This window comes from Propithecus coquereli, unplaced genomic scaffold (genome assembly GCF_000956105.1).
Source record: "Propithecus coquereli isolate 6110/MARCELLA unplaced genomic scaffold, Pcoq_1.0 Scaffold3, whole genome shotgun sequence".
Classification (NCBI taxonomy): domain Eukaryota; kingdom Metazoa; phylum Chordata; class Mammalia; order Primates; family Indriidae; genus Propithecus; species Propithecus coquereli.
The window spans coordinates 11,278,160-11,332,697 of record NW_012148618.1 but is presented as its reverse complement, the minus strand read 5'-3'; the positions used below and the strand labels follow the sequence as shown (position 1 = coordinate 11,332,697).

The window sequence follows — 54,538 nt, the reverse complement described above, 5'->3', positions numbered from 1 at the left end:
AAAATTAAAATAAACTTTATGTCCTGCCATTTGAGTTTCTAAGTTATGCGCGGCAATGTAGATTGTAACTGAAAGTGGATTAAACCACAACTTTGCTGCAGCCCTGGTGGGGGAATTATGAGAGAAGTATTTAACATGTAAATCTTATCCTATTTTTAATTAGCAATAGCTCTAAAAGACTCTGAGTGGCAGGTTCACTGGTAGTTCGGGATGGGGGGGGCGGGTCACAAAGGAGACTCAGGCAGCTGACCGATCACAGCCCTGCTGCTCCTTCCTTTTTCTGGCAAAGGGAAGGGAAACTAACATTTCCTAAGCATTTACGTGCTTGGCACCAGGCTAAAGATTTGTACATTTGTCATCTCGTTTAATCCCCATTTTTCATAAACAGATGAAGAAATTGGGACCGAAAGAAGTTTAAGTAAGTTACAAGGTGCACAGCAGGACTTCTAGCTGCGTCTGGGGATTCCAAACCCCACCCAAAAAAATAAAAAAACAGCCCGTCACAAACAAACAAAAAACTACTTCTGCTTTACTGGCCAGCACAACGGAGGCCCAGGGGCTATTCCCTCTAACTGCAGAAGGCTTGGGGTGAGAATCCACTGCTTCCAGAGACCTCGTCTTGCACAGTCACCTGTACAGGACAGCACATGGGCTCTACGTTACCCTGGCTTCCATTTCACTTCCAGACTCTGCTAAGCTCCATGCTAAGTTCTCTTTCTGAGATACCATCCTGGACTTTGGAGGCACCAAAAGTAAGCCAGGTTGGGCAGGGTGTGGCCAGCACACAGTGGTCAGGTTGCATCTTGTGATAACTGGATCAGGCTTCTGGGGTGTGTGATTGGGTCTGATAAAGGATCTTCCTTGTTGCATGAATAAGTAGAAGATTTGGGTGACACAGACCTTCTTGTCTTCAAGGCAGATACTTCCTTGTTCTCTGAGGGGATTTACCACTGAGTGATTAAAAATGAATTATCAGGCTCAAGCTTTGTGTGTCTTTTCCTGGGATGGCAGTCCCTCTAAGATGAGGGAGCAGGATGCATTGTTCCACGACCCCAGCTCAACCTCAGGTTAGGGAAGAGGCTCTGTCTTCTTCCTGGGCCTCGTTTATTACAGGGCCAATTTGGGAGGAGGGGTGAAATGATGGAGAAGAGGTATTTTCCGGCCTCTTCTATAATTTGCATTAGAAAATTCACAAATTTTAAAGTCTGAATCTTTTTCTGTTCTTTTAGTATATGTAAAGCTCTACCTAGAGCTATATTCCTAAACCCCAGATGTATATTTGAATAACCTGGGGACCTTTAAAAAATTCTAATGCCCGGATCCCATCCTCTGGGTGGAGGATGGGCCCCAGGATTTTATCAACACCCCAAGTAATTCCAATGTGCAGCCAAGGGTGAGAACCACTGCATCCGAATCACCTGGAGGGCTGGTAAAACACAGATTGTTCGCCCCACCATCGGAGTTTCTGAGTCAGTGATTCTGGGAGGGAGATCAACAATTTGCATTTCTAACAAGTTCCAGGTGATGCTGATGCTGCTGGACCAGGCATCACACTTTGAAAACCATTGTTCTAGAGAGAATCTTAAGGAGAAGGCCATTGTTCATAATAATAACTACTGCACTACCATTTATGGAGTGTTTCCTGTGTGTCAGGCATTTCGGTATCAAGCATTTTACATCTATAGTCTCATTATTTCTATAGTAATTATATTCTGTCTATAGCAATCCCTCAATATCCATGAGTGATTGGTTCCAGGACCCCCCCTCAGATACCAAAGGTACTGAGGTAATTAGCAATAGCTCTGAAAGACACCGAGTGGCAGGTTCACTTTATTTAAAGTGGTGTAGTTTTTGCATATAACCTATACACATCTTCCTGTAGGCTTTAAATCATCTCTAGATTACTTATAATACCTAATACAATGTAAATGCTATGTAGATAGTTATTGTATTGTATTGTTTAGGGAATTATGACACAAAAAAGTCTGTACATGTTCAGTACAAACACAATTTCTTTTTTCCCGAATATATTTGTTTTATTTATTTATTTATTTTTTGAGACAGAGTCTCGCTCGGTTGCCCGGTTGCCCGGGCTAGAGTGAGTGCCGTGGCGTCAGCCTAGCTCACAGCAACCTCAAACTCCTGGGCTCAAGCGATCCTCCTGCCTCAGCCTCCCGAGTAGCTGGGACTACAGGCATGTGCCACCATGCCCGGCTAATTTTTTCTATATATTTTTAGTTGTCCAATTAATTACTTTCTATTTTTAGTAGAGACGGGGTCTCGCTCTTGCTCAGGCTGGTTTTGAACTCCTGAGCTCAAGCGATCCTCCTGCCTCAGCCTTCCAGAGTGCTAGGATTACAGGCATGAGCCACCGTGCTGGGCCTTTTTTCCTGAATATATTTGAACCAAGGTTGGTTGAATCCACGGATACAGAGGGCTGACTGTAATATGATTTTTGAGGTAAATTGCAAGCTGTTTTTAACATGCTACAGTTATTTTGATTTTTTTTTCTTTTGAGATAGGGTCTTTCCCTGTCACCTGGGCTAGAGAGCAGTGGTGTCATCATAGCTCACAGCAACCTCAACCTCCTGGGCTCAAGGTATCTTCCTGCCTCAGCCTCCCCTATAGCTGGGACTACAGTAGTGCACCACCATGCCTGGCTAACTTTTCTATTTTTTGTAGACATGGGGTCTTGCTCTTGCTCAGGCTGGTCTCCAACTCCTGGCCTCAAGCAATCCTCCTGCCTTGGCCTGCCGAAGTGCCCGGGTTACAGGCGTGAGCCACCGTGTCCGGCACTACAATTATTTTGTATGTGCTAGGTTTGGCCCTACAACTAGAATACATACCTTCTGAAAACAGAGCCAATGGAGACAGGTTTTTTCATTCTTCTCCTGACTTTCTTTCCATATCTTACGGCTGTTACACAGTGCTGAACACATGGTAATATCTACCATTTGTTGAGCATCTGTTATGTACAAAAGCACTAGGTGCTTTGTGTAGTTTATTACAATTTCTATTCCCCAACAACCACATGAGGATGCTGTAATTATCTCCATCTGACAGGTAGTATAATTAAATTCAGAGAGATTAATTTTAGAGATTTTCCCAAATTGTCAGCAGGTACCAAGGCTGGGATTTGAATCCCCATTTGTCTGACTCCAAAGCCTTGTTCTTATCTGTTGTACTGGCTTCCAAAGTGACTCACAGCCTTATCTCACAGTGCGATCTGTGGCTGCCTAATTCAATCCCTGAGGAGCCCTGCCTCCTTCCTCAATGGCCCCTGGGCATGATGGAAGTGGAAAAGGGGTGGGGCAGGGGAGTGGGAAGGCAGGCAGGAGGTTTCTTATACCTGTGGCCCCCTTCAAACTCCTAATGTGGTTTAGGACATATACTATGTGCTCTATAAACACTTAATGTAAAGAAAATAGTTTCTTTTCAGAAAGGAAGTAATAATTATTTCAGTTAAACCTAAGGGGAATGTGTAGAAAGAGCAAGGGACCCCATTGTCAAGGAACAAAAAGAGATCAAATGAAACAACATCTCCAAAACATAATATTAAATTATTTTTAAAAAATCACATTTCAGGCCAGCCACAGTGGCTCATGCCTGTAATCCTAGCACTCTGGGAGGCCGAGGTGGGAGGATTGCTTGGGGTCAGGAGTTTGAGACCAGCTTGAGCAAGAATGAAACCCTGTCTCTACTAAAAATTGAAAAAATTAGCCAAACATGGTAGTGTGCACCTGTAGTCCCAGCTACTTGGGAGACTGAGGCAGGAGGATTGCTTGAGCCCGGCAGTTTGAGGTTGCTGCGAGCTAGGCTGACACATAACTGCAGTCTAGCCCAGGTGACAGAGTAAGACTGTGTCTCAAAAAAAAAAAAAAAAAAAAATCCCATTTCAGACCAGGTGCAGTGGCTCACACCTATAATCCCAGCACTTTGGAAGGCTGAGGTGGGAGGATTGCTTGAGGCCAGGAGTTCAAGAATAGCCTGGACGACATAGCTGGGTATGATGGTGCATCTCTGGAGTTCTAACTACTTGGGAGGCTGAGGCAGGATTGCTTGAGACTGGGCAACAGAGCAAGACCCTATCTAAAAAATTCACATTTCAAAGATAGTGACAGAAATTTTGTTGTAAGTACCAAAGAAATGGAATGCAGAAGCTCTCTGCCTGCAGGGAATATTTGAGCAATAAATATTTAAGCAAAAACTTCCTTCCTGTAGACAAGAAAGTAGTAAACTTCAGGAATGCTTTCTGAGGAACTGCATTCTAAACTCAAAGCAACATCAAGATTCTTTTTTTCTCCTCACCTCTGAGAATTTACTCCAAAACCGCAGTAAAGATTATAGTCTAGGCTGGGCGAGGTGACTCACGCCTGTAATCCTACCACTCTGGGAGGCCGAGGCAGGAGATCACTTGAGCTCAGGAGTTCGAGACCAGCCTGAGCAAGAGCGAGACCCCGTCTCTACTAAAAATACAAAGAAATCGGACAACTAAAAATACATAGAAAAAATTAGCCGGGCATGGTGGCGCATGCCTGTAGTCCCAGCTACTCGGGAGGCTGAGGCAAAAGGATCGCTTGAGCCCAGGAGTTTGAGGTTGCTGTGAGCTAGGATGACGCCACAGCACTCTAGCCCGGGCAACACAGTGAGACTCTGTCTCAAAAAAAAAAAAAAAAAGTTATAATCTATGATCCTGTCTTGGAGCTGATATAAGCTGGAGAAGTATTTTCTTCCTAAAGTCAATACAAGTTTATGCCAGGAACTTATACAGGGATCAGTTTTATATATTTTATGCCTTCATTGTGAGAGGGGTCAGGATTGAAAAAAAATTATTCTACTCTGAAGCATCCCTGAATTTTTGATATTTTCCTCCAGTTGTAAAATCCAGGATTGAGCCTGATACTTAGCTTCTTTGTCACAAGTTAATGTAGCCCCAGTTGACGTTTGGGAGTTCATGAAACCTGGGATAGGCCCCATACCTGGTCTGATTTTAGGGAAGAATTCAGAGTCCTTGGGGTCCGCCTTCATTTCTTAGAGGGTTATTACATCTGTAAAAGCTTAGTGACCTCAAAGCCTTAGGAGTAAGCCTGAAGTGGCCCTGTCATATCCAGTTTCACATTGCGGTTTGACACTTATTTACACAAAGTGAAGCAGTATTGGTGATTTAAAGCTGGACTGCTCCTAAAGAACAACTTGACATTTATTCAAATCACTGATTCAGGTGCCCTAACCCCTGCCAAGCAGTGAGTTAGGTGAGGTGTGCCAAGAGTAATCTGAGAGCTGGGAGAAACCCGTACAGCGGTCACTGGTTTTGTGTAGATCTCCCTCTAGGTGAAGAGGCAGTGGTAACCCCACTCCTAGAGCCATTGAAAATGTCACATGGACTCAAACGAACCATTTTCACATAGGGATGGTAACACTGAAGGAAGCAGCCTCTCTACCCAGGATGTCTTCCTCAAACGTGGAGTATTTTATGTGCTGATAAAGCGCTGACTGTTGTTGCTGTATGAGATGAGGCTAGAGAGAGGTGGTGGTTGCAGGAGGAAACCAGGGTAGGAAGAGAGATTAAGAGACAAAGAAATGGTGCTGCATGTGGGAGAGAGACAGAAGTTGGCAGAGAGGGAAAGAAAATGCAGGATGGGCAGAAGAGGAACTACAGGGGTGAAGATCTATCCTCAGTTCCAGAAGATTCCATAGCAATAGAGGGAGGATAGCAAAGCCCAGTGTCGCATGTCTGCCAGCCTGATGGGCCCAGACAGCACACAGAGACATCATGGATGTGTTGGCAGGCTCTTGAGGGCCCTCCTCTTGCTGGCCCACCTGATAGCTGGACATGAGCCAGGCATGCGGGACATACATCCTTGAAAGCGAGGTGTGAGGTAATGGCACTGCCTGGGACTCCCTTCCCTTGCTTGTCTCCTGCATCCAGGGGGACTTTTCTCTGAGCCCACAGGACCTCTGAATGGTCCTTAGCAGGGAAAGCCCCTTGAGCCAGATCCTCCTCCATCCATTTGGCAGAATTCAGACAAGGGACCTGTACAAATCCAGCCCAGTCATGCACATTAGCCTAAGGCCACAGGGCCGGGCAGGGGCTGGGAGATAGGGCAGTGTGCTGAATGTAGGCAAGGATAGAAGTAGGAACTGAAAATGTGCCCAAGAGCTGATGCTGGGCGGCTGGGCCGCTTCCTGCGGGTGATGCAATAGCTTCTGCTGCAGGTGGCCGTGGTGGTGGTGGGAGTGTTTGCAACTGAGAGAGGCTGGAATTCACCTCGCTAGGCTGCCTCAGGCTTGGCTTTCCTGTTCTGGGGGCAGTGCGGACAGTGTGTTATTGATGGGGGAAGGGGAGGAGGAGTGAATCCGGTCTGTGGGGAAGGACTGGGTGTGCCCTTAAGGCCGTAGGTGTAGGGGATGTGAGCACTGGGTCTCATGCCAGGCAGATGTGGCTTCAAATCATGCTTCTGCTGTTTGTCTGTCCTTGGAGATGTGACCTTAGTCTTCTTAAGTGTAAAATGGGGCCCATAGTAGGTGCTCAACAGGTGGGAGTTGTTTTGATTATAGCCCAGGGACCTGGGCAGGCTTGGGATAAGAGGCTGATGTCAGTCCCAAATCCTAACCCCTGCTGAGCCAGACTGTTTACCCAAGTTATGCCACCTCTGGGTGTCCTTGTCCATAGGGGCAAGGACATAAATGTGTGTTGGAAGGTCACCTGTTGGTAGCAGAGCGAAAGCTGAACCTAGATCTCCATTGTCTAGCCTAGAGCTCTTTCTACTCTCCCTGATGACAAGTGGGCTTTGAGAGCGGAGAAGAAGTGGGGCATCAGACATTTCCAGATACTTCTGTGCAAGGAAAGGCAAGAACATCTGGGAGGAGGCTTAGCCTACCAAGGAAGGCTGTTCTTCTTAGCTTGTCTAGTTTCAGCTCTTCCTGACACCCTCCTCCTGTCCTCAGTGTCTCCTTGAGCTTGTGTGTGGTTCTGTATGTGAGAGTTCATGCTTGGGAAGAAAGAGTGCTGATATGCTCAAGGATCCCCCTAGGGTTGTGTCTGTATCTCCAGCCCCCGTCATGGAGTCTGCCACAGAGCAGGTGCTCAGTAAGTGTTCGATAAACTCACACCTAGGTGATTGAGCCCCTCCTGGAGAAAGACCCTCTCCAACTCCGGGACATTGGGGGCTGAGGGGTTGGCTGGGAAACAAGTGATCTAACTCATCTCAGCCAAGATCCTCTTGAGCACCAAGTTCAAAACCTGGGAGACCTTAAGCCAGCAAGAGACTGGTCCCCAGTTCTTGCAGGTGGCAGTTTTCCTTGATAGCAATCAATTGTTCTCTGGTTTCAGCTGGAAATTTCCAAGATTTTCTTGCCAATCCTAAAGAGAAGCATGTACTGACATAGTGATGTACGCTTGCCCAGGAAAGAGGGTGTTATCCCCAAGGAAGCAGAGTGGAAAAAAAATGTATTTTGATTGGATTTCTTCATTCCTTGGCAGGATAAAGCCAACTTCTTTTCCATGGGCTGGGCATCGAGTGGGGGACAGGGGAGTTGAGGACACCGCCCTAAGGGCCTGGCTCATAGCTTTTCTGTAAATTCGTCTCTATAGGCCTAGTGAGTGCTGGCATGTGCCAAGCCTGGAGGAGAGTGGTCTGAGGTCCCAGTGAGTAGACAGCAGCACTCTAGCCTTCTGGGGGGGTCTCTCTCTGCTGGTGAGAAGAAACAAAGGCAAGACCAGGAATCCTAAATGGCAAACACAAAGTAGAACAGACATTTACTGGAAATGCCCCGCTGCAGCTTTCTTCCCCCTTCCTAAAGCAGAGCTCTTCGTACTTTTCAAACGTGGAAATGTACATTCATTCATTCATTCCACAAATATCCACTGAGTAGTCCTCCCAACAAAACTGAATATATGCTGAATGTCGTAATTCTCGCCTTATCTTTTGGGTTCTTCTGGACTTGAGCATGGTAGCCTTAGTCCTTCGTCTGCGTTTCCCTTCAGGTCTCTGAATCCTCAGATGCTTTCTCCTTAGTATGGTGCCTTTTCTATTTGAATCTCACTGAACCAGTGATTGGCAAGCAGTGAGCTCATCGACTAGGAAATCTAGTCTCCCCACTTGTCCAACCAATGGAAGCCAATGTTTGTTCTGGTATATTTTGTCTCTTTGCCTCTCTCTCTCTCTCTCTCACACACACACATACACACACACACACACACACACACACACAGAGTACAACTCAGAATAGAGGAACTGTCCTTTGCAGACAGTTGAAATGATACACAGAGACATAAATTCCCTCTATTAGGGCAAGTCCAGCCAGGGAAGGACACCCAAGTCTTTTAGGTCCCTGGTCTTTCTTACATAGATGAGCCCTTCTGGAGGGAGTTAAGAGGTAAGGGGGTCAGGCACCATGGACTCCCCCAGCAAGACCCCCCCCCTTACCCATAAATCAGTTTCCAATCTAGCCCCTCTCTGGGGGTTGAGTTACAAACCTCAGTAACCCCAGGGCAGCCTGCCTGGTAATTCCTATTATTCAGCTGTCAGCTGGTTTTTTAAAAACCTCCCTTCTCCACGATCCAGTTACTGCAGTTTTAGAGCCCATTCCTTGTCTCTGAGAGAAATCCTATAGCCAGGTGAAACAATGGAGAGGGCTCTTGCCCGCTTTCTGCAGGGAGCTGGGTTTTCTCTCCAGTTGAACTCAGCCTTCCCTTAACTCTTTGCATCCCTCCCAGATTGTCAGGGAAGGTGCAGCTCTCTGTCAGCCTCCACGCTGATGCCTTTCAGAGAAACTTTGCCTTCTTTCTCTGGGGACCCTCCTTCCAGAGCCAGCATCACTCAGCAGGGAAAGAGATGGGAAGAGAAAGAGAGAGAGCTTGCTCGGGCTGCAGTGTGCATTTGCTGTGAACCCAGTTAAAAGCCCAGGGGTCATTTGTCCCCAGGGTGCTGCTATTGGTCAGGGAGCTCAGAGCCCAGATCTGCAGCCCAGCAGGTCCTGACACTGCTGAGTCCATGCTGTGCTGGGAGGGGAGAAAGGACGTAGAGGGAGGGGCTTGCTTTGACAGTGATGAGAGGTGGGGGTGAGGCTCCTGACCTCCCTGACCCCTTTATCCCTGACGTCCTTCTCTGGTCCCTCCGGCTCAGAAGGCTGGGCCCCTTGTTGCTTGACCTAAGAGGCTGAGAGCACAGGAGGCCAAGCCACAGGTGTCCTTCAGAACCAGCCTGAGGCAGCAGGCTGGGAAGGCCTATGAGAGGGCTTAAAAGAAATATCACTAGTGGGTATGATCCTCCCTCCAACTTGCAAACTGTCCAGACCCACTAAGATAACCTCCTGCTGCTCCCCAGCCCCATTTCCCTACAATGGTGATTTTTAATGTCTTTTATAGGCCGGGTATGGTGGCTCAGGCCTGTAATCCTAGCACTCTGGGAGGCCGAGGCAGGAGGATTGCTTGAGGTCAGGAGTTTGAGACCAGCCTGAGCAAGAGTGAGACTCCATCTCTACTAAAAATAGAAAAATTAGCTGGGTGTCATGGTGTACACCTGTGGTCCCAGCTACTTGGGAGGCTGAGGAAGGAGGATCACTTGAGCCTAGGAGTTTGAGGTTGCTGTGAGCTAGGCTGACGCCATGGCGCTCTAGCCCGGGCAGCAGAATGGGATTCTGTCTCAAAAAAACAAAAACCAAAAACAAACAAACAAACAAACAAAAACCACCTTTTATAGAGCCACAGACCCCTTTAAGAAACTGTTGCAAGCTAAGGAGCCACCCCACCCACAACGTTTGTGTGTACCCACAAACACAGTTTAGCCAGGTTTAGAGGTCTATAGACCCTAAAGCGCAGGATCCTGATGAGCTGGTGATCCCAGGTAAAACCCCTGCTCTCCCAGCTTCCTTGCCTTGTGGATCCAAATTCAGCACGCGAAGCAGAGCTTTAGCATCTCAAGTGGGTCAGGAGAGCTAGGATGGCCCCCTCCCCTCGGGGCCTATGCTGTCCCAGAGGGCAGATTCAGAGCTGCTTTGTCCTGCAGTTCCACTCTTGACCTTAAGGACTGCCCATGGCACCACTGGCCAGACTGAGATACTGGCCCAGGAGGAAAGCCAATGACAAGAGAAGGATGGAAGCAAGGTGAGGAAGGAGGTCTGTGGGAAACCATGGAGGGCTCCCAGTGCCCTTCACGGAGGCTGGGCTTGGTCTCCTCATCTTCCCACACGTGGCACGAGTACAAGGTCACCCTGACCAGCTCTGACACTCCTGCTTGGCCAAGCCTCCTGGTAAAATAATTTACCTCCTTTTGGCTCCAGCACCTCTTGCTGGACATCTGTCAACTCCTGGGGGAAGTAGGCTGTTGGCCAACCTTGAATCTCCCCTCTTTCGCTTTTCCCTCTGCTCTGTCCTGTGGGGATAGTATTTTCCTACTTTAGCAACCACAGCCCTCATTATGCCTGATTCATTCTTTTTTTTTTTTTTTTTGAGACAGAGTGTCACTCTGTTGCCCTGGCTAGAGTGAGTGCCGTGGCGTTAGCCTAGCTCACAGCAACCTCAAACTCCTGGGCTCAAGTGATCCTACTGCCTCAGCCTTCCGAGTAGCTGGGATTACAGGCATGCGCCACCATGCCCGGCTAATTTTTTCTACATATTTTTGGTTGTCCGATTAATTTCTTTCTATTTTTAGTAGAGACGGGGTCTCGCTCTTGCTCAGGCTGGTCTCAAACTCCTGAGCTCAAACAATCCGCCCATCTCGGCCTCCCAGAGTGCTAGGATTACAGGCGTGAGCCACCGCGCCCAGCTGCTGATTCACTCTTTTTCAAGTACACCCTGAGGGAGCTAGGGAAAGAATGGGTAGGAAAAAGGTATAAGGAGACTTCAGGCTCCACTGGGTTGAGGGTCCCAGCTCCACTAAAATTTGTCTGAGTTTACAACCCAGGAGAGCAGCTTGGTGGGTAACAGCACTGCCCAGTCCCACCGACCCTGGTGGGTCAGGCCTCTATCTTCTCTCACCTACATTGTTGCAGGGACTGGCTTCCTCTCACTGATTTCTGAACTCATCATTTATCTTTCCCAAAGTTCAGGCTTGGTCCAGTCACTCATCTTTGATAAAATCTTTGCTGCCTCCCCTTTATAAAATACAGATCCCTCAGCCCAGCATTCCAGGGACACTTCTGCAATCTGACCTGAACCTCCCTGCCTATGTTCACCCTTTCTAAATCCCAGTGTGCACCCAATGATCCAGTCATCCAGCCTGCTGCTCCTCCCTGGACAGGCAGACTCTCCTGTTCTGTATTTTATTCTGCTGCCCCTAGGCCTGGGCTGCTCTACCTGATTTTCCTTATTGAAAAATTTTCCCATTCAACTCAAAAGCCATCTCCCTGAAGCCATCCCCAGTCTTTGCATTCTGAATTTTTCTGCATCCCTCAGCAGTCATTATTCCTGACACTTTCGTTAGTTCCAGGTCTACCTCTCATAGTAGATTGTAAGCTCCCTGAGGGCAGGCACCAGGTTGTTTTTGGCATGTAGCCCAATACCTGACACAAAGTAGGTGCCCAAAAAATGTTTGTGAAGTAGCCCATAGACTCCCGTGGGAGATCTACAGTACAGCCCCAGCAGTTTCTAGCTGCTGCCATAAACGGGATGTGAGGCAACCGTCCAAGCAGCGCCCTGCATTCTTGGGCTCTCCTCGGCCAGATGCTTATTTTGCCAATGTCCACATCCAGTCAAGAAGAGGACACGAGGGCCCCTTTGGTTGTGTTTGACTCGAATGTCACTCAGTAATAGTGCCAGCACACGTGTTCTCCTGCTTCCTACAACTTTGGGGCTGGACTTTTCCTCTGACCCGCCCGATGGGCGGGAGGAGTTTTGCCACTAGGCTGGGATCCACTGGGATCCGCACCTTGCACCCACTAGACGCTCTGGCCGCATCTAAAAGCTGCCCGCCTTCTCCTCCCCTTCCTTTCTGAATGCGCAGCAATTATTCTGCCCATTGCGGAGGAAAAGAAGACAAAAGTCACTCTGGCGCCCCCTCTCCCTCACCTAATTGACAGGACTCAGACTCAGGGACTCTCTGGCGCTTCCAGAGCCTGCGTCAGGAACAGAATCCGCGCGGGCGACGGCGCTCCAACAGCGCTTTCTGGCAGGGGTCGGAATTTTGCTCGGCCCCTTGTAATGTTTCCAAGGGAAGGTTCGCACATTCGTGACCCTCCCTGGCAGCCGCCCAGCCCGGGACCTGGGGCTCCACTCGCCATTGGCCAGTCATAGGTGTGACGCGCTGGGAGGCGGGGCCTCATCAGCTGTTTGCGGGATGCCCCGAGCGGGCGTATTTTGGAAACAATACCGCTCGGTGCGGAGTGGCCTCCTCCCGCGCCGGCCCGTGCCCGCTGCCGCCGCCGCCCCTGCCTGCGCCGCCCGCCGCCCGCCGCAGCCCGGTGAGCGCCCGGGCGGCGGCCGGGGGCCGGGCGGAGTTGGATCGCACCTCTTCGGGGAAGTGGGGAGCAGAGTCGCGCTGCGCGTGGGGGCCTGGGAAGGGTTTGGGCTGCGGACGTCTGGGGTGACCATGCAGAACTGGGGTGCCGGGGTGAGGGAACGGGGTGCGGAGCCCCTGGGCGCGCTGTTCCAAGAGGGAACTTGAGTGTAGCCTTTGGGACTCGAAGAAGTTGGGTCCAGGTGGGCAGGGGACCCGGGGTGCACTGCTGAGGCGACCGGGGCGCCGGCTTCTGGGTCTGACTTTGGGGTAGGTCAGGGAGTTGTGGGGCGTCGTGCCTCCCTGCGGAGTCTGAAGGCTCCTCTCCTTAACAGCTGGGCTTTTTCCCTCCTTCCCAATCGAGTCTGGGCGCCAAGCCCCAGAGTGCTCATCACGCTGGACCCTGGCGCGGAGCCCTGGCATCACGACTCGGAGGCCGAGACTCTCTCCTGGAGTCACCCAGGTCTGGGGGGCGGGGTGTGTGTGTGTTTCTAGGTTTTAGCCACTGTTGAGGCTCAGGGTGTCTGGCAGCTGCCTTCCGAAAGGAGGAAGAGTCTAAGTTCAGCATCCCTCTTTGAGCCCTTAAGGGCTGGGATGGCTCCAGCAGGTTTTAGTTCCTCTTGCTAGGAGTAAAGCATTCCTTGGCAGTGTTCTCAAGAAGTGTCCCCTCCTACCAGTCTGGACATCACCGCTTCAGCTCAGGGGAAGAGGGAGGAGAGGATCTCTTCACCCTCTCCCAGCTGACACTTGACCTTGCCCAGCACCCCTTCAGGGGCTCCCACCGACAGGAGAGCCACCTGCAGTCCCTGTGGAGAGTGGGAGGGCTCCCCAGGGCTCACAGAGCCACACCCTCTCGCTGCACCTCCCCCACTGTCCAGTCCAGGCAAGGGTTGAACTTTGGGGCTTTGCTGGGAGGGGGAGGGGAAGGTGATAGGCTTCAAAGGAAAAACCAAGACAATGACTTCTGCTTGTGATTGGCTTTGGAGGGCCCCTTCTTAGGTTGGGATTGCCATCCTGCAGAGAGGAGGCTGGAAGGCAGGAGGGGAGCCCCTGCCAGGTGACTGGCAGGACAGCCCTTGGTCCTTTCATCAGGAAACTTTGTTTCCTGTTACTGATAAGCTGGAATACAGCACCACCCCCCTCTTTGGAAACACTATCCAAAGAACACCATGTGTCTGCTTTGCCATCCTAGCAGGCATGTCCTCACTCTCCAGGGAAGAGGGCAGAGACAATACTACAGATAGCTTGGGGACCGGGTGGATTGGAGGGAGGATTAAAGCAGACACTTCAGAGAGAGCTTGCATATGGGAAAGGCAGGATTTCTGAATTTTACTCAGATTCCTTTAAGTACTTCACCAACCCACAGACCATTTGGCTTGTTCTTCAAAGGAAAGAGACTGCGGGACAGAACTCCTGGAGATCTCTAATTGAGTCTGACAAAGATGAACGTTGTCTCTCTGTATCCTTAACCATTCAAGTGGCTGCTGCTTCTGGCTGTGCTGGGGGCCCTAAGCGGTTCCTGGTGTGTGTGTAGGGGGCTGGGTTGGAAGCTCAAGATGCTGAGTGGTTCCAAGCTCAGACTTCCAAGAGCCATCAGGTAGAGCAAAGAGGAACTTCTTTGTCACCAAGAAACTCACATCAACAACCTGAATAGTATAGACAGTGAGTGAGGTCATAGAGAGAAGGCTGAATTTTACTTCCTTCTGTGAGACAGGTTCCACCAATCTCAGGTTCAGCTCTGGCAGGAATGGTAGACTGGGGATGAGGATTTGAAGTCATGGAGACTAGTGGGTACACTGCACTTGGGGAGGCTGGAACTTTGCTGGAGGCTGGACCTACCCTCTAGGCCAACCTGTAGTGGACAGGCAACTCTACTCTGCTCTGAGGCAAGCTGAGAGGGCAGCTGCAATGGCTAACTAGGGTCTTTATCTCCTCTCCCAGGACATACTCTTACCACACTGCAGAGCCTGTTTGTTGTGTTGTGCAAGCAGGGGGTGGAGACAAGGGTAAATGGGCAGCAGGGCGGGGCTTAGCAGGTTTGGAGGGAACCTGGCTGCCCTAGGATTGCTGGCTTTTGTTTTTGCTACTGAATCTGGAGCTCAGCTCAGACTGAGATGAGAGTTTGGGGATTACGCCTTAGGGTGGAGTTTGCATGTGTGTGTTGTAGCATTGTGTGTATAGCCAGCCACAGCCCCCTTCTGCCCTCCCAGAGCCACTTACAGAGGCTAGTCTGGTTTACACTTCCCGAGTACCCTGCATGCTTGTAGCAGCTGATCCTGCCTGTGCTGTTGTTCACAACCCTCAGAGTCAAACTTCATGACCAGCCTAGTTTAGAAGGGGGAGGAGGTGTAAAGGGTGGTGCTGGTGGCCCCAAGGAAGAGGTGTAAAGAGTCCCCGAGCTTTGAGGCAGTCCACATTTGGAGAGTGGGTGTCACCCTTGGCTGTGCTTTATTACCAGGGTTGTATGTCATCTGTATGGGCCCTGCTCCCTCAAATAAGAAGGGGGAGCAGGATGGGGTTGGCAGCATCCCAGATGCCTGCATTGCTCCCTAACAGGGGAGATGGAGCCATCCCACTGTGTGGAGGAGCTGGAGGATGATGTGTTCCAGCCAGAGGATGGGGAGTCGGGGACCCAGCCCGGGAGCGTGCTCTCTGCTGACCTGTTTGCCCAGAGCCAGCTGGACTGCCCCCTCAGCCGGCTTCAGCTCTTCCCTCTCACCCACTGCTGTGGCCCTGGGCTTCGACCCACCAGCCAGGAAGACAAGGCCACCCAGACCCTCAGCCCAGCCTCCCCAAGCCAGGGTGTCATGCTGCCTTGTGGGGTGACCGAGGAACCCCAGAGACTCTTTTATGGTGAGTGCTTTTAGCCTCAAGACTCTTCCCACAGAGATTGGGGGAAAAGAGGGGACTTTCCCTCCCCAAACCTGCCCTTTGCTATTTCCTCCCCCAAACTGAGCAGCAGGGGCTGTTGGCTCCTCCGCTCTCAACCTGCTGCTTCTCTGCTTGTTACTGCCACTCACCTATGCTTCTCAAGGGGTCCCCAAGGGGCAAACTGCCTTGCACTTCTTTCTGCCCTTCTGTCTCTTGCTGGAGGGATCCTTGGGCCCATGGGATCTCCTTTTACATCCTGTGCTCCTTGAGTGGTCCAGCCTTTTATATCCTGCTAATGATTTGCCTTCCATAAAGTAGCTCATGTTGCCTCAGAGAAGGCTGAAGGATCTGTGACTCGCTATTGACATGGAAGGGGAAAACCCAGCCTGTTCTGGGAGGGAAGGTTCCTAAGGCAGAAGGTGGCCCCCACTTGTCACTTGGGACTTTCTGTACTTGGAAGGGGAACTGGAGAAAGAGGTTGGGCCTGCCTAGGCTCAATGCCAGCAAAGGGGATGTTTCCAAGGCTAAATCAGACAAGACCCCTTCGTTTGTAGACTTTAGTGGTTTGTTTTATGAGAAATCTGCCCTCCTCTGGCAAAAGGGCAAGGTTAGACATGCTGTTTTCTTCTTTTAGCACAATAGCTTATGGGGGGAGGCTAAAGGTGTCCGACCTTGCTATGTCTAACAGAACAGATTGAGGAGATGCTGTAGTTATTCCCAGAGGGAACTGCCCCGTGGGGCAATTGTGGCAAAGCAGTTTTGGCGGGAGTCTGAGAAGTTGGATAGGGCTGGCAGGCAGGCGGGCTGGCGCCCCTAGCGGTGGCTCTAATGCCAGCACTCGGGAGGTGTGGAGCTCTGGTCTAGAGGTCTGGCCTGGGGTTGTCTCTGGAGAGGAACTTGGCAGTTCTGTGGGTCTCAGGAGTTTTCTTTCCCTTGTTTTTGTACCACTGCCCAGAGCTTCAGGAGCTGAGACCAGCCGCTTTCTACTTAACTAAGAAAGTGAAGACACTTTTTGGTTTTCTTTTTCTCTGTCCCTTGTTTGCTCAACCCAGAAACTCTGGAGGGAGAGCTGCCTCCCGTACTTTTCCAGAGAAGGGCTTCGACCTGCTACTACATGAATAATCAACTGTGGTCAAGTGTAGCTTGAGAAATAAGGACAGAAGGTTGGCCTGTTCACCCACAACACATTACCACCCTGCCCTTTGCCATGGCACTGACAGCAAGCAGAGAACCAAAGGGATGGCTGGGACCGTTCCCTTCTGTCCTCCCAGCATCAACTTTCTACACTTGGGCAGCAGGCAAGGCAGGTTGTCCAAGCTTGGCAGAGTGCCCTGATAAAGGAAGGCTGGTTCCTTTCCCTTCCCATACTAGGGTTTACCCTTGGCCCTAAGTCTTGGCCAGGTGGGGCAGGCACGGGAGGTTGGAGCAGTTGTGGAAAATGCTGAGATGTGCATCCTCTATCTTTACAGGCAATGCTGGCTACCGGCTTCCTCTCCCTGCCAGTTTCCCTGCAGGCTTGCCCCTTGGGGAACAGCCCGCTGAAGGGCAGTGGCAACATCGAGCAGAGGTACAGATTGCCCGAAAGCTTCAGTGCATTGCAGACCAGTTCCACCGGCTTCATGTGCAGCAAGTAGGCGTGGGGGCTTAGGGGTGGAGGGGTTGTGTCTGCTGGGGCTGGGGCCCAGGGCCTACCTCTCTCATCTTTTCAGCAACTCTGTCTCTGCCAGGCCTCAAGGATATGGTCTCAGAGTTTTGGCCTCGGCTATTGCAGTTCCCATGGACTGGATGGGCCCCACTGGATGAGCATCTTGCCCTCATCTCTGAGCTCCACTTTGGTTATCTGCCCACTCCCAGCTCATGCTCCGTAAGAGTGGTGTCAGGAGATGCTATAGTCGCTCCCTACGAATGGAGTGGCTTTCTGCAGCCTTGCTTGACAGACTGTCCCTTTTTGAGGACAAGGTCAGGGGATTGTCCCTTACAGAACTAAGGGAAGATTTTAGGGTGCTGCAATGAGTCTGGACAATTAGGGGGTGCCTGGCTGAGGTACAGTGGGAACCCGGTAACCAGGCCAAGGGATGGGGCCTGAGTGGGGGAAAGTGGTAGAACCAGTTGAAACCTGACACTTTCCAGCTGGGGAGGCTGCTCCTCACTGTCTGTCTGGGAACCAAGGCCTGGGACTGTGGAGAGTGTACCTCAGAGAGTCTCCCCAGACTGGCGGCCAGCAGGGCACTCGGCCGGGTGCTTGGCCGGCAGCCTGGCACCAGCCCCGCCAGGGCGGAGCATCGCGTGTCAGTGGAGCATGTGGCAGAGTCCATCAACAAAGGAGGCGGCTGGCAGGCTCGTGCTGGAGGAGCCCTCCGTGCCACAGACTGGAGGCTGCCCTGCTCGGCAGCCTCTGTCTGGGCTGGGCCCCCAGGCACTTAACCCTTCCTCTCTAGGCTGGCTTTCTGGATGGCTGCCAAGACAGGGAGAGGAGCCTGAGGCCAGATCCGTGCTAGTACAGCCACAGCTGAAGCCAAAGGCATGCCACCTGGAAGGGAACACATTCCCTACCTCTGGGACTGTGTCCCTGGCCCAGCTGGCTCTGTGTGCGTGTGCATGTGTGTGCATGTGTGTCTCTGTTTGTCTGTCTGTCAGGAAATCAAGAGAATAAATAACCACGATTGGGCAGACCCTGAGGTTAGATGGGTAACTTCAGGTGACCAGAGGAGAGTTATTGGTTTTAGTAGATTTGACTTAAGGGCCAAACCATTGCCAGTGCCAGGGGAAGAGGAATTGACCTTGGGTTTCCTGAGAACAGGCCATCAGGTTAGATATGGTTAGTGCCCCTGCCAAGGAGTGTTGAGGGAAATTTGGGGCTAGACCTGGACTTGGCTCTTTCAGTCCCTTAATGGTCAGGAGGGGAGGGTGGCCCTATGCCTAGATAATAGGCCCAAGCTCCAGCCCTATTCCCTCCTTTGATTGTTTGGTGGAAACTTGGCTTAGTGTTTCCCCTTCAGTACATGCGTGGACTCACTCAGATTCTGGTTTTCAGTCTCTTGGCCTCTTTCCTCCCCTGGTTATACAGGCCTAGGGCTGAACCCAGCTCAGTTTCCAGTCCTGGGGCTGGAGAGGATGGGAGGACGCAGCGGCTGTGGGTCTCCTGGACTCATCTAGAAGACTATGTGGAAGGCAGCTTACTTCATTTACAATAATCTGATCTCCTTCAGCAGTTGTTTCCCAGAATATTCCCCCATCCATTGGTGAGCCCCTGTAGGCTTGGGAGCAGGCTAGGAGGCCTCCCTTGCCCAGCTGTGCCCTGGCACAGGACTGTGACACAATCGTGGGGACCTTCCTCCTGACTCAGTCCTGAATAGGAGGAGGAGGAGGCCCTTATCCCAAGGTCTGGCCCTGCTTTTTGCTAGTCGGCATCATTTCTCCCAGCTCTACCTCTTCGAGGGCACAGGTCAGTTCCAGACAGGGTCCTGTCCTCTCAGCCAGAGCCACCCCAGCTGGGGAGAAGGAAAACCAGAGGAGAGCTGCATGAGAGTCTTCCCTGCCCTGCACTTCACTCCACACTGGCACCCAAGTTCCCTGCGCCCCCACCCTCCTGCCAGCTGTCTACTTCTCCTACCTTGCAATGGCAGGAGGCTAGCCAGTGAGGCCTTTCTTGTCAAAGAGCTGGTTTCCCCAAATTTTCCAGTATGAAGAACCAGGCTTTTTGTCTTTTCCTTGGCGAATTCTCCCCAGAGTCCTCTTGCTTTTAATCCCCTCCTCCCTGGCCCTATCCACAGACCTTCACTGGGAACTCATCCTGTGGGAAGGGCTAGGCTGATAGCTTCAGGCAGGTGGAGCATTAGCCCTCCTGGGACCTTTTAGCAGCTGGTTTAAAGAAGTGAGTCATTTTCTGAACTTAATTCTTATATAAACTATGGTCTAATATTTCATTTATAGAAAGTACTGTTGTCATTCCTCCATTCTTATCCTTTATTTTCTTTCCCTATTCCCTTCCCTCCTTTTTGTAAGCAGAGAAACTGAGGCATTGGGAAGGAAGTTGTTTAGGATTAAGTCTCTAGGATTCGGATACAGAGTCAGAAGGCCCAAGTTTGAATACCAGCTCTGCCACCTGCTAGCCACTGAGAAGTCACTTGACCTTGCTGAGCCTATTTCCTCTTCTACAAATTAGAGCTAATACCATAGAATTTTATTGTGATGAATAAGTGACAAAATACCTGTGAACATTCAGAGCACATAGTAGATACTCTTTTTTTTTTTTTTGAGACAGAGTCTCACTCTGTCACTCTGCTAGAGTACAGTGGCATCATCATAGCTCACTGCAACCTCTGACTCCTGGGCTCAAACAATCTTCCTGCCTCAACCTCCTGAGTAGCTGGGACTATAGGCCAGCGGCACTATGCCCGGCTAAGTTTTTTTTTTCTATTTTTAGTAGAGAAGAGATCTGGCTGTTGCTCAGGCTGGTCTCGAACTCCTGGCCTCAAACGATCCCCCCACCTCAGCCTCCCAGAGTGCTGGATTATAGGAATGAGCCACTGTGCCCGGCCCATAGTAGATATTCTTGAATACTTGTTTCCTTCTGTGTGTTTACAATCCTGATTGTCCCGCACATTTGTTCTTGTTCACAGTTCATTTCCCAGTCCACTTGTCAGGCTGGTGGTCCCTGACAGAGCTGCCTCCCCAAACTTCCTTCCACCTGCCCTGTCCAGATAAATCAGCATCCAGGCTCCATTCAGTTGTAGACCTTGGCCTTATCCATTTCTCCTCCGAGAATGATAGTCATTCCCCATCATTGTAGGTTGAATTTAGAGAGCTGTGAGAGAGGCAACCCAGGAAGGAGCTTGAGTAAGCCTGACTACCTCCTCTCCCCCGGATCTGGGGCAGCGTCCTGGGGCCAGATGGTGGCCATTGGTCCCTAGTCCTGTAGGGAGTGTGAGCGCCCTCATTTTGGCCCAGTTACAGACCTCAGTTGTTCTTCTCTCTGCACTGGAGAAACCTTCTCCCTTGGAGGTGTGGAGCAGAGGGAGTGGGGCGCGATGATGGGATAGGATGGCATTGTGGCAAATTGAGCGTATCAACATGACCCAAGGTGCAACAGGTTCCAAGTTCCCCTGGGTGTCAGTTTATGCAGGCCATGTGCTCTTTCGGTATATTTCCCAGGAGTGTTGTTAGGTGGAGGACTAGCCTGGTTACCCCAGTGATCAATTCCGGGTGGCTCCTCCAGATCCACCAGAAGGTCGGAGTGCTCACTGTCATCTCTTTGGGTCTGCAGAGCAGCAAGAGGTCAGAGGCAGAGTAAATGGAGGTAAAAGCCTGTCTGAACTTTGCCACACATCCCATTCTCCTTTGGCTGGGTCAGGAGTGAAGGTTCCCCTCTTTGCTGCTTCATGAGCTGACAAACTGTAGCAGCGACCCCGATGCTCTGCTGACTATGGCTTACTTTGACTTGGGCTCTGTGAGGATGGTGTCATGGTGTTTCCATGTCCATCAGCCTCAGCAGAGAAGAGTGAGGGGCAGATTCGCTTCCTAACTGAGCTCACAGGCTGACCTGGCCAGAAGGTCTGAGCTTCTTTCCTTTGCCTGTGCCATAGTCTCCTTCAGCATGGGCCTAAGGAGGGGCAGGAACTGGTGTCCCCTCCCCTTGGGAAAGTCTCCTGTCCCAGTGGCCCATCGTGACATTTGTGGGGGTATTTGTGGGCAATGTTAAGAAACCAAGGATCTTCAAAAAAGGCAGCTACTGTAGACTGGTGAGTGAGTAAAGCTACAGGAGGATTGGAATTCTTCATGTTGTCAATAGCCTTTTCACTTGGACCAGAGTATCTCCATTCAGAAAAGCTGGGTTTAGAAATTCCCTGAATTAGACTTTTTGGAAAATGAAACCTGAGAAAACTTGCAGCCACTCAGTTGAAACCATCCTTCATTGTAACATCACAGAAAGGATCCCGGACTTGGAGGCTGATCTGGGTTAAAATCCCACCTCTGCCACTTATAAGTTCTCTATATCCATGGACAAATCATTTAACCTCTACGGGCCTTGGTTTCCAATACTTACCTTGCAGAGTTGATGGGAAAGGCCTTTAGGATATAATACAAATAGCTATTAAGGTAGGGACAGTTGACTACTTTTGGAAATGTGTTAAAAGATGACTTCAGGATTTCACCTGGACCTGAATTTATAGTTCTTAGGGAGCTCTTTTGGAAGTTATACCCAAGTTGGTGTTCACATGGTTTATTACCTAGCAGCTTCTCTACCCAGCAGCCTGTTCAGAGAGCCCCTGACTGCTTCCTGACCCTCAGGATGCACTCCTTGCTGGCGGGTGGTTTCTTGGAACTCAGACCTTGGCTAGTGAGGTTGATCAGGCTCTAAATGGGGCAGCCCTGGGCAGGGCCCCAGAGATTTGCCCTAGAACAAGAAAGGTCTCTGGGGAGCCAGCCTCTGTCCCAGGAGTGGGAGGTCTACCTAGGCCAGTGCCAGGGGAAGAATGAGGCTGGGGGAGGGGCTGTGGAGAGCGGTGTGCGTGAGAGCCAGCACTGGGGCTTGGGGGCCCTGTGTTTGCTCTGTGGCTGGCTCTGTTTATATCGCTCGCTAAATTTAGCTTCTGAGTCATCAGCGTGGCAGACTAGAGGCCGAGTTCCCCACACACTCTGCACCTGACTACTCTCTCTTCCAGGAGGAGAAGGGCCTTGTAGTTCCAGACAGTTCATTCCCTCCTCACTAAGGCAGGCCATGGGGATGGGAGCCGGGTTTTGGTTTTTTTTTTTTTTTTAGAGGATGGGTGATGGGAGGAGGGAGTTGGGGGAAGCACAAAGAAAGAAGGATAAAGAAAAATGTCTGGTTTGCCTTTTGATCCACGTTCGGCAGCCAAGAGGGCATGTTTCATGTCCAAAACACAGACAGTCAGCGCGTGTGTGGAGGGGAGGGTTCCAACCTTCTTCCTTGCCCAGTTTGCCTCATCCTGTCCCAGAAACTGGCCCAGGATGGGACAAGAACAGCCAACTGCATAGGGCCCCAAATTGAGAGTCAGAGACTTTGGGTTCCTTCTGCATAACCACCACAGGCCTGCTCCTCCTCAGTCGGCTTTAACCAGGGCACACACCAGTGAGCCTCAAGAAGTTGCCCAGTGCTTCGATGGAACTGTTCTCAGATGGAGGGAAACTAAACAGAGTGATCCCTGGGGAAACTGGATAAAGTTCTCAGTAGTTCCTGCCCCAGACTCTGGAGGTACAGGACAAAGGTCTGGGGTCATGGTGGCATGGCACAACCCTGCTCTTCACCCTCACCCTCAGCCCCCAGCGATGGGGGCCAGCGTCCTCCAGTTGTGTTAGAGGAAGCCCTGATGTCTTCGACTGAGAACTGGCCGGCTCCAGGCTCCCCTTTCTCCCTTGGAGAAGTGATTGATGTTGCCGCAGTGGCTTCAATGTCCTGTTAGCACTGCTGGCTGGTCTGAGGAAGCTCTTGACTAGCAGTATTTTTTTTTTTTCCTTTTCTTTTTTGCCACATTGCTCATTACTTGGGCACCTGGGTCAGAAGCAGTGTGAGCAGTGTGGGGTGGTAGACCCACTGGGCCCAGAGGTTGCCCCAGCTTGGCAGCCTGGGATCTTGAGCCCAGTTGCCTCTGGCAGCTGTGGCCAATCTCAGTGTAGAAAGTCAGGGATCTCCCCAGGACTTCACGAATCTGCTCGGGAGACAGTGCTCCTGGGGCAGGCCCTGCGTACGGAGCTTGTGGAGGTGGGTCCTGGTTTTCCTGGCCTCACCGGGAAGGACGAGCCTGCTCAGTGCTGCCACCAGGCCCAGTGCTTTGCATGTATACTCATTTGATCACCACAGCAACCTTGTACTTTTAGACCCCATGGCCCTGTTTTGTAGGACACTGAGGCTCAGAGACGTGAGGTAACATGCCCAAATCACACTGTAATCGGCTGAGCTGGGAGTCTTACAGATTTGATTGATTATAAAACTGTGGTCTTCTCACCATCTCATCCCTGCTGCTCAGCAAACACGTTCCAGAAAGCAGGTACAACGCAGCTCCTGTCTATTGCCCCGTCTGGTTCTGCCTCATGTAATACTTAGTTCCACGTTCTTGCTCTTCTCCCCATTCTCTTGTAAAAGAATTGAGTACAAGCTTTATATTTTAATCATCTTTGTATCCCTCAAAACTCTCAGCTCAGTTGGGTGCTTGATGAAAGCTTGCCGAATTCAACAAAAACATCTTCCCAACTTCTTTCAAGTGGAATTTACCGAAAGTCTCTCTTATCTCAGTGTTCCTGTTCTCAACTGCAAGGCTCTTTCCTTCGACCTTGGCCTGGGTAGGTTTGGAGTGTGACAGGGGACAGGGAAGTGGCAGGAAAGTGACAGGTTTTGGAGTGCAGATCACCCTGTAGAGTCGAGTATATGCAATTCTGCATTTTAAAGGATTGAGCATGGCTTCAGAACATGGTCTAAAGTTATACTTTCAGACCAGTTTTAGCTTTATTTCTGTTTGATCTCAGTAAGCTCTGCCTCTGAAAGGTTTATTTTTTCTGGTCCACAGCATCCTTACTAAGTAGTTAATGATCTGGAAACAATGTCTTTAAACATACTAGGGGAGCAGTTCAGTGGTGATTCGCTTTGAAAAGGTAATACTGTTTTCATAATGTGAGTAAAACTGTAATTTTTTTATTATTATAAAGTAAAAAGCTGACACACTGTAATATTTTCGTGAAAGGACATACCTTTGGAGTCAGAAGGCTGGGGTTGGAATAACCCCCTCTCAGCTGACTTACTTGGGATGATTTTCTGAGCCATGTTTCCCTGTCCGTGACATGGGATTGATGATACCTACCCTTCCAGATCTTTGTGAGGATCAAATGAGAAGACAGGAAAGCACCCTGTTCTAAGTGTGAGATAGTATAAATTGCTGTCTGGTGGATTTGCATTTTGTGTGTTAGGTTCTTTTACAGCCGCGCACTGCTTGGCTTTGCTTCTTCCTCTGTCTTTGGGGGTGAATCAGCTCTCGCTGGAGCATCTGGCACACTGTGGCACACACAGCCCCCAGAGGGTGTGAATTGGATCTGAAGAGCGGAGAGGCAGAGGGAAATTCTTATCCAGGGAGGGCAGGGAACGAGCTTTGTGCTTAGGGCAGAGGGCGTGTGGGATGAAACAGAGTTTGATTTATGTAACCCAACCTTGTCAGACACCACAGCCAGCTCTTTAAAAAAAAAAAAAGAAGAAAGCCTTTTACTAGTTGGGCCTCTCCTCAGGCGAGAGGCTGATACTATCACATAAAATACATCTTTAGACCTGACTAGACATCAGTTGTTCTGGCCTCAGACAAGTGGGTTATTTTGCAGGGCTGGCTCTTCTGTAGTCAGTCCGGCGTGCACTTGGTGAATGCCCACTGTGTACCTCTATGCTCCCCATTACCCAGGATGAGCCACCGCGCTTACAGGCACAGTGCCTCGCACACGGTGGGGATTTAAACACTTGCTGACCGACTGCCTTCATCCCCTGACCATAGCAAGAAGGTGAGGCTGAGCCAAAGGATACTCACAGGTCTCTGGTGCCTGCCTGTCCTCTCTTAACTGAAGGGAGCACTTTGATCTGCGATGTTAGGGCTCCTTCCCTTGGGGCATTCGTCTCTATTCTTTCCCTCCATGCCTTGGTTCTACCCTGTAGGCTCAACGAATTTGAGGGCTCTAGGGTAAGGCTGCCACCCTGGGGCACCCCGGCTGTGCATTCTAGGAACCCCCATCCTGTGGGGGGAGATGAAGCCAGGTCTAGGAGAGCTGGGTCTTGCTCTGGGGTTGCCCTCGTTATCTCAGGTTGGGTGCTGGGTGCTATGCCAGGTGCCTAAGGGTCAGAGGCCTACTCTTTCCTGGTTCCCCTTCCTTCTCCCCGGCTCTTCCACACCCTCTTCTGGAAGGACCCGTGTTGTCTGGTGTTTTAGTGTCTTTGTGTACTTCATCCTGTTGGGTGAATGCTGACTTCCTTCCTCCGTACTGTTTCTCCCACTGGCCGCCCTTCAAGTCCTTTTTCTTTCCTTTCTAGTCAGGCCCTTTTGTTTAACTTTTAGAAAATATTTTATTTGTTGTAGTTCCTCGTAATCAGGGCACTCTTTGATTTCTTGGTACGAGGCAGCTTGGTTTCCTTTTGGAAAAGGGCCTTCGGGGGCTGCCCCGTGGCAGGGAAAGGCGGAGTGGAGTATGTGTGGCAGCTGCTTGTGCCCAGAGAGGTTCGTGGGCCTGTGGATGGGCTCCCAGACCCTACACCAGGCTGACAGGATCAGTTTTTGGAGCTCTGAATTGTGGTCCTGAAGGCAATCGTAGATAACAATCTCCTCGAGGTTGGAAAAGCACCTCAGTGGTTTCTAAAAGCAGATCTGTAGCCTGGCTGCCGCAGAACCACCTGGGCAGGATTTACTTCTGGTGTGGCCGCTGGGGTAAGGCCTATAACTTTGTGGGAAGAGATTGAAAGGGATTGAAGAAAACACCAAATCATGAAGTGTTTTCTTCTAGGCTACAGAATCATAAGTGATTTTATCTCCTACTTTGTAATTTCTTGTATTTCCAAGCTTTCTACAGTTAACATGTATTGCTTTTATGATAAAAATATATAGTAAATGATTTCTGATTTTTAAAATGTCACCCAAAGAGCTTGTTCAATATGCAAATTCCTGGGACCCTTTCCTGGAGATTCTGACTCAGTTGGTCTGGGTGGGGCCTGGAGACTATTTACACTAACCCCTCAGCGGTTCAGTGACACAATTGGGTGTGAAAACCACTGATCTAATTCAATACCTGCATTTTCCTTATAAGTCAAGTGAGGACTCACAAACAGGTTGGTGGGAAATCCCAGCCTAAAGCCAGGTCCTCTTATCCCTGGTATGGGGATCTATCCACCACCCATAATGCCTTCCTCGCCAATTCATGAGCCCTGAGGACGTCACAGGCAGAGGCGTGGAGCCCAGATTCTTCCCGAGGGCTGGCCATGTGCCCTGCCTCCTGCATCGAGGCCTTCCCTCTGACAGCGCTCTCCAGGTCTCAGTTGCTTCTGGGTCCGCCAGTATCCTCAAATGATGGAGGTGAGAGTGCTGCCTTGCCTCATCGCTAGAGACCTGAGGGCCCAGGAAGTTACGCAGTCAGCAGGTGGCCTCTGTTAGTGGAATTTGGGGGAAACTGAGGCATACACAGATGGGATTGGCCCAGGCCCCAAATCACAGAATTATCATCTCCCTTCCTTGGCCGTTGAGCTGTTTTGAGATGATTTAGTAAGGAGAGGATGGCAGGTTTACTTTGGTATAAAGAAGGGCTCATGGTAGCACTGGGAGCACAGTGAAAATGGGAAGGGGTGCTGCTCTAGGGCCAGATTGCCTGGGTTCAGTCTAGTCCCTGCCATTTACTAGCTCTGTGGTTGTTGTTACCTAACTCTTTCGGTTATCTCGTCTTGATGGGCCTGGTAATATATACCTACTTCATAGGGTTGTTGAGAGGACCAAAGGAATTGAGTATGTATAGAGCAGTGTTTCCCATAGTATAGCATGCCTCGGGGTCACCTGGGGAATCTTCTGAGTTGGTGGGTCTACATTTCTAGGAAGCTTTTTAGGTGACGCCGAGGTTGCTGGCCCATGGACCACACTGAGCAGCAAGGTTGTAGAGCTTGCAGAACAGAGCCTGGCAGCACTCTCCATGTTACTGCTGTTGTTATGATCATGAGTATTATTGATACTTGGCCTTTTCAAACAAGCACCTGAGGAGATTTGGGATTCCAGCAGACTGGCTTCTCCAGGGATCAGTCTTTTCCTGGATTCTCCTTGTGTTCCGCCACGTGACCTTTGCACCTGTCCTGGGCAGCAGCTGGGGAGGGGAGGAGAAGGGAGGGGGTCCTCTGCCCAGCTGCTACAAGCCTGCATCTTCGGGTTTGTAGCTGAGTCCATTTTCACGCGGCTTTACTCTTAACCAGATTTTGTTAAGCCGGGTGTGTTTCCTCTTTTTACTCATCTTTGTTTACAAAACATGAGGAAGCCATCAGTCTCTACCCAGCCTGTGTCTGCCAGGCCTCTTCTGTGGCACACCCGATTTCCCTTCCCCTCCTAGCAGGAGCTGTGCCTCCAGCTTGCTGGGTTATTTTCCAGTCTCTTCCGTAGGGGAAAGAGGAATGCTCTCGTCGTGGATGTGGGGCAATCTGTGTTCACCTGCGTTGTCGGGCTCTGAGGTCAGCCTCAGTGGATACTGCTCTTCTCTTTGTGGCCTAGGGCAGGTTCCCTGGGGACAGGTCAGGGAGGCCGGGCTGGGTGTAACTTCAAAGCTCTGGGAGTCCAGGAAACCTGGGCTCACTGTCCAGTTGTGCCACCGACTTAGTCTATCCTCTTCCCATGTGACTAGGAGCAGTTGCCTGGCGGGGGCTGGGCCGTGGTTAAAGACAGTTTAAGAGAGGGCTCCAGCTCCCCCGGACACCTCACATAAACTTGCTTGCTGCCTGGGCCGCTGAAGTAATCCAAGTCCAGCTTGTGCTGGCTCCTCTCTGCACACTAGGTTTTTATTCCCCTGTCCACTGAGAAGCCTGTGGAGAGGCCCCAGCCCAGTCCTTCTGCCCTGGCAGACAAAGAGAGAACAAAGACTGCCTCTTCCAGCACCCGCTAGTCCCCTCCGGGCCTCTGCCGGCCCGGGGAAATGGTACCTGTGTGGGCAGGGCACCAGCCAGCAGCCTGTGAGCCACTGACCCCTGAACTTTGCCCCTGGCTTCCCAGCCTGCCGGCAGGACCTGGGATAACCTCCAGAGCGTAGTGTGTATTCCTTGTTTTTGTTTTGTTTTCAAGTATGTTCTTGCTTAACGTTTAATTGGCTCCAGTCAGTAGGAAAGCGCTCCAAGAGGGATTATTTATGGCTTACTGTCAAGAGCAGCTATAAAAAGGGCAGCACAGAGCTGGAGACGCTGGGAAGGGAGAGCGGGCAGGCACACGTGTGTGCGTGCGTGTGTGTGTGCGTGTGCATGTGTGTGTGTGTGTGTGTGCGTGCTTGCACTGGATGAAATCAGATTTTTGCTGCCTCAGCAGTGTGGTTTAAATTGAAGATTAACCCTTTGACCTTCACAGTGTCAAATCACTTGCAGATGGAGGCCCCCCCTTTTCCCCTTGTTCTCTCTGTTACTTTGCAGTGGGGGGAGAGAGGAGGGCACTTCTTCTCTTTCTCTCTGAAGCAAGTTTGTTGTTCACACAGCTGAGGTTTGAGGGGCTCGGGAGCCAATCTGATTAAAAGCAGCACTTGGCTAAACTCTGGAAAATCCTGCAAGCAGGGGAAAAAGTTTAATCCTTTTGTGCATAGTGCACACAGAGCCTGGTCTTTTCTTTTTAATGTTAAAACTGCAATTGTTTTTGGAGGACTCAACTATCTCCTCCACACACCACTTCTCTTTGGCCTCCCCCCTTCTCCCCCGAGTTTGCCGAACTGATAGGATTAAAGAGCCCTGAGACGTGTAGATCGGAACTTTTATTGGAAATGATAAGGAGTCCTCCAAGGATGTATTTGGGAGTTTTTTTTTTTTTTTCTTTCAGCACCAGCAGAACCAAAATCGCATGTGGTGGCAGATCCTCCTCTTCCTACACAACCTTGCTTTGAACGGAGAAGAGAACAGGAACGGGGCAGGTCCCAGGTGAGGCTGGGCTGCCCTCTTCTCATGGGGCACCAGGAACACGGTCTGGAACAGGAAGGACGTCGGGCAGGACTGACACTGTGTCTTGTGGAGTTGTTTTTTGTTGTTGTTGTTTTGTATTTTTAAAATTTCTTTGGTGTACATACGACATACCCAAGCGGGACTTGTTTTCCCTGTTCAGGGCCTCAGCCAGGAATGGGGCCTTTGTCAAACACTGTTGAAGGAGAGGCTGATGTGTCTGTGATGGCGGGAACTCCCAAGGGCTCTGACAAGTAGATTCTTCAGTCTCCAGCTGTCGAAGATGACCCGTTAGCAGTGTTCTCCTGGGAGTGGACTATAGTTTTTCCACAGGAACTCGGTTAAGAAATAGACTGGATTAGTCTCCCAGTTCCACCAAACCTGTCAGCCTTCCACTGTGGACGGGGCGATGATCCTGACAGTTACATTGCTTTAAGCCACCAGGGCCTCGGTCACGACCTTTCCGGCTGAGAACGGCAGCTTTACCAGGCTGGCCAGCCAGCTCCTCGTCTGTCTGGGTTCTCACTTGGCCCAGCCAGTCCTGCCCCAAGGGCTCAGGGATTCTTGCCCAGCCCCTGTCACCTCCAACAGACCTCAGGGAGGGTCGGGTTTCTCCAAGGACCCCTCAAATATGCCGAAAAATGAACCAAACTCCTGGATAGGCCTCAGATCTGACTTGGTCCCACTTCGAGGCCCCAGGATTGGTCCAGGGTGCAGAGCCACCACTGCCTCTGGCTGTCTGGGACTGGCTGGGTGTCAATCACAAAGGAGCCAAATAGCCAGTCAGCGTGCCATAGCCAGCAGCTTATGCCTTTGTCAGCTCTTCTTTCAAAAGCCCCAGCCAACGGACTGCATTCCACCCCCAGCAACAGCACCGTAGGACATAAAGGGGCAGGTTTGCAGCAGGGCCGGGAGATGTGGCGGCCACCCCACCAATAGGAGTCAGCCCTAGAGGATCCCAGACCCCTTGGTTTCCTTGGAAACAACATACCTCCTCCCCCATATCCCCATTCCTTTTTCACACCTAGTGGGATTCAAGAAGAAGCCAGGACAGTGGCTTTGCCAGCTGAAAAGTGACTTTTAGAGTTAAAGATAATGATTAGAGTGCAGAACCATCAAAGCTGGGTACACATTTCCTGTCTTCCTTCAGCTTCCGGCTAGGCCAGGAGGGCGTGCTCTGGAACCCAGCAGGACCGCAGCTGCCTCTGACTTCTTCCCTTCTCTCCCTGCCGTGGCACTCACGGAGAGAACTCAAAGCAGCCGGTCTGGCAGATCTGATAGCAGACAAAAGGAATCTGTTAACCAGACACCTAGAAATTAAATTATAACTTTTGCATATGTGAGAAAGGACAACATTGGTGCTAAAGGTGAACCAAGGCCCAAAGGAAGGATGGCTTCTCTGGGCAGAGAAGGCCCTGGGGCCACCCAAGGAAATTGGAGGAGTCCAGAGTAGACTCTCACATCTGAACAAGCCCAAGCTCCTCCAGTTCTGCAGAGAGGAGGTCTTCAGTGCTGTTGAAGGAGACCTTGATCTTCTGGATGTGCTGTTGGGCAGGTTGTTCACTGCACAAGAGCATCTGCAGAGGGAGCTAATGGGGGCTAAAATCCAGCCTGTGCTCTGCTCGCTAAGTTGTGTGCCCCGGTGTGAGGCTGCTTGTGCCCAGAGGAAGGGGTGACTTTCCTAATTTGCACAGAGGTGCCCTATGGGCTTACAGCAGCCTCCGGGGAAGGACTTTAAACTATGTGCATAAGCCTTTGTTTTGTTCTGCTCAGATGTTCTGGAGATATTACCTCTTCTTGGCCAGAGTTCTATTCTCAGGGTGTGTACCATGGTCTGTCTGCTAAGAAGATGGATTCCTGCTTATGAGGAGAAGGAGCCAGGGACCAGGCGTGAGGACTGGCTCTGGGATACACTGACCATGGTGAAATCCAGCCTTCCCTATGCGTCTACATACCATTTTATGATGTGTATAGGACATCTGTTGTTTTCCCCTCTCCTGAATCAAGGCTGTGACAGGCAGGCTGCTGGTGTATGCTTGAGTGGCACACACCAAAAAACCAGGTTTGTTTATACCAGCCACTTTTAACCCCTCTTGGCAGACTTTCCACCTAAGCTGAGTGAGAGAGAAAATGGTCTAGACCTTGGCGCTGAGGCAAAGCCATCAGCTTCAGAGACCTTGCCAGGCCCGGGCTGGATGTGGCCTGTCCTGAGAGCTGAGCCCAGAGTTTGACAAGCCCACCTGAACATCAAGCCTGGGGCTAGGTGGAAGGTGGTCTGACTGCACTGTCCCCATCTTATGCAAAGCGAGGAACTCACTATCTTAGGTGAGCCAGAACAAAATTTAAGCCCCCTATATTTCCCTTCCTTCCCCCCAAAACACACAGGAGGTAACAGGCAAAGTAGCCCTAAGGAGAGAAGTTCTTCCTGGCTGGTGGTTTTTAATTGGCCTAGTGATCTAGACTGGCCCCTCCCCCCTCTGCCTGGGCAGTTGGCTTTAACATTCCTAGAGTCCAGCCTCAGGAGATGTGCCCCTCCCGCTGGGCCCCTCAGGCTCCCATCCCCCACCCCCAGGAGCTGGCTGTCTCTGGTGAGGGGTGGACAATCAGATTTAGAGGGAGGGAGAGTCTGACCTGCATCCTGACCTCTAACCAGCTGAAGACGTGGGGTTTTGTGGCTTGCTGAGGGTGGGGGTTGGGAGAGAGACTGGAAACCTCCCTCCTCATCCTAGAAATGCTCTGGAGGAAGGGAAGGGTCAAAATGGCCCTTCTAATTCAGAACCCTAGAGTAGTGGTTTCTAGAAGTTAGTAGACAGATCTGGGGAGGGACCTCCCCCAGCCAGACACCTGACTCCCCCAGTGAGGTTGGAGGACTCAGCCTGGCCCCTCTGCCTTGGCGTGTTTCAAAGTCTGGGCCACAGGAGAGCTGCCCCTGGGACCTTCTCTTGCTCAATCTGAGATGGAAAAAGATCACCTCCCAGTGACCTCCCTCAGCCCCAGGGGAGTGGGTCTGTGTCCAAAGCTAGGTGACAGGCTTGTTTCCAGGGCCAGGGAGTGCCCAGCTGACCTATCTCACTGCCCCAGGTGGCCCAGCCCCATCCACAGGCAGCTCCCACCTGCGCATGTCTGAGAGGTGGTTGTTTGGGAGAGTCTAGCCAAGGCCACCATCAGCTCAAAGCCTCCAGGGAAGGGTGCTATGGAGCCACTGTGACTGTCCTGGTCAGCAAGGAACACACTACCCCAATGAGCATTTGTCATCTTTTTGGGGGACATGATGGGAGGTGGGGTAGGGAGAGGGGAAAGCAGCAGATGTGGGAGGACTTCAGTGGCCGTGGCTGCTGGGTTTCTGTAAGTCAGTGCTAGACCAGGCTGGAGAAAGCTGCAAAGTCCTTCTGTGTGTGGGTGAGGACCCTTGGAAGCAGGCCATCCTGGCCGGATGCTCGGGCTGGAAGGGGTTAATCTGCCACCCTTAGGCAGCCTTAGGGCTGGTGGGGACTTGAGGGAATGGCAAGTAAAGCCCAGCTCTTCCACTGATGTGCCAGCCTCCCCACCTCGCCACTGAGCTGAAGGTGCTCAGAGCCACACGTGGTCCCGGGACTGTACTGTCTCTCTCTGTCCAGGTGGCCAGCGCCTCTCCCTGCTCTGGGAGCATTGCCCAGCCTTCTCCCCTGTCCCTGGGTCCGCAGGGGCTGTCGGGGGAGACCCAGTGAGAATGTAGCATTTCGTTCATCCCCAGATTAGCTGCCCTGGGGCCTGGGCACTCTGCCTCTGGGAGAGGGAGAGGAGTAGGGACCCATTTTTTTTAACCTGTACAGAGTCTTTGGCTTTATGTTTATGTTCTGCACCTGCATATATGTGTGTGTACATATCTTTTCCCCCATTGATTGGTACAATTTTTAATAAAACCATTTAAAGCGAAGCTGATCTTTTCTTTTTCAAGGTGTAGTAAAAAAACGAGGGGATCCGTTAGGAAATTAAAGAACCCTGACTTGTTTCTTGGCTGCCGTCTTGAGTTACCCTGGAGGCTCTTGGCTTTTGTTATGATTTCTTTTCCCCTCTTGGGGTTGAGAAGAGTGATTCTGGCGACACAGCGAGCAGTGAAGCAGAGGCCCTACAAGGTGGAAAGATGTGGACTTTGGAATCCATCGGATCCCAGTTCCAGCCTCTACCAGCTGCATGATCTTGGGCAAGTTATCTAACCTCTCCGAGCCTTCATTTTTCCATGTGGAAAACATAGCTATGCCTGCCTTGCAGAATTAAAGGGGATTTGTCAAAGGACCTGCCCAACACTGGCACTCAGTGATGGAAAGGGCCCCTTCCACACACACCCCGCTGCCCCTTCCTTCTGTCAAGGTAGCAGCTCAGGAGGCATGTTAGTTGTAGGGGGACTGCCTCACTTGCCGTTCTTTGTGGGTTAACAATGTGTCTGACTCAAAAGGGTAATTTAAAGCTCTCAACAGAGTTCTGAAAATCCTCAGGAAAAACTATTCCTGGCTGGGCACAGTGGCTCAGGCCTGTAATCCTAGCACTCTCGGAGGCTGAGGCAGGAGGATCACTTGAGGCCAGGAGTTCAAGACCAGCCTGAGCAAGAGCGAGACCCCCGTCTCTACAAAAAAATAGAAAAACTAGCTGGGCGTGGTGGCACATGCCTGTAGTTCCAGCTACTCGGGAGGCTGAGGCAGGAGGATCACTGGAGCCCAGGAGCTGGAGGTCTCAGTGAGCTGTAATGACGCCACTGCACTCTAGCCCAGGTGACAGAGCAAGACCCTGTCTCAAAAAAAAAAGAAAAAAAGCCCCCAAACAAACAAAACTTCCTGATTCTATCAGCAATGAGTTGTGAACTAAAGGGCCAACGTGCCTTGCGTTTGCTGGGCTCTCCATGATCTAGGGAGTTGTCAGCTCTCTGAGGTCCAGCCTTGGACTCCAGTTCCTACCCTGCTAAAGGGTTGGAGCTTGACTTGATGCTGGATCGTCTTGTCTGACCTCTCTCTCTTATCGATGAGTAAACTGAGGCCCAGAAAGGGGACGTAATTTTCCTCTGGGCTCTTTAAATAGCTGAGTCAGTCTGAGGGGAGGCTCGCCCCATCCGTCTTTGTTTCCATTTGGAAATTGCACTGCCCTTGTCCAGCTCTTCAAGGAAGCCAAAACTTATCTATTTTTAATGCCAAATAACTGCTTCTTCTCCTGTAAAACACGGCACTTCTAACCACTCTATGTTTGGACAGAGAGGTTTATTTTTACTGGAGTGTGGTAGAAGTGGGGCCTAGTGCCACGTCCGGATGTGATTCTACATTGTACTTGCTGGGCTGTAGTTGAGCCCATTAAGCAGTTCCTACGAGATGCACAGGGAGTTAGTAGGTGAGTGGTGATAGTAATGTCTTCCTTTCAAGTCCTCTGCTCCTAGCTTGGTTAAGGCTGCACTCAGCTGCCCCGGCTAGACACCCTAAGAGCTCCCCTTTGTCCTACCTCTATCCCCCCTTCTTCTCTCTGATCCCCTCCAGAGGAAGTACAGTGAGAAGTTAAAGGCACAGCTACCCGAGGTTGAACCCACTGTGGCACGGGGCAGGTCACATAATCTTTCTGTGCCTCAGTTTCCTCATCTGTAAAATGAGATAATAGTACCTACCCATAAGGTTGTTATGAGGATTGAATGTGTGAATATGTGTAAGGTGCTTAGAATAGTTCTTGGGATATAGTAAGTTTTCAGTAAATGTTAGCTATTAATATATTAATAATATTGCTTTTATCATTTATAGGCAGTTGATCAATAAGCTCTGACCATTCTTACTTGGAAATGTCTCTTGTACCTATCTTCTATCTGTCTCTTCTCATTATCTTCACATGAGTCCTTTTGCCTGGACGACTGCAGAGCCTCCTAACCAGTGTCTCATCAGCCTTGCCCCTTCCATAGCACAGTCTTCCATGCTGCCAGGGGACCTTTCTAAGCGGCAGACCCAATCCCATTGCTCCCACTGGTAAACTTGCCCTACCGGATCATTCCTTAGCTTTCCTCCCCAGCTACCCTTCTGCGTAACAAAGTACCGCCCAATTTAGCAGCTTAAAACAACAAACATTTATCACCTCACAGTTTCTGTGGGTCAGGAGTTCCGGAGTGGCAGCCCAAGGTGGCAGCATGATGAGGTGCTAGCATTAAGGTGCAGATTCCTGGAGCACGCATTTAATTTACACGAAGTCAACTGTCCAAGCTCGGCTGAGAGAGAGACAGAGAGAAAGAGAAGGGGGAACACCTACAGTGACATACTGATATATAGTGACACAGGGCAGCCGCCGGTCTCCTGCCCTTTCACTCGATGAGTGTGAGTGTGAGTACCTGGAGGGAGCGTGATGTGGGAACATGCGTGACAGCCCTTCCCTGGCCTCATGTCACACCAATGTCTCGTCACACTCAAAGATAAGTAAGTTTCTCCGGTCCAATATGGCCCTAAATGCTAGCCAGTGTTTCCCTCTGCTGCTCAACTGGGGCAGCAGAAGTCCCTTCCAACCTGAAAGGGGTTTCCTGTGAAGTGATAAGTCTGCTTGTTGTGCTTCATGGGTGTTTTAAAGGATTTTCAAGGACAATTTTCACTTCATGTGACTTTTGCCTTATAGGAGGCCTTGGAACCAGTCCCTGTGTAAAATGACACTCCTTTGGACCACTAAAGCCAACCACTCTGCCCTTAATCCCCTGCTTCCCAGGAGAAGATTTTGCCTCCTAACAGGGAAGGCTCAGGGTGGGGGAATTAGAACTGGAATTGGAATTGCCCTAAAGGGAGTGTGAAAGTAAGTGATGTTTTGTCTGGCCGCTGCTTTTGCTGCCATTCAAAGGTCCCCTGCCTCCATGTTACCCTGCAGATGGATCTGTCGCCAGCATTTGAATGTTGCCCCTGTCCCTGAGAAGATGAGGTCCACTGAATGGATCAATGGCACCAACTGAGTCCCTTACCAGGAGCAAGGCACCACCCTAAGTTCAGTGCAGAGATTCAAAAGAAACAGGCCACGTGGTCCCTGCCCTCAAAATTACGGCCTACAAGAAATCCAGGTGGTATTGAACAGTGGAAAACCCACCCAACTAGGATTAAGGAGATGGGGTTTTTAAGCTGACTCTCAATTTTTGGCTGAATGACTTTGGGCAAGGAAGTTGACTTCACCTTTCTGGTCCTCAGTGTCCTCATCTGTCAGTGGGGTAGGACCAGACCATGTCTGTGACCTACTGCTGTATTCAGCAGTTTTTTTGTTGGGTCTTAAACTCTTTTGAGATTCTACTAAAATAATAGAGGGATCCTCTCCTTCAGAAACGCACATCATATGCACGGACTCAAGAATTTTTGCATAAGATGTCAGACTAAGATTTCAGGCAAATTATTGAGGCTCTGAATCGGTCACTTGGTCCCTGGGCTTAAAGATTATGTTTATTGCAGAGGAAAAAGCAAAAGAACAAGTACTACAAAAGCTTAGAAACCAAAGCAAGCTCTTTCCTCATTCTGCTCCTGACTTGCATTGCAAGGAATGACTTCTACCTCCTGTACATTTCACCCTGTGTTCTGTGAAAGAGGATGGTGCAATCTCTGGAGGCTCTTCTGTTTATTGCACTGCATTCTTGACTTCAGAGATGTGCACTTCCTGTCTGCACACTTGGAGACCAAAGCTATGAAAATGGTCTGGCCCTTTTGGAGGCTACAACCCCAGCCCAGAGAGGGCATCTGTGTCCTCTGTCTTTGCAACTCTTCTATATTATCCAGCTTGAAGAGAGGCAATGAACATGGGATGCCTTTCCATAAACTCAGAGGCTTCTGATCAAGGCGTCTCGGAGGTTCATGCAGCATGAGCTGGTGGGGAGCAGTCAGACGTTGGAGGTGCAGGAGAATATGTCCTTGGCCATGGGAGACCCAGGAGCTGACATAGGCAAAGGCTCAGGAGCTCTGGGCAACCCTGATAAAAGCTTCTTGTTTTGCACCTGAGTGAGCCCAATGTTCTGCCCAGTGATTCTATCTTTGAAGTGGAGAGGGTTCAGTGCATGGTGGCAATGTCATTTCCAACACACCATTACATTTGCCAAGTGCTCCTGAGCCCCGGGCACCCATTTCATAGGTACTGAATACACACACACACACTTTCAAGAGGGCTGGGTACTGTTCTAAACAGCAACCACAGAAAAATCCATTAGCCCTTGAGTCCGATAGATCGAGGCTGGAGTCAGTGAGCCTCTTGCCTGAGCACCAGCGCTGGGTACTGCCACAGTATTCTGCAGCTTTTGGCCATTCCAGATATATAATTTTGGTGATTCTTCCATGAACTGTAGAGAAGAGCTGATGACATTTCACCAAGTGGGGAAACTGAAATCCAACTGTAAGACTGGACTTTGGGGCCGGGAGCGGTGCCTCATGCCTGTAATCCTAGCACTCTGCAAGGCTGAGGCGGGAGGATTGCTTGAGCTCAGTGGTTCGAGACCAGCCTGAGCAAGAGCGAGACTCCCTCTCTACCATAAATAGAAAGAAATTAGTCAAACCACTAAAAATAGAAAAAATTAGCCGGGCATGGTGGCGCATGCCTGCAGTCCCAGCTAATTGGGAGGCTGAAGCAGGAGGATCGCTTGAGCCCAGGAGTCTGAAGTTGCTGTGAGCTAGGTTGACGCCACGGCACTCACTTTAGCCTGGGCAACAGAGTGAGACTCTGTCTGAAAAAAAAAAAAAAAGAGTGGACTTCATACCATTAAAGACCAGCAAATACCCTCATCACCTTTACCACCAGCAGCCACCATTTTCTTGACCACTAAAGGACATTATTGTGTGCGTGGCTTTTTGCCCGTCCGAATGGACTGAAGGCCCTGTGGGCAGGCGCTGGTCTGTGTCATTCACCACGGTAGCCCCACTATCCAGCAAAGACCTTGACACTTGCCAGGAGCTCAGCAATCTGCATGGCGGGAAGACGTGAAGAATCGCAACGGAGGAATGCGGAGTGCTGACGGTGCGGCGCTCAGCAAGGTGTGCCGTCCGCTGCCATGTTCTCTTCTGAACAACTCCCAAGCGCTCCCACAGGACGAGCTTCAAGTGGCAAAATGAGCCTTGTTTCCTTTCCTCCCCCCGCCAAAGTCTGGAAGTCACATTCTGCAGACTTTCAGGAAATCTGACTTGCTCACTCCAGTAAGGTTCAATGCGGCAATTTCTGGGCTGAGCTGGGGTTGGGGAAAGGGCACGCTGGCACGGGGCAGGTGGGCCAGACTGAGGGCCACCCCTGCCTTGCTCAGTGTCGGCTGTGAGCAGAGCCCCAGCTCACCAAGCGTCTGTGGGGCCCCAGCACCTTGGTAAAGGATGCTGCCAACAGGCTGCTGGTGCCTGAGGGCACAGCCAGGGTGGGCTGAGTCAGCAGCCTGCCAGCTTCCCTCTGCTAGTGCCCTGCCAACCACCACCCTCATCTCCTGGGGAGGAGGACTGGGGGAGGTGTGGCATCCCAGCCACCCGAGAGCAGAAGGGGGCTGCATGAGGGGGTGGGGAGGGGGGGAGTGCTGGGCCAGGCACAGCCTCTAGTGTGTGGATGGGAGGACTCCAAGGACGCCCTATGGATAAACTAGGGAAAACTCCCCCTCGGACATTGCTCTTGCTTCCCGTTGCTTCGGTCTGCCTCCCATCTCCACTCTGCTGCAGGAGCATGTGTGTCCCTTGCAAACTCTATGTTTTTAAGGTTTTTTTTTTTCCTCTACTGTGAACCATAAACAGAAGCAGTCCCTGTGGAAGCCCAGGAGCCTGAAACAAAGAGTTAATCTCCCTCCAGTGGGATCTTCTCTGGCCCTGCAACCTGTGTCAGCGTTCTCTCCCCCTCCCCCTGCGTTTAGCCTCAGGACTGCCACTCGCTTGCTGGCTGCACACAAAGGCTTCTCTGTTTCTGGCCAGGCTGCAGTCACATGCTTTCACTCTTAACCCCGAGCTTTAAAACTAAACACCCACCCTCTTTGGCCCCGGATGACCCTGTTTACGTCTGCTGAGCCAATTCCAAACAGCAACAGTAGTGAAAACTCCTGTTGGGAGAGATTTCTCCACTATTGGTGCAGAGAGGACAAATCTTCACTTTGCATAACGTGAGGACTTTAAGAAGTTTTGGGAAATGGCTCAAGAGGAAAAAACAAGGAAGCCAGCAGCCTGCCCCAACTTCTCTATTTGCTAAAGTATCCCTTACCGGAGACCCCAGGGGCTCCAGATAAAGCTTGCAAGAAACAGAAAAATCGTGAGGAGAGTTTTAATGGCTGAAGGGAAGAACACTCCGGATTTTCCTGTTGAGATCCTACTTTGTTTAAACCTAAAGGAAATTGAAATTTTCTTTTAAAATTTATTTTTTACTTTTATGAGTGACATTCTGTTTGTTTCATGTCATTGAAGGAAGGAAAGAAAGATTCCCTTTCTCCGTTTAGGGGAGTGACTTGTGAAACCGTGGAGGCTTCTGGAGAGGAGGTCTGGGCTAATTCATTTCACTGTCCTGGTTGAGAGGACTTGTGTATTTGTTTTTACCCTAAAGATTTTTTTTCTTTCAGTTTATGGGTAGTAGCCCATGTTAGCTGTGAAGGAAGTCAAGTTTCCTTTGATTGTTCTTACCCGGATCAAAGTGGTAGAAGTTAAAGGGAAAATACCAGACCCGAAAATGATGGTGACGCTGGAGTCCTGAGATTAGCTATTTGCGAACAACACAGATAACAGAAGTGATCGTGTGCTCACTGGTCTCATCCACCCCTGAAGAAAGTAGTGGAGTTGCGTAGATTGGAACCAAGCAAGCTAGTTCCATGGCCAGGGTGTCAGTGAAATTCCTTAGGCAGAGAATGGCAGATAAGTGTCATCTCAAGTGAAGATGCTCTGAAACTGGCAGCCACCTGTGTTGGGAAGGATTCTGATGCTACATCTAGGCCTAGCAAAAAACAGTGCCATGACCAATGAGCAATGTCTCCCAGGCATGGGAGGAGGAAACAACAGCACACATTTGCTATCCCTGTCCTAGTGAAATCTCAGAAAGTAAGATAACTCTATATACACAAAGATAAGTAGAAAACAGGCAGTCCCACAGAGGAAATGGTAGACAGGATGAGAAATGTAATTAAGGCAGAGACAGCAGCGCTCACTGAACTTTGTATTTAGTCTTGCATATTAAGTGAGCCATGTGACAAGTTCTGAGCAATGAAATATAAGCAGAAATGATGTGTGTTACCTCTGGGCTGAGGGAGAAAACACCCATGTGCTATTCTTTACTCTCTCTTTCCTTGTTTCAGTGACTGAAGAGGCCTCTTGTTCTGATAGCACAACTACAAAATGATGTAACCTTTGTCACCCTGGGTCCCCAAGTGATTATGTGGAGCAGAGCCCCTGGCCAGCCTGGAATGAACTTGTAGTATAAGAGAGAAACAAACCTTTTCTGTGTCCACTGGAATTTGGGGGTTGTTTTACTACTACAGCATACCCTAACCTACCCTGACTAATATAGTAGCCAAAGAGGAGCAGGTTTTTTGTTCTTTTTCTCTGTCCATGTTGGAGATCACTATTTCAAAAATAAAGTGATGGAGCCTTGAAAATCAACTCTGGTGTACTTGAGACTCACCAGTCTGAAAGATGCTGTTTGAAGTAGAGATTACAATTATGTAAAATAATGGCAACATATGTGAAAGTGATTTGCAAGTATAAGCAATATTAACATAACTTCTAGTACTGCCACTTAGCCTACAGCACCACCATCACTGCCTGGGGCCAGAGAAAATGGTGAGAGAATCAGTAATGCAGAGGAGAGGAAAAGGCTTCAGAGTTATGAAAACAATAACATTAGGGGACTTGGGCTGGAGAAATCTAGATATAAAAGGTAAAAGAGACCTTGACAATTGAATCATATGTCAAAGGATTTCTTAGGGAAGAAAAGCTGATTAGCCTCTGATCACGATTAAAGTATTTCCATGCCAGGATCCATTCACTAACCTATTCCAAAATGTTTGTGCAACTAGTTCATTTTATACACTTATAAAACACAGGGCTTGCTGATGAGCTTTTCAATTTTCTTTTCAACTGCTGTTCTTCCTTATTCCCACTACGACTTCTAGTATTTGTACTACTGAGCAGTTGTCTAATTTATTTTTTGTCCTCTGCTGGCCCCTTCCCATTCCCATGTTTTAGAGCCCTGTGCAGCATTCATTGTGATTATACCCACTTAGAGGTTCATTGTTCTTAGAGTCTATCAATCTTTGCATCTCTGATTATTTCTTTAGGAAACATTCCTATAAGTGCAATTTCTGGGTCATAGATGTAAGGAACACTAACTGCTACAGTAGATAAGGCTCTAACTCGCAAAGGATTAACACAGTACAAGTTTATTTCTCACTCGCACAGCTGCCTAATTTTGAGTGTTTGGTGGGTGGCCTTCACCATGGTGATTCAGGGATCCAGGTTCCTTCTAGCTCGTCACTCTGCCATCTTCAGTATGTACTTTCAAAAGCCGCTTTCAACAGGAAAAGAGAGGGTGGAGAAGGCACACCTGCTTCTTAACTATGACAGCTTGGAAGAGACACATACCACCAACATCCAGTTCCCATTAGTGGGGTCTAGTTGCATGGTGCCACATTAACTGCAAGGAGAACTGGAAATATAGTCCCTGTCTGGGTAGCCACTTCCTCGTGTCATCTGTATACCACGGAAGGGGTATAATCAGTGGATAACTAACCATCTCTGGACACAAAGGCTATGGATTTCTCAAAAACCTTTGATACCTGTCCTCAAATTGTCTTCCAGAAAGTTTGTATCATTTTACACTTTTGTTTACAGTGTATGGAAGTCCTACCTAACACAAGTTCAACCAAAATTGAATACAATACAGTTGACCCTTGAACATTCAGGGGTTAGGGGTACCAACCCCTGCACAGTTGAAAATCCACGTATAATTTTTGACTCTCGCAAAACTTAACTACTAATAGCCTACTGTTGACCAAAACTTCACTGATAACATAAATAGTTAAGACATATTTTGTTTGTTATATGTATTATATACTGTATTCTTACAATAAAGTAAGCTAGAGAAAATATTATTAATACTAAGAAAATTATCAGGAAGAGAAAATATATTTACTACTCATTAAGTGGAAGTGGATCATCATAAAGGTCTTCATCCTCATCATCGTCACATGGAGTAGGCTGAGGAGGAGGAGGAAGAGGAGGAGCTGGTCTTGCTGTCCCAGGGGCGGCAGAGGCGGAAGAGGAGGCGGCAGAGGCGGGCATGCTGGCTGTAACTTTTATTAAAAGTGGACCCACGCTGTTCAAACCATGTTGTTCAAGACTCAACTGTATTATTGCTTTAAACATTTTTGTTTTGCTGACTTTATGAGTGAAAAGGGACATTTCATTGTTACTTACACTTTCTTATTTTCTAAAAGGGTGAGAAATATTTATATACTTAATTGCCATAGCTTCTTCTGCAAATTGCCTTTTTCTTAGTATTTGACTCATAACTTGTGGAGTTAGTATTTTATTGTCTATTTGTAGGAGTTCTTTATAAGCTGTCATTTGTCCTACAATTTCACTTATTCAAGTAACACATTTTTTTTTTTTTTTTTTTTGAGACAGAGTCTCACTCTGTTGCCCTGACTAGAATGAGTGCCATGTCGTCAGCCTAGCTCACAGCAACCTCAAACTCCTGGGCTCAAGCGATCCTTCTGCCTCAGCCTCCCGAGTAGCTGGGACTACAGGTATGCGCCACCATGCCTGGCTAATTTTTTTTCTATATAGATTTTTAGTTGTCCAGCTAATTTCTTTCTATTTTTAGTAGAGACGGGGGTCTCGCTCTTGCTCAGGCTGGTCTCAAACTCCTGAGCTCAAACGATCCACCTGCCTCGGCCTCCCAGAGTGCTAGGATTACAGGCGTGAGCCACCGCGCCCGGCCAAGTAACACATTTTTTAATGTAGTCACATCAATCAAGCTTTTCCTTTGTGATTTCTGTTACTCTTATGCTTATAAAACTTTTCACATAAAAATATTCACATGTTCACCTATACATTCTTGTAGCTTTTCTTCTTTTTACATTGCTTCTTTTCAAGAATAATAATGATTTTCCAAGTCAGTGGAAAGATCTCAAAAAAAAAAAGAATAATAATTATTTAGTAGAACTGGCATTTGTGCGAGGTAAAGAGCTACCTTAAGTTTTTCTTCCCCAAAAAGTAGCTGGCTCCACACACTCACCACCGCTCTGTTGCTGACACTTCCTTGAAGACCCAGAACATGGACGTTGCATGAGTCAGGGTGTAGGCCTCGCTCTAGCAGCAACTGAGCATGAGGTCACTAACCATTCCCCGGGTCTCACTCAGCGCTCCCTCTAAGTTCACTTGTCTTGATTCTGCGAGGAAAGTCCCAGGCACTGTTGGTCACACGATTGACAGAGATTGCCAAACTCCCGCTCCCGCCCTTCTCTTATCACTAGACTCAGGTGAATCATTGTCCTGCCCTTCGGACCTCCTTCCCCCCAGCTTTCACCTCGAAGCTTGCCAGTCAGAGTGGAAATTCCCGCCTTCGCTCCTCTTTCCTTCGGGGAGGTGGGAAGTGATTTTTGCTGACTCATTTGTCCTCCGCCCTTCTTCTGCCCCAGGGTGCTTCCCCCTTTCTCCAGAGCCTTTTCGGTCCTCTCCATGCGGCCTACCCTTTGTGGCCTTTCTGGAAACCAGGCCTCTACTCTTTGAGGATTTAGATGTTCAGAGCATGTTCCTGCCGGCTCTGGGCCCTATTCAGACTTGTTCCTCTGGTCTGGGGACGGTGCAGAGTTTGTCTCTCTGGTTGGCTTCAGTGCTGATCTTGAAAGGGAAGGCTTGGAGCCCTGGGCTTGTCACCTGGCCTGGCAGGCTGTCTTCCAGTGAGTGGTTATGGCCTGTAGATGGCAGGTGAGGCTCTTCTACCCCCCAGGTCCTGCGGGCCTGTTTTCATTGTTAGAGGAGGAAGGAGGGAGAGCAGGGATGGAGGAGTGATGCTGACTGAGCGTGCACGCGCCCCTGAGGACCACACTAGGTTTCCCGGGGTAGTTAGAATTGACCGGGCACAATGCCGGGCAACCCTCCATGCCTTGGGAGAACTGGAGAACTCCCGATTTGGGAGTGATGGTCTTGGCCGGGAGCGACTGCCACACATTCTGAACTAGAGGACCCTTCGAGACCCCTGGGATCAAGGCTCCTGCCAGTGAGTAGCCTGAGCCGCTAAGCTTCCCCAACAGAAAGGCAGCAGGTGGGACAAATTCTCGATTGTCACCACCCACTAGGAAGTGTGTCCAGGAGAAGCAAGTTATGAACAGTCACCTTCTCCCAGAATTGGAGACTGTGGGTGCTCTAATGAGAGGTGCTAACATTCTTCCAGCCCGGGGATGGGGGCTCTCTTTTTCCCCGCTTCTCCCTCCCCAAGCCTGGGAGTGGTCCAGCTCCACAGCGAGTGTTGGCAGAGAGGCCCGAAGCCAGGCGGTTGGCAGACTTCCCACCTACCTCGTGCTTCAGGTGCCTGTCACCGCACTGCCGCCACCCGGCTTTGACATAACGCTTGGGAAGGACCTTTTTGGGTGAGAGATGGGGAAGAAGGAGACCAGTTTCCTCGAGAGAGCTGGGGCAGGGGAGCAGCCCAGAGAAAGCTGCGCCGTCTGGAAAGGAAGCCAGAAAGGAAGACAGAGTCTCTTTGAACTTCTCTCACCAAGTTGACAGGAAAGTGGCCAAAACACCATCAGACTGGCTCAGGATGCGAAGGGAGCAGGCAGGAAGGCATGGCTTCTTTGAAGGCTTCCCGCTCTGCGAGAGGCGCGACTCCTGCAGGGGACACCAGCAGGAGCGAGGACCTGCACTGGGAACAGGCTGCGTTGTGCTTGTGTTCCCAGCAGTCCCCAGAGCCAGGGGAGAGGTGGTGTGAGAAGGATGCTGATGAGCTGGTCGTGGGCAGGGGAGGCTTGAGGTGGGGCCTGAGGAGAAGCCAGAGTTACGCAAGGGCAAAGGCATCCCTGCTCCTGGGGAGACGACGCTGGATTTGAGCACAGCCCCAAACCTGTGCTGGGGGGCCTGGTGCAAAATGCAAATGGGGACCTTATTAAAAAACTGTGAAGCATTTTAAGATGGCAACAACAGAGGATTAAACCAAGTGCAAGGCCCTTCTAAGCCCTGGGCCTTGTGCGACTGCTCAGGTCCAGGTGTGCAATTACCTGGGGTGAAGGGTCTTCGAGCTCCTGCCGAAACAGCCACCAAAAGGGCAGTCCAGGCAGTAGATGTGAAGGCCAGGGCAAAAAAAATTAAATAAATAAATAAAAAAGAAAGAAAAAAAAATCAGACTCCCTGAGGAGTCTTTTGGTTTTAAAAATATTGGGGAGAAACACAGACTCCACATTAACAGCGTGTTTTTTAACTTTTAAACGGGACTTCACATCTCTGAAACCATATAACAAAGGTGACAATTTTATGAGCCAGTTATGCACAGCACATTTTGTGTTCCTAAAAGACCTAAGTGATTTTTGTAGGTCCTTCAAGGACATTAAAAAAGTAAGTATCAAGGGGGGTGGAGGGGGAATCATGTATTTCCTTTTTTTTCTTTTGAGACAGAGTCTCGCTCTGTTGCCCGGGTTAGAGTGCCGTGGCATCAGCCTAGCTCACAGGAACCTCAAACTCCTGGGCTCAAGCGATCCTCCTGCCTCAGCCTCCCGAGGAGTTGGGACTACAGTTGCACGCCACCACACCCAGCTAGTTTTTTCTATTTTTAGTAGAGATGAGGTCTCACTCTCACTCAGGCTGATCTCCAACTCCTGACCTCCCAGAGTGCTAGGACTACAGGCGTAAGCCACCGCCCCCGGCCCATATGTGTTTCTATTTCTGTACCAAATGTCACTATTTCTTTTAGAGAAAATTCATCCCTCCTATGTGTCCAAATGTCTGGACATTTCACATCCCTAGTCTAGGCTGGTTTTTTTTTCACTTGCCATTGTGTCATCTTGCATGGTTTGGAGACCACAACTCCCCAGGGTTGTTTGTTAGGTTAGTGTCATTCATGGACCAGACGTTTCTCCTACCTGCCAAACCCTAACCCATGCTCAGCAAGTCAGTCAATACATGTCAGACTTGAGGAGGGAGACAAGGGAAACTGAGGGGAAGAGCAGGAACTGGAGCTGGCCTGAGAGCTAGCTGCCGGTCTCTGCTCTCCCCTGGTTTCCAATGCCTCCTCACTGCCTGCATCAGCTTCCTCTCCGGGTGGTGGGGGCAGAGTGGGGATTATAACGGCCTCCCCGACGGGAGGCCTGGAGGCCTCGCTCCATCTGCGGGGAGTATCAGGCCGGGTGGATCTGGCTGTGGCAGCCTTGGCCCTCAGGACCTGACCTCCCCTCTCTCTACCTGTGGTCTTGGAATGCAGGGGCTGTCACTCCGGGTACGTGGCCAGGTGTTTTCTCTCCTCAGTGGAGTTTTCTGGACCTCTCAGGGGAGAGATATACTGACTATGACCTAAAATTTGGAGATTCTGCCCAATAGAATGATCTGTCTCCCTGATGTCAAGCCAAAGAAGCCAAACCTTTGCTCAGCAAGACTGAGAGACCACGGAAGATCAGCAGGCTTCAGCTCCTCGCCTGGGGGCGTGTCCCAGGGGGTGCTGGGAGCTAGCAGTAAACTCAGAAAACCAGGAAAGGCCTTTTCCCCACAGGCAAGCCCCACTTGTAAGAACGGCTTCTTAGCAGAGAAGCTCCTCGGTAGAGCCCTCGGTGGGCTCCTGCCTCCCTCCCAGCTCCTCTTCAGGGTGGGGCTGCTGAGGTGCAGTAGAGCCCAGTGGCCCAGTAGGGTTTTTGAGGGACAGGAAAAGAAAGGCCCTGTTCTGAATGTGGAGACCAGAAATGAGGGCTGACAGACACCAGCCAAGCTTAGCAACCTCCCTGGGTCCTCATTCCTGGCCACGGCCCCATCTCCCCGCCCTCCTCCCCTCCCCCCATCTGTAGGGCCACAGAGCAGCCTCAGAGGCAGCCTGGGACAGGAAGAAGCCTGATCGGGGACAGTCTGCTGGGAGGAACAGGGCCCAGGGGCTGGGTGCCCGACAGGCGGCCCCTCCCCACTGGCAGTGACGGCAGCCGCGGGAGCACAGCCTGAGGGTGGCAGCGGGCACCCAGGCAAGCCTCGCGCCCTCATGGCCAGGGTGACTGAGTGTGCCAGCTGTGGGGCCCGACTGTGCCAAGTCTGCCCTGGCTCCGTCTAGTCGTAATCGATGCTGGCGCCAGGCCAGGCCCCCTGCCAGCTCTGGTCACACTCGGCTAACGCCAGAGGCCCAGCCCATTAACTCTTTGCCAGGGCCCATTGTCTGGGTCCCTGCCCAGTGGTTTATTTACTCCAGGGCTGGAAGGCTGGGGCTGGGAGGTGACAGGCAGGACTCTGGGGGTGGGGCAGTGGGGTGAGGGAGAGAGAGGTGAAGTGGGGGGATATGGGGGTAGGTGAGGGAGGTTGAGGCCTAGGAAGGGGCCTGAGAACAGGCCAGGCCAGGAGTGGGGCACCCAGGGGGGCTTCCAGAGCCTGAGGGCAGGATATGCTGCTGAGGGTTTTTTGTGTGTTTTTAGCCACATCAAAGATCCCCTGTATAGGCTGAGTGGGTCAGATACACCTCCAGAGGCCCACCTGGTGGTACCTTAGGGGTGGAAGCCAGCACTTCCTGGGGAGACCTTTAACCTTCCAGACAGTTGCCTTCAAATCCCCTGAAAGAATTTTTTAGGTTACATACCCTCTTGCATTTTTAAAGCTGGCTTTGAAATTTTCCATAACAAGTTTAAATAGTTCTAAAGGATATCCTTTTAAGCATTTTATGAATATTGATTTTTTTCCACTTTCAATGTGCCTTTATTATGTAGTCATTATGAAAATTCAAAGAAAAATGAATATTGACCTTTTTTTAGAGATGGGGTCTCCCTATGTTGCCCAAGATGAACTTGAACTCCTGGGCGTCAAGTTCCTTTCCCCTCAGCCTCCTGAGTAGCTGGGGCTACAGGTCGAATATTGACATTTTAAAAATATAGTTATAAAACTTTCTTTTAAATGTCTAATGAAATCTAAATACCATAGCAATTCTCTATCCTCTAAAATCCATTAAAAAAATAAGGGAATAAACTCTAATTCTTTGACAATTAGAAGTTTACATTGTTCCTTTTCCTCCATTTGTGTTTCCATTCTACTACTGTTACAGATTTTATCCTAATGTAAATATTTTTTGTACTTGAAAATATTTTATGGATTAACCTATTAAATAAAAATTTTAAAATTAAAACCTTTGGGCTGGGCGCCATGGCTCACACCTATAATCTTAGCACTCTGGGAGGCTGAGGCGGGAGGATCGCTTGAGGTCAGGGGTTTGAGACCAGTCTGAGCAAGAGTGAGATCCCGTCTCTACTAAAAATAGAAAAAGTAGCCGGGCATGGTGGCGCATGCCTGTAGTCCCAGCTACTTAGGAGGCTGAGGCAGGAGGATCGCTTGAGCCCAGGAGTTCGAGGTTGCAGTGAACTATGATGACGCCACTTCACTCTAGCCCAGGTGACAGAGCGGGACTGTCTCAAAAAAGCAAAAACAAAAACAAAACTCTCCTTTGTTCATAAAGCTGAGTGTTATAAACTCTTTGTTAGGATAGTTAATACTCAATTGATCAGAGCAATGTAAATAATTGTAAAATTTGATAGAACAACTGTTAAACATAAAAAGTAAATTTTAATTGGAAATGCATCTCTTATGAGATGGCTGGGGCAGGTTTTCTTCCCAGGTAGTGCGTGTGTATGTGGATGACTATGACTTATTGCTAGACTGACCCAAAGTGCAGCATCCACTTCGTTCTCAGGTTTTATCTTTGTAGGTTTAAACATTGGGAAACATTGTTCACATGGATAAATAAATAAATAAATGGAAACTCAAGAGTTTGTTATAAGAATGTCATTCATTTCTTTGAACTTCTTCCAAGTTATATGCCTAATAACATTATTATCAAAATGTTTTTTCACGATCCGTTGACAATTTGATTAGTGCTTCCTTCAATTTTGTTAAAGCAGAGCTGGAAACCACTTGACTTGCAAAAAGACTTTCTCCCCATCATGAGAGTCACTGTCTTTCTCCATACCTACTTCACCACCCCCAGTAGTCACTCTGTTTGGTGCCTTGGAGATTTCTACCCTGAGGGCAGTGCCCATAGTGGGGCCAGATGGGTGAGGGGTGTGGCTTTCTCTTATAAAGCTCTCTTCCCCCCAAGTGGGAAAGGGGATGCCTTTTTGAGAAGATTGCCTTTGGGAAAAAGAGCACAGAAAACTGAGGATCAGAAAACGGATTCTCTTCCAACTATCTTGATTCACAAACCCCTTTGAGCACCCCTGGGGTATGTCACAATTTTATGACTGAGACTGAAAATGCACTTGGGAGCCAGAACTTAAGTTTTGACTCCTCTGCTAAGGAGTGAGCTCAAAAATGGATATGATTCAAATACAAAGATGCCTGTGGCCAACGTTCTAATTCTTCACAGCCCTCAGACTGCCCTCGAAGAGCAAATCTCCCTTTAGTCCCGCCTTCCTCAGGGTCATACCTGCAACCTACTTACCCCTACTATGATTTGAGTGTCCCCTGAACAAGGGGAGAAATGGCTGGAGGCTGAGAGAGACCCTATTCATCAGAGTTAGAAACATCAGTCTATCTCAGGGGCCTAGAGAAATGATCTCCAAATAATCAGCAAAAAATCAAGAGACAGCACCTCCAAATATTTGTATATTTATAAATCATAACCATGCACTATTGCCAATCAGTATAGTATGTGTATTAAACTTTATTTTAGATTGTAAAAGCATAAATTAAAGTTTATTTTATTGCCGACGCCCAGTAGATTGTCTTATAAACCTTCTTTGTAGCCCATTGCTCTAGGCTCTAGAGCTTTCACTCAAGGTTGTTTTTAAAGCCCTGGGGAATTTGTGGGGGAGTGGTAAGAGATGGCCTTTGTTCTGAACCTTTGTTCTGGCCTTCACAAAGGCATGTGCTCTGCAGTCCTTCAGCCAATATTTACTACGATTATGTGCCAGGCACTGTGCTGGTTTCTGAGAATACAAAAAGACACAGTCTCTTGTTGTGCAACAATGTGAATATAGTTATTACTACTGAACTGGACACTTCAAAGTGGTTAAGGTGGTAGATATGTTTTTTACTGGAATTAAAAAAAAAAGGAAAGACACAATCATACTCTTAAGGAGGTTGCAGAGTAGTGGAGGAAACAAAGGCTTCGCTAACTCATTTATCTGGCAACTTTTTAATAGTAGAGTGCCAATCACATTCTAGGGCTGGTGGGGGTGCTGGGGATAAGCCTATAAGCAAAACCAGGTACGATCAGCCTCTTATAGAGCTTGCAGTTCAAGTTCATGGCCAGGTAGGAAATGTGAACCTACACTACCCAATAGCACATATGGCTGTTTTAAATTAAGTAATTAAAATTAAATACAAATTAAAATTCATATCCCCAGTCTCTGTAGCCACATTTCAAGCGCTCAATAGTCACAGGTGGCTAGTGCCACCATATCGGACAGCACCCACAGAGAACGCCTGCATCGCTGCAGACTGCTCTAAGGCACTGAGTGTGGTCACTGCTACGGACAGATGATCCAGAGTGCCAAGTAGGGCCCCGGCCAGCCTCTCCAGCACCTTTGTGCCAATTTGGAAGAGGTTTTCTCCTTGGGCAGGTGCAGCTCCATGCCAAGGACGAGGTTTATGGAGCAGAATGTGGTTCTGGGCTTAAGAGAAATCAAACTGCAGAGAACACGAGACAGAAATTACTCGGTGGTACCCAGGTCCCTGGAAGTAAAAGACTCGGGACTCTGAGGTGTGGTCTGATCTCATCTCCCATCACACCCCCGACCAGCGCACCACGTGGCCCTGCTCATGCTGTTTTCTCGGCCTTGGTCCTTTCTTCATCTCTGCGCCTCCAAAATTCCCTTCAAGGCCCAGGTAAGACTTCACGTCCTTTCTCCTTAAAGCCTTTCCTGAGCGCTTTATGAAGCCGATTAACATTTATTGAGCACATGTTGTATTTGTGTTACTGGTGAACGTGGGCAGCCGTGCATGGTGGTGAGGCGGCCCGACAAAGATGAGACTCTTGGGCTTTTCCTCGGGAGTGGTTCTAACTCCAGCAGCACTTTCGGGGCTTCACGGTCACAGTAGCCTCACTGTCATCAGTGCACACGCATTCGGCGATGGAAGGCTCAAGGCCCCTGTGACTTCCGCAGAGTAGTGCCTTGCCCATCTGTGTCCCCATCTCCTGCCTCATGTTACACATGAAAGACACCAGAAAAGGATTCATCGAAGGAGTTTTCTTTTCCAAGCCTCAATTATCCAACCTGAGAAATGGTGTGAGACCAACACTTACTAGTTGACAATGACTTTAAAGTCTTCAGAGATTTTCCAAAGAAACTGGAATGTAAATAGCAACTCACCTGGTATTGCTCTCCAAGAAGACTTAGGCTGGGCACAATGGCTCACACCTGTAATCCCAGCACTTTGGGAGGCTGAAGCAGGAGGATTGCTTGAGGCCAAGAGTTTGAGACCAGCCTGGGCAACATAGTGAGACCCTGTCTCTACAAAAAAAAATTTAAAAAGTAGCTGTTTGAGGTTGTAGTGAACTATGATGACACCACTGCACTCTATCCTGAGCAACAGAGCCAGACTGTCTCAAAAAAAAAAAAAAAAAGGAAGACAACTTAGATGTAGACAGGTATCACTCTTCCTATGCATCAGAAAATCCACCTCCTCTGGGTGAGTACCAGAAGGGGTGTTGATGCCTGAATCCCAGAGTGATGGAAATGTGTCAGCAAAATGCTTCCTGCGGTGTCTGGCTAGCTGCCTCTGCAACCCTGGAGGCCTCCTCACCACGCCCAGGCCCTGCCCAGGGTTAGGCTGCCAGATGGGGCCTGGGCAGGCCAGCCTGCAGAATCGTCCCGGTGCTGATGCTGGGGGTGGGTACAACATGGACCAATGAGAGGAGGATTGACTTGGAAGTCAGGCCTGGGTTCAAATCCTGATTCTGCCATCAGTCATCCTAGTAACACTGGGCAAATAATTCAACCCTTCTGAGCCCATTTCCATATTTGTAAAATAGACAATAACATCTGCTTCACAAGGGAATTAAATAGTAATAAATCTTGAATGTATGGCTTAGGGTTAAATTGAGATCCTGGTCCTGCCACTTAACAAGGCTTGGAGCTTTAGATAAGTTACTTAGATGTTTTGTGCCTCTGTCACCTCCTCCCTAAAGGGGAGGCTAATTTATAGGGCTGTTATGAGGATTACTTAATGCCTGATGCAGGGTGAGTGCGTAGTGAACGTTGGCATTTACTACTTCACCTTTTAAAAAACACGTAAGGTAAGCAAGGTGGTTACACTATCCCTGCCCAGAGGGTAAGGGAGAGTCACACGTTTGCTGTGGGTAAGGCCTGGATGCGGAACTGACTCTGTGCATCGTACTCCTGGGCCGCAAATCAAGCCCCTGGCCGAAACGTCCTTCTGGCTGGCTCCCTGGGCCCACTCCCAGGCTCACAGAGCTGCTGGATAGGGGACAGCCACTCCAGGAGCCAGGCTTTGCTCCCTGCCAGAGGGCCTGGGGAGCCTTTCCATGTTATACGTGTCTTTGTCACTGTCCCCAATGGAGTCTGCCCTGCTCCCTGTGGGCAGTGTCCTCTCCGTGCTCATGGCTGAGGTTCACTTCTATGCCCGAGGGAGGGCAGGCCTACCCACTTGTTTGCCCAGGATCAGAGTGGCGTAGGACAGCGCAAGGAGCATTTGGGAGCCAGGGAGGAGGAAGAGGGCAGACCTTGGCTCTGTCTTGGAGCTTTGCTGTCAGTGGGAGGGTGGCTAGTATAAAGCCAGGGATTAGCTAAGGGGACAGGAACTAGGAGAGGTCAAGGAAAGAAGGAGAGAGAAGCCAAGATTTGCAGAGCTGGAAGGGACCTCCTCTCCTCTCCATTTTATAGATAAGGAAAGTGATGCCCATTTTGCCCAAAGTTACATAGTGGTTTGTAGGAAAGATCGGGCACTAATCCGGCCTCGAGTCTCGAGTGCCTGATCCGCTTTCCTCCCAGCACCCAACGCTGCCCTCGCCTCCCACTCTGGCAAGACCCCTCTCCCCCAACCCCAGTGTCACTGTCCCACTGCCGCACACCACCCCAGGGCCCAGGCTGCAGGGGAGGTGGCACGAGCACTGTTATCCACCTGCCTTGGAGAGGCCTTCAGGGTGATCCCATTGTGCTTGAGACTCTTGGTCACTCTTTCTCCCCTAGACCTGCACCCCCATAGAGCTCTAGTCCCCTAATCTGACCCAGTTCCCCAAATCTTTTCGCTCTCCTTCCCATACACTCAACCTTCCCTTTGAACACTCCTTTCACCTTCCTCTCTGATGGAAACCTGCCTGACCCCCAACATGGCTTTTTTCTTCTACATCCCTCATACCAACGTGCCTGGAGGGGGCCGTCCTCCTTGCTCTTATGGCTGCTTTTAGGTTTTTTCTCCTTCCTTCTCACCCTAGAACGGCATCTCCTTTGAAGGGTATGCCATCAGACCAAACCAGCCACCACCCTTCTGGTATTCACCATAGTCTAGGCCACGCCTGCTCATTCACAGAAGGTTTTAGAACCTGGCTCAAGGTCTTCCTCTCCACCACCACACCTTCGTTATTTTTCTAGACCTTAACATTTGTTCGTTCTCTCGTCCAACAAATATTTTTGAGCACTTACTGTGTGCCAGGTACTGTTCTTAGAATCGAGATTATCAGAGTAAGCCAGAGAGAAAATGTCCCCACCGGCAGGTGCTGACACTCTGATGGGAGCAAGGAGAATTAATGAACGAAGGAGTCCTGCATGACACAATGTTAGGCAGAGAGGCTAGAAAAGGAAAAGGCAGGTGAGGGCTAGTGGCAGGGATGGAGAGCTATTTCAGAGATGTGAACAAGGAATGTCAAGGGTGACACACCCACACCCACCACTCTTGGTCTTTGACGTCCTCACTCTCTGCCTCCCTCCTCCTACCTCTGCCTCCTCCTCCCACGGCCGCAGCTCACACCTCAGCACCTCTGAAGCCCCCCCTACTCTCTGACCACCTCTTCCCATGTTTTCAGTCATTCACTCTATCACCTCCACTCTATTATTTGTCCCCTCTGAGACCTCCGTTCCACTGAAATCACTCCTTTCACTGTGCATCAGTCCCTTTAACCTCTTCTCTAGCTAGATTCTGTGGTCCATGACAGTAATCACCCCTTTGCAGAAGCCCTCCACTCTCTTGCCCTTCTGGCTGGCTCCTTGGGCCCACCCCCAGGCCCATGGAGTTGCTGGATAGGGGACAGCCCACCCCAGGAGCCAGGCTTCGCTCCCTTCTGGAGGACCAAGAGAGCCTCCCATGTCATTCCGTGCCTTTGTCACTGTCCCTGATGGAGTCTGCAGTGTCCTCTCCTTACTCATGGCTGAGGTTCACTTCTGATTGGACTCTCCTGACACCAACCTGCTTAAACCCAATGTCCTGCCACCCTGCACCTGCACTGGGTAGCCGAATCCTGCTAGGGGAAATTCTCAGCCATGCTGACTAGCCACATTTTACATTTTTTTTTTTTT

The 54,538-nt window shown here is 49.9% G+C and overlaps 1 protein-coding gene across 1 annotated transcript; it reads left to right on the top strand.

Annotated features, from left to right (window-relative positions):
* Positions 1–12,778: 12,778 nt before the first annotated feature.
* On the top strand, positions 12,779–29,037 carry BMF (Bcl2 modifying factor). The gene is made up of 4 exons (XM_012649542.1): positions 12,779–12,900; positions 14,994–15,290; positions 16,778–16,938; positions 28,832–29,037. The coding sequence occupies exons 2-4, from the start codon at positions 14,999–15,001 to the stop codon at positions 28,931–28,933; spliced, it is 555 nt and encodes a 184-aa protein (XP_012504996.1). The 5' UTR covers positions 12,779–12,900; positions 14,994–14,998; the 3' UTR covers positions 28,934–29,037.
* The last annotated feature ends 25,501 nt before the right edge of the window (positions 29,038–54,538 follow it).

Excerpts from the sequence above, each read along its gene's own strand:
- BMF (XM_012649542.1), top strand. The coding sequence starts at position 14,999 with ATGGAGCCATCCCACTGTGTGGAGGAGCTGGAGGATGATGTGTTCCAG. Across the intron at positions 15,291-16,777 it reads ACCCCAGAGACTCTTTTATG|GCAATGCTGGCTACCGGCTT; the intron begins GTGAGTGCTTTT and ends CTATCTTTACAG. Across the intron at positions 16,939-28,831 it reads ACCGGCTTCATGTGCAGCAA|CACCAGCAGAACCAAAATCG; the intron begins GTAGGCGTGGGG and ends TTTTTCTTTCAG.